The sequence below is a fragment of the Rhamphochromis sp. 'chilingali' genome (genome assembly GCF_963969265.1).
Source record: "Rhamphochromis sp. 'chilingali' genome assembly, chromosome: 3".
In the NCBI taxonomy this organism is placed as follows: Eukaryota; Metazoa; Chordata; class Actinopteri; order Cichliformes; family Cichlidae; genus Rhamphochromis; species Rhamphochromis sp. 'chilingali'.
The window spans coordinates 32,473,711-32,545,799 of NC_137931.1; the positions used below are offsets into that span (position 1 = coordinate 32,473,711).

Sequence of the window (72,089 nt, forward strand, 5' to 3'; positions counted from 1 at the left end):
TGACCACGTGAAATCAAAGACAAAGACATACAGGAAGGCACCTTTTACCATTTAGAAGCATCTGCAGAGGAAGTGCAGGTTTCATTATGGATGTAATGGAGAGCGGGCCAAGGTCAGAAAGCAATCATCATTCTGACACCTCACCCAGCAGGCAGCGCTACTCCTCAGAGCACTGCCATGCAGCGCCGGGAGAGCCATCTTACACATAACAACAACAGACGATGGAGGCCAAAGGCAATGTCACAGGCCACCCTTCCATCGATAGCACTGCAAAGGACCCATAAGAGAGCTTTCTCTTAGCAGAAAATAGAGTCTGTCAGCGTGCAAAATTCTGGGGCTTCGTGTCAGAGATCTCAGTCCAGTAAGTTATTTTAGGTGCGGATATTTGTTGGCTTGACATACTGTACATCTGAACTAGCTGAAGAAGCAGCGAGTCAAGAATAAGTGCCTCTTTTATATAACCACATCAGAGCTCGGCATATGGCAGGGCCTGTGGTGGTGTAAAGTGAAGACAGGAGGCAGAAGAGTGCAAGCCTTGTCCCAGGCATGAGCTGACATCCCTGTAGAGGAGCCCTGTAATTAGCAAGGCTAATGAAGAATAGGGCCGAGACTAATGTCCCCGCTGACCTCTGAGCCCTGTTGGCAGGGCGAGAGGGTGGACTTCAACAGAGAAGAACATGATACTATGCTATAGCCATTAACCCTGACCCAGCACTCCCCTCAGGCTTACATCTGGTGCAGGACTGGATCGGTACCAAGTCTCAGTGGGCAACAAGACTGAATACTTGGGTCCACAGGTAATGAATTGCCAGATAGGTCCTATTATATCTCATCTGCTCCAGTTCACTAACTGTAAATTCAACCTTTAGAAGACAGTGTGTTATTACCAGGTTGTGCTTTTCATGCCGCTGCTGTTGACTTAAAAACGCAATTCAAAAGTCCATCCGAGGCATCCTCAAGAGTGCTTGTTTAAAGTCTGCACACCGTGGGTATTCCATCATTATAAAAACTGCTGTTGTCTGTTTTGCACAGCATGGGTCCTCACACTGTGATTACATACTGGAGGAAGACACCTGTCACATGGAGCTGTTACTAGCTGTTACTAGCTGTCATGGCTTCTTACAGATTGGTTGCTGCTCATATGAATGCGTGGAGAAAAACTTACGACAAAGTGATTCTTGAAAAGTATTATTTTGTCTTTGTGAATCAGAAACAAAATGACAAATTCTAAAGAGGCAAAGCAATTACGGGGCTTTCACATCATCCCAAGTTTTTGGTTGAGGCTGTAATGTTGCTTGATTGATGATGAGATACAGAAGCTATACAATGCTGAATGAAAGGGCTGTCCTATATTATACATTCCCATTACATTAGTGGTGGTGATGCATTTAAACAACAGCAAAGCAACATGACTGACACCAGACACCATTACAAACAAAAGTCCCAGCTGATGTGTTTCAAGCTTTCCATCTAGAAGAAAGATAAACTTTGAACAGTGTAAAATAATTCTAGTAGGAAGCAGTATAAAGTCGTGATAGTTATTATGAGAACACCTACCATCGAAAAACATATGAAAAAGTTAATATTTTAATCTTACATAATGTTGCAATAGTCCATTTACTCCATGGAAAAACCTCTCATTTTGACCCCATCTTTAAAAATTTCGTTTTTTTCAAAGAAGAAGGTGATATTCACTCATTCCATGTTTTATTTTGGACTTCCCTTATACACATAGGACCTAAACATATTGGAGTTTTAATTTATCAATAATGCAGTAATAATCGTTTCTTATTGTGTAATAATGTCTGCACAGGCAATTGGCTGTGTGCACTGCCCATGTCTGTATAGATTCACTGCTAATTGGGTAACAGCAAAAGAAAGCAAAGTACTTTAAAAACTGTTGCCCACTTTTTCACACCATTCTAACAAACAGTAAGAGAATTAAAAGAAAATGGTATTATTAAAATTGAGTTTAAAAGTGTGCACACTTTTCCCATTTTTAACCTTTTGCTATTGAATATAATGAATTTAAAGAGGTTTTTTGTGGTTATTGTTATAATTACAGCTGCACTTTAAAGTCTTTAAACAGCGGCATTATGGGAAAGAAAAAATATTGGAGGATAATGAAGTTTGAAATAGAAATACATATAATGTGAAATAAGGCTAAAAAACACACTAGCTTTGTCTGTATGTCTGATTGATTAGACCAAGTTGAAGAAAAGGACGGATAAATATTGTATAAACGAATTTATTGTGTAATGTGAGCAATCAAATTAATTAAGGGGTCCACAGCTGTTGGAGGCGAATAAGGCCATAAATTTTTCAGTGCTACCACTTCTCCCTAAGATTTTACAATAAATATTTCTGGAGGTCTTGGATGAATTTTTCATGGCTGAGTGGGGGAGATGAAAGGCGAATGAGGGATCCAGGGGACGGGAGCTCTCTGCTGCTGACACACCACAGAGAGGTGCATCGGCTCCAATCTTTATCAATGAAACCCAACCGGCAGTATTGCTTTAATTACCCTCCTTTGTCAAGCATTCCACTATCAATAAAGAAAGGCTGGGCCGCGCGGACGGCTAAAGGAGGAGCAGGAGGGGGAGGAAGAGGATGAGAGGGGGTGATATCATGAGTTCCTCTTGTTTTCTTGCCCTCCCACTTTAAGAGAGGAAATGATGTAACTGAGCAGTGATTGAACAGACAAACCTAGACCACCTCGTCATGCCACTGCAATACAACTGCAACCTTTTTGTTTTGGTGAGATTTCCTTGCGGTCATTTAAATCCCAGCAGTGTGGTGTCAAAAACAGCAGCAACAACTTTAATTCAAGTCACAATCATTTATTTATCTATGATATCTTTACAGGAGACAAATCAATAAAGCATGCAATTGCCATATATAGTATACTGCTATATACTCACTGTATACTTTATACCATAAATGAGTAACAGATGCCATTGATTTTCATGCTGTTGTCTAGGCATGAGGTATAGCCCGGATGAATAAATCAGAACTGGGCACAACTTGTATCTTCCCCCTCATTTGGTATTCAGCGAGGCTCCAGAGGTAACTAATTCAGGGGAGACATCTGTTTGGTGGGCAATACACCAGCAATATTCCACCTGGAATCGCATCCATAAACAGCATCCTCATTTTCCCCCTGAACTAAAATACGCAGAGCAGCATGTGGCGGTAGTGGCAACAGTGTAGATTATATCCATGTATGCCCAGGGTATGACACTTATACCAGGTTTTTTAAAAAAACAACAAAAAAACCATAGATTTTGAACATCTTTATGTGGAAGTAAAGGGGATGTCTGGTATCCAAGAACAGCAATTGGTGTTATTTATTATCATAAGTAACTACATTACAAATAGTACAGTACCTGCTGGAAATATGTTAAATCTTGTAGACTTTAGGTCATGAATATTTTTTCATAGTTTGAGCTTGGTGTCTTAGTCCCTGTTATGGGAAACTGCATTATTTGCTTACTTGGGGCTAAGTACGTGTTAGCAAACAATAGCCCTTTGTATGAGGCTATCAAGGAGAGAAACGTTAGCATTTTTTAGAGGCAACTTGAGTGAAAGATTCTTCAGTTATCTAGACTGCATATAAAAGATAGACAGAGCTGCCATGATAGCACCCTTTCATTTGTGGACAACCATGAGGCTTGGTTAGCAAGGTTCATCCATAAACTCTATGGTCACATCAAACAGATATAGATAAGTGCTAATTAGTGCTAAAAGGGTAACATTCAGTGCTAGAATGATACAAGTTCTGTAATCAGAAGTGAAGTAAATGTTGGATGGGCTATCACGGTTAACCCCAGTGTGAGCCTTTTAATCGTAGGGCAAAAATAATACAAACAAGAGGTCCAGATTAGTGACTCTTTTCCCAAGGTGATGCACGTCAGATAGCTAGCAGTGCCTTCCTATTATTCAAAGCAACCATACCCCTCACTAATGTATAGCTTTGAGTCTCAATAAAATTTAACTAGGTGACCCAGGATATATGCATGTTGATTTGGTAAAGTTGGACATTTTAACATGGGAGACTATGGAGATTAACTCCTTTTTGGAGCGAGCCTCAAGCGGCCATAGCAGTAAATTAATGCTCTCTGTGTGAAGTTTGGATTTCCAAATACTTTCTAACACATATCAGTGTATGGAAATTATATGCCAATAAGGTGTTCTGTGTTCTACTTGCAATGGTGTTTTCTCTCCTATTAATAGAAAAGAAAGCAGGCTTACAGGCAGCTTCTTTCAGTAGCGAGGAGGACCGATTGTTTAATTCTGTTATATTCTCACCAATCAATGCATTCACTTCAAAGCGATGGGAAACGCTTGCATCCAAAGTAGATTGATCAGTTCTAATACAAGTCATTAACATACAAGTTGTTAACAAGTGAGGCCTCTGTACTGTATCTAGGAATCAAGAGAGTCATCGATAAAGCCAATTTAAGACTTTTAGCGTCTTAAAAGCGTGAGTACGCACTCCTCCACTCCACAACAGGATCAACCACTGTTAAACCGTTTTCTTCCTCTCTCGCTCTCCGTTTTTCTGTCTGTCCTTCGCTCACTCACTCAGCCTCAGCCACTTAGCTTGAAGCCTGTACTACTGCATGAGACCACTGGTATACTTTACTGATGTTAAATTTATAAGCCAAACTGAGGGGAAAGTATTAAACAACCTTGTGAATAGCCGGGGTGTGCTTTAACCGAGGCGGCGTATCTTTTTCATCAACAAAAATAACTCTTCAAAGGCAGTAAAAGCATGCTTAGAAAGTAAAAGGCCATTTTAGCAGACGAGTCCAGCAGTGGGAGGAGTGAAAACAGAAACAATTTAGTTCCTGATAGCCCCCCACACCCCCACTCCAGTCCTCCCTCCACTCCCTGCCATCCACAAACCCTGACCGCAGCACTAGCAACGCGGCACATATCCCACCCCTTAAAAAGCTAAATCAAGGCTTTGAAAAACATACAGTGTCTTTAATAATTCAAGCATTGGTGGGTTTGAATAGCCTCTTTAGCATGGAAATATACAGACTCCTGATATAAGATCAGTCCCTCAGGGGGCTCCCTCACCATCTTACTGCATTGCGCCCTTTCTTAACTGCAACTACCTGTCTGATTACATTAAACAGAAAAATGTAAGATACGGGATTGTACGGAGTGTACCAGCAGTTTGAAAAATATATATTTTTAATGGGTGTACATAATTTTTTTTAAAGGAAAGCATTCTGAACTTGTATAACACTCTGAATGCATGAATCAAGCTCAAAGTTTTGCAGTAAGGCAATTATTGCAGTTGACTAGCATTTTTACTGGGGTTGTGGACTAACACAGGATTGTAAATATTTAACTATCTTTGCACCCAATGCACATTCATATTTCATCAGGTTTCTCTCAGTTTATTCTCAAAGCAAAGTGTTGGACTGCATAATTATTTCAGTTTAGCCATTTTTTTCAACCTATTACTTCTATAAATACAGGAATTTGAGTTAAAGCTCCTCAGAGGGCTAATTTAAGAAAAGCATGCATTAATTAATACAACCTAGATGGAAAGGAAGAAATCCCTAAGTAAGTAAGCTGTTGGCAGATATCAAGGATGAGTTTTGCCTTCAAAGGAAATGGGGATGGATTTGAGAGGATGCAGAGGTTTAATCAATACTGTTGACTCTGGAGGTTGGCAGGTGTGGTTGGTGTGTAACTCTCAACAGAAGCATTTCCATCATCCAGGAAGAAAAACTCAACGTGGCCACTGCGGAAATCTACTCCCAACTTCCTAAGCCCCTCGGATGCCATTCAAAGTGTTTAATCTTAGTGTTTAATTTTGCCATTTTGCTGTGCGAAAACACGATAAACTTGTTTATTCATATTCATTTTTGTCTTTGTCTTTACTGCAGTCACGTCAGGGTACAGACGAGCATGTGACCTTAAACCTTTTGTTGCACGCTTCCATTTGTGTGTATGTCCATTCTCACATCCGATGTGTGGAATAATGAAATAAATATCGAACTCTTAAATATTTTAGTGCATTCTAGGAGTAAAGTGGAAGTGTTTTTCTGACAGACCTTGCCTGCATCCCCACGCCCCCTCCTCTCTATTTCTCTTCACAAATGCATTGTGTGCACCGGCCGGCCCAATCCATCATTCAGCGTCTGGCGGGAGAAAAAGCACTTTCCCAGGGTGGGTGTTTTCTAGTTCTGCCAGCGCTGCTGTTTCAGTGGGCACCCCTGAGACCTCGCTGATGGACACTCTGGTCATCACTGGCAGGGTGCTTTGGGACTCTCTTCAACCTCGCATCCCTCCCTCTGCTTTCCCCCCTAGTCCCCCTTCTCTCTCTACCTCAGCCTGTTCCACTCACCTCGTGTTTTCACCAGCACCTTCCTTTGTCCCAGCAGTGTTGTGCACTCCCTTTTTGACAATGATGACTATTGTACCTGTCTGAATTCTCTCTTGCAAAGTGGTTCGGCCTTCAGAGACCAGCCACACTTTGTTCGAGGGCTCGGGCCTCTCAGGATGAGATTTTGACCGCATGAAAACAAATAAGCTATAATAATGTTAGCGGGGAGGTAAAGAACCCCATTTCACCACGTAATTGAAGTACTGTTTAATCAATCATTGCGTTTAAGTAGATGGTTCCATTCTGGAGGGATTCTCAGTGGTACAGCCGAGGTTCTGTACTCAACATCTCTCTCTCAGTGTCTCCCGTTCAGCCTCATTTTGCATCACAACCAGGCAGAATGCATAAAAAGAAGGTTTTGTGCATGCATGTGCTCAGAACAATTATGTAGAAATAAATCTATTCAAATTGAAGTCTGCTCCAGTTTTACTCCGACAAACTGAGATTTGATTTCCAAAATGCTCACTCGTCTCTTCTACACAAAGAAGCCAGCGGGGAGAGGGTGCAATCGCTGGAGAAAAGTGGGCTGGAAGGCAAATCTAGGTGATGCGTATGTTAGAGTGCCCCTGGGTCTTCCATGGGTAGGTAGGATCTGACAAAAGAGATCTGTACAGCAAAAAAATCCTCCACTCTGCTAGAGCATGGGAAATTAAGCCCAGATAAAGATTCTCTCTTAAACATACTCCCTTCTCTCTTTTCATCCCTCTTTTTCCCCCCTCCCTCTGCAGTGGCAGAAGAAATTACCCATTGTACCATTAGATAAACCCAAACAGCCCTCTCCGTAAGACCTCCAGTTCCTTGTGCAGTCCCAGCTTGGCGTCCCTCGGGTGTTTGTTCAAAAGGAAAACTCCGCGGTGCCTCCGGGGGATGTTTAACTCATTGCAGTGGCAAGTATTTAGAGAAAACTCAACAAGTTTGAGGCTGTCAAAGCTAGAATCCAACTGTCAGGCTGAATTATGTCTCCAAGGCGTCTGATGTGAGGTAATGACCAATTGCATCATTTTGACAAACCCACCATCGATGAGAACTAGGGCAGACGGCGATTGCTTTTGCACAAGTGTTTCATTTGAATTTGAACTGCTGCTGCTAAGTGCATTAAATGATGCTGATTAACTAAGATTACGGCTGCAGCAGGGATGTGATTTCTGTTTTGATACGGAGCATAAATTGAGGCAGAGCAAACAGTTTTTTGAGTGGCTGATGAATAATTGAAAGTCAGCAGAGGGTACATCAATAAAGTGGTAATGAGGCGTATTTGTGTGAAATTTCTAATTCTCAAACTCTGTCCCTCTTCTAGCAGTCTAGTACTTCCATTATTACTGCTACTGTAACTGCTGCTACAGCAAATTATGACTGCTTATTGTTAGTGTTGTTATTAATTGCTACCTGTCTCTCGTGTCCGTGAGGTATTTTTAAAAAACATTCTATGTTTTCATATCTTTTCAAGACTAACCCAAAATAAATTGCAATAATTTAAATATCTTATGCAAGGTAGCTGTTTCTTCCATAATTAACTATCTCACATTTTCATTATCACAAATTAATTATTTCACCGTGCCATGGATATTATTCATCAAATGTAGGATATTTTGGACCTTAACCACTAATTCCCACTATTCCCAAACACTGTTTCATGCCCTGTGCCCATTTCTACCCCCCCCCCCCCCCCAAAATAATGGTGCCGACTGCGGTTGCATACCTGCAATGATGCGTATCTATTTAAATAAATCCAAAATATATCCTGAATCCTACTTTGGTATCAGTTTTTCATCATATCGGTTGTCATGTCATGTTACTATCTCATCCTAAAACAGAATATTTCCAAACCCCAGCCTACACCCTCACCCCTATTGTTACTATCATTAATTGACACATGGTTCCTGTCGTGTCATGCAGCCATTTTATCCAGTGCTGAATTATTCTTGAACCTTGTCCTAGACTCTCTAACATATCCCTAAATCTGACAAGTGATGTCTCAGTAGAGGTATTTTTTCATGCCCAGTACCTGTTTCACCCCCAAATAGAAGAAATTTTAGTTCTTAACCAGGGTTAGTATTATGATTGTAATCATGATTTTTGTCATGTCATACACCCATTTTTTTTTATCATGACTTCTCCCAGTCTTCTATCCTGTTATTATTAGTAATAATATTTTTTAAAGCTTATAACAGAGCTGTTTTGTCATGCCGTTTAACTATCTTAATCAAAAACAGAGCTGCCACATTGCTTCAGCTATTTGAGCTGAACTTGTGCCGATTCAGATGCATTTTGTCCTTTGATATTGTCCGGTATATAATTTGTGTTCATGTAATTTAAAAGCTAATCCAGGAGTGAGTATTGAAAGCTAGCCTAGGCAGCAAATGCTGCAGCATTTCTTGTTCATGCAACATAATTCTGTCAATAAAGATATTTTCTAAAATATATAAATTGCAGATATCTTATTTTCACATACACCAAAGCTATTTTGTTGTTATAGATTTCATTCAAAACAGATTCTATCCTAAACCCGGCCCATATTACTATATTTGTAGTAGCAATAATAGTAGCATCAGTACAATTAAACCGGTTTCTTTTTCAGTTTACACAACCATTTCATTCAGACTACATTTCTTTATTGTAACCCTAAGTCTGGCTTAAGGGTTAAGGAGCTATTACAAAATTAAAATAGACACTAACCTTTAGGTACACAAAGCACTTCAGATTCTCTGTGTTACGTCTGACTGGCAGGCTTTCAAAAAGTGAGCCTGTGGTGCCCTCTATCTTTGAGTGAAAGTAGAAAAGAAAGGATTACTGGTCAAATGGAAGCAATTATTTCTTGACAGTTTAATTCGGTTGCAGTCATTTGCACTTCACTTAAATTTTTATGACAAGCAGGCACTAATCTACGATTAATATTAAACCGAATAAGAGATTATTTTCCCCACAAAGAGGTTTCTATGTATAACTATGTATAACTGATGCTGAATAATTTGCTTTGAGAAAATGACAAAAGCAACACTTTGAATGTTTTTATTTACAACAGTGTCTACGGGTCACTTTCTTTGGAGTAAAACTGTTCCTTTGTTCTGCCTTTTTCTAACACAGTTGTGGCATGTTGTGTCCACCTGGAGTACTGTTGACCTTCTGCGAGGCAGCTAGCTAGTTAAAGAAGTCCATTTTCAAGGCTGTTCTTGCTCATATCAAAACTCCATTATAGATTTTACCTCCAGGGGAACCCAGGGCTCACAAGGTCCTTGGCAATTTTACCTGAGGAAGAAGCTAAAAGGATTTGAATCTCCAAGGATGGGTGAGGAGGAGGAGGGTGTGAGGACGAGAGTGAGGGTGGGATGCGCACCCCAGGACCCGAGCCCCTAATCTTTCTCTGCCAAGCAGGGAGCAAAGCAGAGCAAAAATGGAGATTTGGAGATGGTTCAGTGACACTGAACCCTGAACATCAGGGCCTCCAGAATTGGTGGAGGAGGCAGACAAACCTTGGAAAAACAAGAGGTGGAAAAGAAGAGCTGAGAGATTGTTGTCGAGGGATTGCCAGGGGAGCTGGTTTCTGCTCCCAGAAACAGAGCATCCAATACATTTAACATATATGAAAGAACAACAGCTCTCTCCTCACACCATCCTTAAGTATGTGTACTAACAAGACAGATGGAGGCCAAAGATGCAGACAGATCACATCAGGACATCTGTCACTTTATGGCAACAGCCTCCTTAATAAGTGACAAGGCTTCCTCACCCGTGGGCAGATGATGGGGGGAGGCGGGGGTTAGTGTCTGAGCAGTGGCTGTGGAAAGCAGCCGTCAAAGTCATGGAGTGCCCCCTTTTTTTTTAAACAACTTGTTCCAATTACAGCCAATCACATGCGATATGTGCCCTTGATTATCATCCTGGGCAATAGACATCAAAGCTGCCTTCTATGGGTGCTGACATGTGGCTGTGCAGTAATTAGTGGACTTCACTGGAGAGAGTTTCATCACCAAATGTTTTCAATATACTGAATGTCTTAATTTGCAGGGAGGAGGGGGGATAGAGGGGTGCATTCATGTTGGGAGAGAATAATGCCCCACAGAAATAATTAAAGCATAATTACAGCTCATCAGCTGTGCAAGTGCTCACAAAGTGCCGTCGCTGAAGATCTGCCGCTTTCCTCGGGCTATCAGACAAGGAGCAGGCCACATTCACATCCAAAACTCACAGCACAGCCCCAGTTGGACCAAATAGATCCTTGTGTCTTATTACCAGAAATACCACCAGGAAAATGACATAACAACCCAAATTCAAATTAATTTATCTTGCTGTTACACTGGTGCTTATTATCCTCAATAAACACCTGCTATTGCTGAGAATATGTTGTCTGCCAAGGACAAACCAGGCAGCATGCATCAAACCAGGAAGCCCAGAATGCATAGCAGGTCGTTAAAGCAATAACTTGTCTCCTCGGCTGACGTGTCAAACTCTATGCTCTGTGCAAGACGGAGATGCACAGATTGAGGAGCCAGTCAACCTTTTAAATTGACATCATGTTAGCTCTGTCCCCAGGATGAAGCATGGCTATGTCCCGTGATGACCACTTCATACAAATATGGCTGGCAGTGCAGTCATGTAAGGAGCAAAGTGCACGCTAAGTGTTTGTGACGAGTACTAAGGCCATTGCTTGATCCCAAGGAAGTAATGAAGGCGGGACTGTAGGCCATGTGTTTTCTCCATCCACCTGATGGCAGACTTATAACAACCCGGGTGTCAGGCCGACTTAAAGTCATGCATCCTCTCTCTGCTGCTGCGCTCAGAGTTATCGTGACATATGTTTACCCCTCCCAGCCCAGAGCTGAGGATCCAAATGGCACAATGGTTGCCTTCAAGTCTGCTCTGATGATGTTACCCGCCCTCTATGTAAATCTGTGTTCATGTGTGAGTGTGTTTGTTTGCATGTGTGCATGATCTGTACGAATGCCAGGATAAAAACAGATCGCCCTCTAGAGGTGAAATACATGCAGAATGAACCATAAAATCACCATAATGATGCTGCTTCAAAAAAGAACATAATGGTAAACTGAAACTCTGCTGTTAAAATGAAAATTTACATATAACACATAATATGTTGTAATAACATGTTTATTATACATTATTTACATACATTTTTACGTTTTTAGTATATGCATCATAACATAATAAGTCGATGAGCACACCAAGAAACAGTTAAATCACAAATCACAACAATAGTCACCCCAAGAACCTTTATATTGTAAGGAAAATGCCCTACAATAATAAAGAGAGAACCCCAACATTCAGAAAACCCCCTATGAGCAAGCACTTGGTGACAGTGGAAAGGAAAAACTCAATTTTAACAGGAAGAAAACTCCAGCAGAACCAGGCTCAGGAAGGGGCGGCCATCTGCCATAATCGGTTGAGGGTGAGGCGAGTAAGACAGGACAAAAGACAAACTATGGTAGCGAGCAAGGAATGAATAATAACTAATGATTTAATGCAGAATGTGGTATTAACACAGAAGAAAAACTCATTGCGGCACACCATTAGAAGCAGCCGATGCCTTCTGTTTACTAAATCCAAATTAGGACGTGGTTCCACAGAAGTGGGGCCTGAAAGCTGAACTGAAAATATGTGTTAATTTACCTGTTATTGGTTTAGTTAAATAAATGCATTCAGCTTATATCTAATTACCTGTTATGGCATCAAACATTCAGGAACTTTTTGTAAAGAATGTTGTATAGTACATATATGACAAATGCAAGAAAAACAAAACGCCCCTTTGTCATCATGTAATAACCCCTTAGTGATTCACTATATCTATATTATATCATTCAAGAGCATGCTGTTAAACAGTGTCACCAGTTAGTAAAGGTATTAACTGGGACAGTGACCAGCTTTCAGCAAGAACCTGTGTTGTTTTCTGTTTCAATCAGTTTTGATTAGTGATACAATGCTTCACATTGGTATCGATATTAATACTGATATTGGTATCAGTCCATTACATGACAAAATTACAAGTTTGGATATCAGAAGTAAAACGGTATAATCAAACAAAGATCAGGGTAATCAAAGATAATCAAATAAACTTTGAATGCACTAATGGAAGCTGCATCTCAGGCACAGAATATAAATGATGCTTGGAGCACAGATGTCTAACTCATAAACCATAAATAAAAGCTGGATGTTACACAGAGAGATTTTCTGATTACTTGAAGCCTCAAAGACAGTATCTCTATCATTATGTTTTAAAGTCAGGTGTGATTAAATGGTAAATGGCCTGTATTTATATAGCGCTTTACTCAGTCCCTAAGGACCCCAAAGCGCTTTACACAACATTCAGTCATCCACCCATTCACACACACTGGTGATGGCAAGCTACATTGCAGCCACAGCTGCCCTGGGACGCACTGACAGAGGCGAGACTGCCGGACACTGGTGCCACCGGGCCCTCTGACCACCACCAGCAACAGGTGAAGTGTCTTGCCCAAGGACACGACGAAGGAGACTGTCGAAGCCGGGGCTCGAACCAGCAACCTTCCGATTACAAGACGAACTGCCAACTCTTTGAGGGCTTTGAGGGCCCCACTGCATGGTCATAGGCCTGCACTAATCCCTACTTTAGCATCTTGGGAATCATAATTTACAAATTAAAAATAATGCTGGATTGAGTAAGAGTTGAAACTAGTGACTGAGACCATGAACTCATCAGGATACTATTTACTTTACTGTACAGTCAGCCTGTGTTGGTCATTAGAAAGAACATTTGTTTAGGGCACTTTCACGTTGCTATCACTTTTCAGACCCAAACGATGCAATCATGTTTATTTCTATTTTCACAGTCTATAGTTGTGTCCACACACAACTATATCAACAGCTTAGCTCTTTAAGGGAGGGGGAAAACAATGTATTGATTGTGTATTTGCATTTGCAGATGTTCAAGGTTGTGATATCAGTACCAACAGACATGAAAAGGGGGGTGTCGAGCCAGCTGTAGTATAAATAAACCTTCATATATCAACATATATCCACAATGGGATGCTTCCTCATCTGAAGGTTTTTTTTTTATATTTTTAGTTATATTGTAGGAGGCTATATTTTTGGATTTATATTCCATATACTACCCTGTAGCATTGCCCTGCTTTCATGACTTTTTGGAACTGACACAAGTTGCACATCTTAAGTAGAAAGCAAAATTAGGCAATTAATTTTGTATGCCTTAAACATGAGAGTCGTGCCTTATTGGTGCTCTAGAAAGACAAGCTGAATGTCAGGAAAAATAAAACTTAAAAATATAACATGTATAAGATAAAACTGCATATTAATATAAAATAATAAAATGGGCATGGAGCATTGTCATCGTAGCACAATGATCTGTGGCAGTGTGACATGATATAGTTCTGTGATATAAGAAGGTCTGTTTAACAGAGATGCTGAACTCATTTAGCTGGACCACCTACAATCCTATTTAATTTCAACTGGACTGGACCAGGAAAATACTGAATGATGACTTCTAAAGTTTGTTTTTAACCCTCTTAATCAGGGGCGCCACTAAGGGGGGCCCAAAACTTGCTGGCCCTACCAGTGCCGCCCAGTTACACAATTTAGAGATGATAAATGACACAGTTTTTGTTATTTATTAGTAAATTAAGTGCAAATCACTACTGTTTAATTTAACTGGTCCATGTTATTGTCTGATAAACATCTTAGAATAATAAGATAAGATGGATGTTTGAAAGCATATCCAATGTAGTAAATACTACTTGGAAAACAAAAACACACGTAGGAACAAATTATTTCCACAAGGGGGCAACACTACACAAGAAATGTATTATTATGTAGTTTCAGAAAGTCTTCCACATTTACAATGTTTCTTTATAGTATGAAGTGTATCACGTTTGACACCAAATTAAATATTACAGATAGATAGATAGATAGATAGATAGATAGATAGATAGATAGATAGATAGATAGATAGATAGATAGATCTATTTCATTAATTTCATCCTGGATAGCTTTGGCATGTTCTTCCTGTTATGAATCCTCTCCGCCTTAGCTTCCTCCCACAGTCCAAAAATATGTCTATTAGGTTAAATGCTCATTCTAAATGGGCTGTAGGTATGAATTTGAATGTGTGAGACTCTTTCTGTGTTGACCCTGCAATAAACTGGTGATGAATGTAGTACAGGGGTGGCCAATTCCAGGCCTCGAGGGCCGGTGTCCTGCAGGTTTTAGTTCTCACCTTGCGTCAACACACCTGAATCACATGATTAGTTCGTTACCAGGCCTCTGGAGAACTTCAGGACATGTTGAGGAGCTAAATTAGCCATTTAAATCAGCTGTGTTGGTTCAAGGACACATATAAAACTTGCAGGGACACTGGCCCTCGAGGCCTGGAGTTGCCCACCCCTGATGTAGTACATAGGCATTACTGGTTTTAACAGAAACTCTGTTAAAAAGCAGAAGGTTGTCAGGTAAAATGTGACTGTTGCATTTTTTCATGTAGCCCAGGTGTGTGCAGGTGTCTGGTAAAACAACATGTCAGCAGTTTTCTTACTGGTGGATGAGGAGAAAAACCTGTTCTGGCTAAGCAAAGAACAAACAAACAAAAAGAACAGTGAGATATGAGACATCAAGGCTTTCACAACACAAATATACAGAATAATTTCACATTTTTGTGCATAAAAGTATTGCAGTGCAATTTTATTATAATTTCTAGCATTTCATAATAGCAATAATAACTGTATAGCATTCCTTTATTATGTAACATAGCGCATTTTAGAAACAGGTTTACAAAGTGCTGTGCAGAAAAACACAGAAAACACAATGTAAGTACACAAAAAATACATGAGAAATATACTGATCAGAACAGTACAACATAACTAGACATAACAGTTAAAGTAAAAACAATAATTAAACAAAGCATCTTTGTGATTTGGCTGAAAGGAATATGGTGTCTATTGATTAAAAAAGAAAAAAAAAGATTAAAGACTGAAGCAGTAGCAAAAGAGGTTAATGGAAATTTCAACATATAGGTGTACATCTTCAAAATGCACGATAAGCCTAAAGAAGGTGGAATACGCTTAATGAGAATATACAGTTAATTGTGGTTTATTGGTTAGTGGTAGTACATGAGGAGGGTGAATAACAGTGAAGGTAAAGACTCAGCTTGTTGTGCATGAGAAGTGAGGTTTCTGACACTAACAGTTTTGAAATGTTTATAATAACAATATAGATGAAGTTGAGATTTTTAAAGGATTCAAATCACATCCTCATTTACAGTCTCCATGATAGATTTGGTTTTGTAGTTTTAAGCACATCTCTGTAATTGTAACTGAAATGCATTGAAAAAAATCCAAAAAGCGATGCCACTTCCCATAAACGGCACCCTGTTATCGCTCGTACAGATTCGATTTGAAAGTAGAGATAAAGTGCTTGATAAAAACAGTAAAACCAGTGAGCTCTGTTTATTATCCAGGAAAATGACAACATTGCTTCTGGAAAGAGATGCTTCTGTTAACTTTAAGTATTAAATATAAAATGTTTGTTAAAAGGGAAAACAGCAAAAACAACAGAAAATAAATAAGGCACACACAAAAACAAAGAAACTAACGTTATCTGATTAAAGTGCTGCCATTTTTGAGAAATAATACTTTTTTTGTGAGAGTTACATGAAAAGATTGATAGAACGTATTCATGCTAAATATAGAGCTACAGTTAGCTGAGCTCAACATTAAAGATTAAAAATACAGAGAAACCACTTTATTTTGTTCAACAAACAAGCTGAATACTGTATGCTACTTATTTAACTTTAAATATGCATGGATTTAATTTCATGGTCAGTTCACAGATTGTAGCGGTTTCCCCATTTTTCCAATCTTTTTGCTAAGCTACGCTAAGCTAATCATCTCCAGGTTGCAGCTTTATACTTCATTGTCAGATCTGGCTGGAGATACATGCAGGCATCAATCCTTTTAATCTCACTCTTTACACAAAATACTCATAATAAAGTTAATCTTAAAAAAAACTAACAAATTAAGTCACAGCAGTAAAAGGGGTACACTTTCAATAATATATTTTTTCCCATTAATCTACTATAGATGTTTGTGAATACTATGGTTAAGAAGTATAAGGTGTTTGAGGTGCTGCTATGCATTTACAGTAACTAAAAATAAAAGGAAAGGGGAAAAAATCAAGACAAGACACAAGCCATGACATTTCCAGTGGTACCAACCCTGTATTTGCTATGTTTACTGTGTATAACCCTAAAAGCCCAACATGTGCACTAGCTGTTTTCTAGCACTAATGCACTTAAAAAACAAAGACTTGAGAGAAAATGGCCAACATTTGATGTCATATAGGATGTAACTACCGTCCATCACTTAAACATTTACATCCATTAGCAAAAGAAACACTGGTTTCCTGATTGATGCTCTCTTTTACTTCAATTGGAAGTGAGTCAAAGAGATGATCCTCCACAATCAGGCAGCTCCTGCGAAGGAGGGAACACTGACCGAGCTGAGCTGGGAGACGCTCCAGACAGTTTCCCTTCAATTCCAGATGTGTGAGCTGAGAAAGTTGGCCAATTTTCTCTGGAACAGAGGAGATACAGTTGTGGCCAAAGCATAAAGTCCTTAGTTTGGTGCATTTGAACAGTTGCTTGGGAAGTGCCTCGACTTTGTTACCGGTAATGGCAAAGTATAGGAGGTTCTGGAGAAAGCCCACCTCTGGTGGGATTACCACTATAGAATTATGGCTAACATCGAGGTGCCGCAACTTGAGAAGTGTGAATAATGGTGAAGGCAGAGATTCCAGCTTGTTGTGTGAGAGATAGAGCGACTCCAGGTTTTTAACATGGCTGATTGACAGTGGAATAGTGATGATCTTATTGTGCCAAAGTTTGAGACACGTTAGTCTTTTCAGGTGCTGAAAGCTGATGACCTCTTCAATGGTGCGAATGTTGTTGGATTTGAGATCAAGTTCCTGAAGGTTGTTCAAACTGAAGATGGCGTGAGGGATTCGTTCCAGTTCACAGTTATGCAGTTCCAGTTCTGCAAGGTTCATCATTTTCTTCAAACTGTTCAGCACTAAGAGCTTTGTACCATCATTATGAATAACCAACTTTAACAGATGTGGTGACAGATCGGTTATGTTTGTAGGGATCTTTGTCAGGTTGCTTTTGAGGTGCAGAATCTTTAGGTGCCTGAGATCTCGCAGAGACTCAAGTCCAATCAGTTTGTTGTTTTCGGAGTTCAGGTTACCCACCAAATAGAGTTCCCTTAAATTTTTCAACATGTATACCCAGCTAGGAATCTCTGCAACATCTGTGAATTTGACATGAAGGCATCGGAGGTGATCACGAAGGAAAATGAAAGCTGTCTGCTCAACTTTGGCAGGACAGTGGTAGAAGTGCAGGTCCTGAAGGTTTATCATTTGTGAGATCTTCGCTGTTATTTTGGCTTCTGGGATTAATTCTAGTTTCAGAATTTCCAAGTCAGTGAGATCAAACACAGCATCTGGAACTCCAGATAGCATGAAAAGATGAAGTTCCAACTTATCTTGAGGATTGCGCGTCACATGCTGGCGTAACTTGTCAAAGGTCCATTCATGGTTCAGGCTGATTTCGCGAAGTTTATTCTCACTCACCTCAGAGAGAAAAACCCCAAAACGCTTTGAATACAGCTGGTCGTATTGATCAACCATGTGGAGGAGGAATGCAAAGTCATTTTTAACATCAGGAATGTCACTGAAGCTGCTCTCCTCTCTGACCTTTTCAAAGGAATACTCTTTGAGTGGTCGCCGAAAAAGCCAGAACAGTGTGTATATGCAGATCACGCCATAAACGCATATGAGAGCAATATAACTAACAAGGAGCTTGTTTAACATAAATGCCATGTTATGTGTACAATGGAACTTGGTATATCCAGTCAAATGCTTTATTTCAGGCTCACACACATGGTCAAAATCTATATAAGCAACAAACGTCATTGTGTAGCACAGGATCAGAATAAATTTCACAGTTTTGATAACTGTCTGTATGGCATAGAGTCTATAAATCAAATCACTGTCTTCCACATGAGCACGGAATTTCCGAACTTTCTCAAACAGGGCCTTCGCTTGCTCGCCATCTTTCTTGTCCAGTATAGTCATGGAGGGAATTTCACTCACAAGCTTTTCAGCAGAAAAGGTAACCCCAGATTTAGTCAGCACCGGAGCGGACTGGTTCGGACTTCCCTCCTCGCTACTTGTGGACAGATGTTTCAGGAGAGAGGAGGCCCTGGCCAGCCTCTGCTTGTTCTCTGACGAATCCTCGCACGCAGTCTCAGACAGAGCTTTGGTAGTCCAAGGTGATTCAAAACACTTTCCCAGTATGGAAACAAAATGTTCTACTTTTGAGCTTGTTTTGGGGTATTTGAACCAGAAGTTGCTACTGACCATCAACACAATAGTGTGAATTAGGGCAAGGTATGGGAAATATTTTGAATACCAAGGTAGGGCGACATGGTAGCACATCTGGTTGACAAAAACATACTGCTGAAAATCCAGCTTGGTCCTGACGCCTGTAGGATAGGGCTGTCCGATGGTAGCTGGCTGTGTGAAGTGAATGGTAGGCGTGACGCTATCGGGAGGCCTTTTAGCCATGAGAGGAGCAGCTTGCTCCCCAATGGCACTCTCTTTGTTCCAAAAGCCATTGGTTGGCTCTGGTGCTTCAGGTTCCAAGAAACCCCCGGACCGCTCTGGAGTTTGCTCCAGAATGGGAAGACAAACCACTTGGTCCTTAGTTAACTGCATCGTTCCAGAAAATATGGCCAACATCAACATGACAATACCAAGATAATCCATGAAGACATCCCACCATGGCTTCAGTATTCTGTAAGTTGGCTGGATGTCATTCAGGGAGGCTACTTCTGTGAGCGTGAACATTCCTGCAACAGAAAACAACTTTAGTAAGAAAATGTGCATAGAATTATATAACAGTTGATGTTTTTGTACTGAATTGTTTTCACATAATGTCTCGGTCCATAATAAACCCACACATGAAGGAGTCTTAGATGTACCTTGTAAGCTGTTTACAGATATCCTCATCCCAATGGTACTCTGTAAAAGCGTTCCCTGACTTAAAGAATTAAAGAAATTGGGGAGGTGACATGTTGTAGATGTCACGCTGTAATGGACAATTGCATTTTAACTGGTCCAAGTGCAACCTTCTAACCGTTAATCCTGCCTTTTGTTCACTTACATTAAATTGACTCCACTGCAATCACATTTATTCTCGTAAAGCTGGATCCATTAGGGGTTTAGTGAAAAAATGCACAGCTAGTATCCCTGTCTCAAATTTCAGCTACAGCTACATTTCTCAGGAACATTTAGAGCAGACTCAGAGAAGACAGCCTCTTGGGATTGTAGCTTTAGAGAGGAGCCAACACTTGAACTGACACATGATCTGAGATGTCAGTGTGCAAAACAAACGGTGCTGTCTGCAGAGCAGCTGTAAATCCTAAGCATCTATTGCGTCTCTTTTCTGTGCCTGGTTTTCTCTGCACTTTACTCCGTGACACTGTCATAGTGGCTCTAGAGAGGCTCAACATGCTGAATACTGTTTGAGCACTGAAAACACGTGATACACAAACAGCTGCTTCGGTGTTGCTATTTAAAGAAAAAAAAAACTAAATATAATCGTTTACCCCTACGAATAAATCTGTTGTGGTTAAAGCATGAAGGTCACTGTTTTCCATGGGGCTGCAGAGCAGGCTGAGACCGGCTCCAGCAGCAAGACGCATCCATGCACTCAAAACAAGGGGTGGGGGATGTACGTGACGCCTTTAAACGCAGCACAAAATCTTCGGCTGCAGAAAATCACCTTCACATTAAAACAGTACACTCCGTGCAGGTTTAATTCTCTGTCCAGCTCCACTAAATTTTATAACACCATACAGCCTGCTAACGTTATTGAGCCAACGCACTGCGGCTACATTTAAAGACCTTAGATGATTTACACTCAAAACAGCCGCATACTCACCTTCAGGGAGTCTGATCCGGTTTTGCGGATGCCAGCAGTACCGAACAACGCCTCTTCTCACTTGCCATGTTTCCCTGATGAGATGAATCCGTCCATTCTTCGCACTAGTTCAACCGTGGGCCTGCCGGCAGAGCTGTAAGCAGCTTATCTGACTACCCCTACTCGGCTTCAGATGGTACGGTCCTCTGCCTCTGACTGGGCGAAACAGCCCGGCACGGCAGCACCAGCTGCTGGAGGTGAACACCGTTTGTTTGATATGCTCGTTCACCGGGGCCGGACCACCTCAGGACTTTGCACCAGGTCCGCGAAACTGTGCATTTTTTATGCGCAGGTGAAATCTTCCCTAATATTGCGCATGTTTTCTGTTCCACATCAGGACCTGATACGACGGCACAGAGCGTTTTGAAGCCCTTGTTTCAATTGACAGCAAGTGCAGGATGACCCACTGAAGTTAGGGACCGTGGCAAAAGTGCAAATGCCACATTTAAAACTGGTTTACCAGAAAAGTGCAAGAAAACACTCAATTTTCTGATTGTCAGCCTTCACTTTCAAACGGGAACATGCGAGCCCTTTTTTATTACACCTTTTAATTAATAAAAAAAATCTTTACTGACAGCTGCAACCAAGCCCCCTTTGTTTACAAAGGCACATTGCATTCACCAAAAGGAAAAAACATGTGACCACATCTTGTAATTACAGCTTACAATTTATGGGTAGAAGATTTCATGGGCTTGTAATTACTAAATACCATGTGATAACTGTGAGATAACATTTCTTTCATTTTCCTTTTTTTGTAGATGCAAAGCATTTTCATAATTGCTGAATCAAATAACATTACTTTAAAAAATCTTACTGAGCTTGGATGTTTTTCCGAGATAACCATCGAAATTATTTTGTAGACACTTCATACCAAATACATATTTTTTTTATCCGAGGCCCTGTGCAATTTCAATAATAATCTTCTTTACAGTTATTAATCCTCAACAGCCAGCAGGTGATGCTTCATCCAACAACAAAGTTGAATACAGGACATTGTCCTTTGTGCTGTTTCCTCTTTTAGACGCTTTAGATTTTGCATCACTGGTCAGTAAACCAATAAAATCAAAACTGTATTGCATTTTATTTGCAATATTCTGACATTTAAAAATTCCAAATGACATTTTTTTAAAAACTCAAATTTTATTGGTCAATGACATAAAAATACTGTTCATGAAAATGCATATTTCTTACGCTGCATATTTTTTGCTCACACTTAGAGACAAAGACAAAGACCAGTGTGACATCATCCTTCAGGCTTTTAATGCACTTTAAAATGACAGCTTCCTACAATAGAGAACTGTTTAATTCTAGTTTCATTCTAAGTTTCTAGATTCTATGTATATTCCATAAGAACTTTCCTCTTTTCCTGTGATCCATGTGAAGTAACAGTCTCTTAGATCTAAATATATACAGTACAGCCTAAGGCTACTGGCCTACACATAAATGTGTGGTCATGAATGTGAAGATTTACATTCAGTCATGACGCAGTGACTGGAAATAGGCTTTGCAGAAAGGCTTTAACAATATGGGAAATAAGCTTCTTCCTTCTCCACAGATAAAAGAGAAAAATCAATATCACTTTATGTATATAAAGCTAGAGGCAGCAGAGAGTTATTTTATCAGAGACTTCAGGGAGAAAGAGCTGACCTGGCTGTATCAGTGACTACTGATTAATAGACAGATGTGAGACTAAAATAAAACTTTTCTTAAAACTTTTAGAAAGAAAAGGAACACTTTCTCATAACGCGGAACTCTCTCTTTAAGATTGAGTAGTGGCCGTATAAAGTGTCCCTGCAGCAGCCACACTCAATGTGACAATAGATGAATATGTCATTTTCCTTCAGTTAATAAAACAAAAGAACAAAAAGATATCTCTAGCATGTTTATAATGCTTAAATATAACAATGACTTCATATTAAACAAATGCTCTGAATTGATAGACAGAACAAACAGCAGGCACTACGGCTACAGTAAGGCATCTCACTCAGCCTTCATTTGATCCCTGACATCTGAAGGCAGAGTTTCAAACAGTGTCTCCTCAACTATAAGGCCACTGCGCTTCAAAGCGCGACAGAAAGCAAGCTCCTGTGGCAGGAACTCAAAGTGGTTGCCTTTGAGCTCCAGGTAGGTCAGAAGAGCTAGATAGGATATTTTTGGCGAGAGTTTGGACAGCGAGTTCTTGCCAAGCTTTAGCGTTTTCAGCTTTTTGCAAAAGAACAGTTCATCTGGTAGATTTTCAATTTTGTTGCAAGAGACAGAAAGGTACTGCAGGCTCTGAAGAACTCCGATTTCTGGAGGAATGAAACGGATGTCATTGTTGGATAGGTCCAGGTAGCGCAGCTTGTTGCACAAGAACAGGTGTGAGGGCAATATCTCAATCTTGTTGTGGCTGAAGTAGAGGTGCTCTAAGCTGCCGAGTTTTTTGATATGCTCTGGGATGTACATGATGCTGTTGTACCAGAGTTTGAGGCAAGTGAGCTTCCGCAGATGCTGGAAGCTGACAATTTCCTCTATCGAACGAAGGTTATTCTCTTTCAGGTCAAGCTTTTGCAGACTTGTTAGGCTAAAGACTGCATGCGGAATGCGCTCCAGATCACAGCGTACTAGCTCCAGCTCTATTAGATTGGTCATCTTTTTCAGGTTGTTGAGCATTACTAGCTTAGTGCCATCGTTGTGTAAATAGAGTTGCTGCAGATGGCTGGAAACATCCACAATCGACTGGGGTATCTTGGTTAAGCTGCTCTTAAGGGAGAGTATTTTGAGACACTTCATTTCCCGCAGAGACTCAAGAACTATATTCTTGGAGGCATCAGAGCTGAGGGACCCAGTAAGATAGAGCTCCTCTAAATTTCGCAGGCCATACATCCAGTTTGGAAGTTCTCTGTTGTCATCGAACTTCACACGAAGCACTTTCAGGTTCTCTTTGAGGAAGGACGTAGCAGTTGTGTGCAACTTTAAAGAGCACTGGTAAAGAGACAGCTCCTGAAGATCTTGCAGCTGTGAGATTGAGGCAGGGATGGTGACATTGTTGATTAGTTCCAGCTTGAGTGACTGCAGCTCTGTCAGTTCAAAGACAGTGTCGGGTAAACCAGAGAACATGAACAGCTGTAGTTCAAGTTTGTTGTTGGAGTTGGTCTGGAGTCTCTGACGCAGTTTCTCTGCAGTCCACTCATGGTTGAGACTGAGCTGTTTCAGTTTGTTCTCACTGACTTCGGAGAGAAAAACTGCAAATCGTTTGGAATACAGTGGGTCATACTGATCAATCATGTGAAGCATGAAAGCAAAGTCATTCTTGACATCTGGGATGTCACTGATGCCCGTTTCCTGTCGCACATACTCGAATGAGTATTCTTTCAGTGAGCGGTAAAACAGCCAGTAGGAGGTGTAGAGGCTTGTTAATCCATAGACAGACACCAAGAACAGGTAACAGCAAGACAACTTAGAAAAGAGATGAGCCATGGTGTGATTGCATTCAAAGACTTTGTAGCCTGTCATGTTCTGGATCTCCTCGATACCGTTGCAACGTACTGTGTTATTTACGTTATTTACTAGAGCGCTGTTATAAGCAATGATCACAAGGAATTTAAACACCTTGAATACAGTCTGGCAAACATACATGAGGTAAAGGATATCTCCTTCCTCAACATGCAAACGGAACTTCTTCACCTTTTCGAACAGAGCTTTAGCTTGTTCACCCTCCTTTTTATCAAGAACACTTGCTGATGGCTGGTCAACAACAATCTTTTCGGCAATAGAACGCAGGGACTGCGTCTTCTCGAGGCTGCCTTCCCCCGGAGACATAGGAATGTTAGACCTAGAAGCGGTGCCCTTTTTATGATCCTGTTCTTCTGGATTTTCTCCAGACACTTCCGACAAAGCTCGTGTGGTCCAGGGAGAGTCGAAGCACTTGCCAAGCATAGAGATAAAATGCTCTATTTTAGAGCTTGAGCCAGGGAATTTGAACCAGAAGTTGCTACACACCATGAAAACTAAAGTGTGCATGAGCACCAAATAGGGAAAGTATTTGGCATACCAATGCAAGGCATTCTCATAGCACATTTGGTTGATGAAACTGTACTGTTGAAGATCTAGATTGGTCTTCAGGCCTGTTGGTACAGTTGAGGTGTTGGACTGCAGATGTAATGGTGACTTCAACCCTACTTCACTGCTGTTGTCTGAAGGCAATGATATTCTCTGAGGAAGGCATATAATTTTATCGTGCATTACCTAAAATGAAATAAAAAAATATATATATATATTAGAAAGAAGAAATGCATAATAAGGCTCAGTCAGACACAGAAATGAGTGTTTTTCAGATTTCATGCAATGAAGGGTCCACAGTTAAGCTTTTGTTAACTTAAAGGTGAGCCTTTGAAGGAACTACCAATGAAAGCAAAGGACACTGCTGATTGACGTGTGATAAATACCATTAGAACACTAGAATGTCCCCTAGCAATCAACCGTCAGGTACAATCAATGAGCAACAAGCCTTTGTGGCTTAAAGTGCTAAATTGTTTCTCAGTTACGTTTCAAGGGTAATTTGCTTTCCCGAAAATAATTCACAAGAACATTTATAATGAGCACATTTTGACATTTATATCCTTGCAGGTTTCAGCAAACCAGCCATAGGGCCAAAACTGGTAACCCCGGAAACGGAGGATTAATCATAGGGTGGCTACAGTTGTCAAACTGCCTATTGGGTCTGTTGTAACCTAAACCATGATCTTTTATAACCTATGCAAACCTACACTCGGTAGTTTTAATGGCTGAGCAAGAAAACATTTCTCAAGAGTTAAAATATTTTATGCAAGAAATAAAATAGTGGTGCCAACCCTCGACTCAAGGACATATGATCCTAAGACAGCATCATATGTTTGTCCTGAAGCAAGTATTACAGTATTTTTTTTGCAGGGAATATGTGTTGAATTAGAACATGCACTGCCTCAACCCAGGAGACATTACGCAATTAAGTAGTTTAGAGCATAATGGTCACTGTGATTGCTTTCCAGATCTGATAAGCCTTCAGTATCATAGATCTTTTCCTCAAACTGAATGTCCCATATCACGTGAAATAACAAAATGCTACCCTGCATCTTCCATGTTTTGCTGGCTGTTACTGGTCTGAATGTTCGCATGGATAAACACTGCTTCTCCAGAAAAAGAGAAGCAAAGTCTTTATGGCATTTCCCATCTTTGATTAGACAGGAATCGATGTCTGATCAAAACACCACACTCACTCCATTAGCTTGAATAACATAAGGAGGTCAAAACGAGTCAGTATTGACTGCTAAAGGTTGAACTATTTGTTAAAAATCAGACACATTTGCACTGTAAGGAGAGCCCTCTTCTGACTGCACCTGTGACACAGATACAAAAAATCCAGTACATCCCAGATACACTGCTGTTTTGATTTCTGTTTTTCTACCATTTAGCCTTGCTACTTTGTGCATTTTCACTAAGAGAGAGCCGTGCATGGATTTCAGTAAGCCACAAAAAGTTACCACATTATTACAGTGCATATAAAGCATTCTCTCATTAACTTTACTTGGGTGCTCTACGTAACCTGATTGCATGTAAACACACTGAGCGCTATCCACCAAATGGCATCAGTAAAAAACAAATGCCTTAGGCGTTTACTTGTAATGTAAATAATGAAAAACAGCTGCTTGACTAAGAGATGCTAATGACAGGAAATGGGGCTCAGAGGAGGAGATGTTATGTGGACTCTGTTTACCTGTTTAAAACTCAGATTCTCGACCCATTTTAGTGAGAAGTGAGGACATAAAATTAATCACTATAGTAAGCAATGCAGTTGCGCTGCAGATATCACAGACAGCAATGCAAAGTCAAGTCAGTGAAAGTCTCTGAAGACTGACTGATTGATCTGCAGAATTTTAAAAACTCAAACTATACAGTAAGTGACGAGATTTCTGTGTCAGGCAGTGTAATACGTTTACATAACTGACTTATAAACTAAACTTGGCTACAAAAAGAATTGTTCACTCAATTTACAACCAATCAGATCACGTCCAAACACTGTAATGGTGAGAATGGGAAACAATGGCAGCTTCCAGCCTGATAAATTTCCTGTTAACATTTTTCTTAAACTGTTTTGGTATCATTTCCAGGATTTACACTAAAGAGTTGTTCAACATTAAAAAAAAAGTCCCTATTTCACACAGAGAGTGAAGTCAAGTAGCGCCTCACAGGAGTTAGGAGTCTTCTGTTTACTAAAAGTGGCTGGGCGGTTAAAGTTTCCACTGGTACACTCCTGATGGGCTGAATGCCTCCCTTGCTTTACACAGGCTGGGTTGTAAAAGCACATAATTAGTGCTTTTTTGAGCTGGTTCCAAAGCAGAAAGCAAAGCAGTAATGTTGCCATCTGGGAGAGTATAGACTTTCTCTGAGTCTAATTATTGTTAAATTTAATGAGAAAACTGTAGAAAAACTTCTCTTATCACATAAACAGAATGTTTGAATCCAAACTTGTGGGTTACTGTGTATTAGCTACACTTCCATTAGTCTCTTTCTTCAAGTAAATACATCACGGTGAGTCAGTCTTACTGACCTGAAGAGTACATCCAAAGACGCCAATCATGAGCATCATTACAGACAGATAGTCAGTGAACACATCCCACCACGGCTTCAGGACTCTGAACGCTGTCTGCTGTTCAGAAAACTGCCGGAATTCCATCACAGGAATCATGGTGCCTGTTACAAAACAATGGAAAAGAACACCACATAACTCTTAGAGAGTACAATTGGGAAATGTATTAGCCTCAGAGAGAACAATGACATTATTAAATTCACAGGGCATTCCTTTTTAAAGCCACTCACCACCAGTGACTTTTATGATGCATCTTACATCCCTTTTGTTGTTGTTGTTTGAACTCTGTCACATCTTTAATGTTTGGCTAACCATTTTAATTTGGCTTTTGAGTATTCTGCTTTTTGCTTATCAGTCAAAGCAGTTACTTTCCTTTCAAAGCTGCCAAAAATGTTCATTTCTTAGGTTCCATTAAAGCTCCCAAACATTTTTACCAAATATCAAGCCATTTTTCCATTGTTTTCTTTTTAGCCTTGAAATATCAAAGCTTTCAACAATATTCCAGGACCAAGCCCACAGGCCTGGGCATTCATGTCATCATAAAGTAGGGTGGAGAAACTGTTAAAGGACACAATATGTGGTCTGCAGCCCAACGTTGTGGGGTAATCAAGGCAATCTACAAACTTGGTCCACATCAAGGGACTGAAACATTAAATGTCAAGGATTTGTGGTAACATAACTGGGTGTGGAGGCTTCCTTCAAAGTCATTATACTTTGACTAACATTTCAATTAACAATGTTAACACTTCACATTAGCTTAATACAAAAATACTGAAGTAAAATTACCAATTTAAACAATCTGCATTCACTAAAAGAAGATTAACCACTAAATAAAAGTATCTGGATATAGATGAGTTTCTTTTGTGCTTCCAGTGTTAACTATTGGCCATACCGGTATGGTATTGGTCCAGAATTTCACAATCAAAACCCTGTATTTTCCTACTTCCCACAATCCAGATAGACTAGTTTTGAACCCTGAACTTTCTCTCTTTGCCCAAACCTCATCTCAAGTGGAACTCTGACATTGTGCAAATGCCCATCTCAAATGTAATTTATTAAGAGCCATTCTATACATTGGACTATAAACATTACTCATTCTGACAAGTGTTTAGACATGAATTTCACAGTCCAAAAGCCCACTGGTTTTGCAGAGTCGGTTCACACCTGGCAACACGATGACTAACAAAACTGATCATAACCAATCACAGCACTTAGCTTGTATACACAACAGCAAGTTGTTGGAGCTATTAATCTCTTTACAGGCTATTTAAAGATTAATTTTGTTAAAACCAGTAGCATGAAAAAGAGCAGTCCCTCACACTGTCATTATGTGGTCACCTTCTTTAAAGTACTGCAGCTGCAGGATCCTGTTCCAGTGTCTGTCTGGCAGTAGCTTGGTTACACTGTCATTTAAACTGAAGAGGCATGTGACAAACACTCTCCACACTGATTTCTGTAGTAAAACTGACTGAACGATCTAAATAGTCGTCAGATTATAAAGTGCAACATTTGATCATATGCAGCTCCACAGTGGTAAATAGCTACGGTCAATAAAACCTTGTCTTGCATTATTAATAAGTTTAGCCGTAAGGTATTCTTGAACATGTTGCTAAAAGACTGAAGCTTTTAGAGACGTCATGTTTTTCATAGTTCAATTAAGTTTTTTCACCTGGAGTGTCTTTATCGATTCTTCCATTTCACAATCATAACAACAGGAAGGAGTGAGAGAAGCTCTTCAGGAGATGTTTATACGAAACCGTGGCAGGCTTTAAAGGGTTGGTTAGGTCACACAGCAAAAATTATTTTTTCTCACTTAGCTCCAAATAACAATGCAAATAAGTGTAAGTTTCAGCGTTTTGAGATATCCATCTCAATGGAATTTTGTTTATTGCATTTTTTTTAATTTGTCTTTAAAGAATTCTAGCAGCTACATTTTTAACTCTGGTTTGGCCACATTTCTACTCATAAAGAAGTTTATGATGTTGACAATTTAATCGATGCTAAATTTACTCAAGTACTGCATGTAAGTAGCTTCTAGAGTCAGCGTAATATGAAACTGTCATTTATACTATGTCGCTATTTGTGGAGGAGTTTTAGAATTCCTGTTTCAGATCCATGGCGTTCTGGCTGGACTGCAAACTGGTAGAAGACTGATTCCATCTTATTGCTGTTTTATTGCCATCTTGCCACAATAAAGTCACTTTGAAGACTGCAACTTATTAAATTTCTGTTTACGTGTAAGGACTCTGGTTCCGGGATACTGAACAAGCTGAAGTCATCCTACTAACAAATGTATAATCCAGCAAACAGAGTGTTAGAATAGTCTAATGTGCTTGATACGAATGCACGGACAACTTTCTCAGAGTCAGTTTGAGATAAGAAACTTCTGATCTATATTTTTAAAGTGATAGAAAGCAGTTCTAGTGACTGTCAAAACTAAGACCATTCACCAAAACAGATTCCTGACTTGCTCGCTGTATTTCAGAGCAAGGGATGATAAATATGAACACATTTTCTGTCTGACTTTTTTGGACCACCAGCAAATATTACCGTCTGGTCTGTGTTCAGTTCTAAAAAGTTTCGAGACATCCAACAATTAATGTCATCGGTTCAGCTCATTAATTTGTGAAGAGAGGTTAGATCATCAAAGTAAACCATGTACAACTGTGTATCATCTGTGTAAGTATGATAGAATATATTAGGATTCTTTATGAAAGCACCAACTGGGAGTATGTAAAAGTTAAAGAGTTATCGACCAAGAACAGACCCCTGATGGACCTGCATGTGTGTGTGCAGAAACACAATGACATCATTCCCCGCAAACAACAAACTGAATGTGTGTAAAACCAGCAGCACATCCCTAATTTTATAATATGAATTTCAGGGATGAATTTCACTGCTGTCCTAAAAGAAAAAGTTTGGCCTAAACAAATGTATTTACAAGTAAATTCAACTCAGCTGATAACAAGTAATTTGATGATCATTTGAAAACATGTAATTTGATGTAACTAATTTCTTAATAAATTATTTTACATAAGCACTGAATTTTATGGTGTTTTGGGTTTGTTTTTTTTCTAGACCCTGAGGGCCTCCATAGTTTAATGGGGTGGGGGGAGGGTTGAACGGGCTTCTGTGAAGCCTACACTGTGTTAGGTAAAGGAAAAATACTGTCTTGGTACTGGATGAGTCAGCCATTGAATTGAACTGACCAGGCCATATCCTTGTCCCTTCCTGACAGGAAACTTGTCTGAATCCCAGATATCCAAAAACAGACATGTTTGGAACACACCCAGCCACAGGCATACAACAAGTCCTGTCTCATTAAGGACATGGGGGGAAAAAACCCGCCCGCACTGCGGGACTGGATTTCTCTTTTCTAAGGAGCTACTTTCAAGTCTTTAGACTTTAATGTAAAACGGAAGCGCCGGGAAAAGTGCTCACACAGTAGGAAGAACTGTGATTCATCTTGCAGTCGCACAAATCATCCATAACTCATCCTGTTGGGAGCTACAGTTCGACCTTAAAACGTTTTTAGTGGAGATTCAGTGGTGCTCTCTTACAGCGGTGATGTCCACTTTCCTGTAGGCAGATTGCTCTGTAGCATATTCAGACCCTATTTATATAACCGGGACGTAAAGTAACGGTAATCGGGATAACTTGTAGTTTGAGAGGCGCTCCGCCGAATATAACTGCGTTATTGTAGCTCCGCTGCGCGTTTGGACAGTGAAAATCCGTCTATCGCGTCGGTTCAACATCACTGACAGTGTTAACGGTAAATATTTACCTTCTCTGAGATGCGAGCTGGACTCGAAGATCTGAGTTGTCGGGTTTCAAGCGATGAAGTCTCCGATCATGATGTGCGTGGCCGCCTTTTCTCCTCTGCCTCTGACCGCCAACCTTCCTAGATCCTCTGCCAGAGCATGCAGGCATGTATACTGTGAGCCACAGGGGCGTGGACATCTCAGGAAACCCCAGCAGATGTTTGTAATGCATGGAAACTGCAGCTGGCTGCTAGTATTGATGACAATAGTACTAACATTAAGGCTTATTAAAAATGTATGCATTTATTTGACTTTCAATACAGCTGAAAAGTAAAATTCCTTTATTAAAACTCACCAGTATACTCTCAGAGTATCGGTCTCAAACAGTCAAGTTTTTTTTTTCTTTACTCAACTGATTTGATCAGTCTTTTGTTGGATGTTTGTTACATTGCAGATTACAATTAAACAAAGTGTGTTTACAGCAACAACATTAAACTGTTCACGCAAGAGCAAATATGCCAAATTTAATTGATCAAAAATGAGATATGTTTTAACACGGGCCTTTCTAATGAATGCATGGTAAGTATGTAAGTAACATAATATAAGGACTGGCAGTAAAGTTTTTTTTTTAAAACTCCATAAAGTATTAAATGAAAGGTGCTCAGTATGCAAAAATAAAAATAAAAAAAATCCTTAAAGATGCAAAAACTTTACTTTATGATTCTACTTTATTTCCATCTGAAATGTAAGTATAGCAACAAAACTGAGGCGACAGTACAAATACATCAAATCCATCCCCTCCAACTGATGAGAAAATGTTGAACGTTTAAATTAACCTTGTTGCACTAAAATCAAGCTGAACAGCAGCAGCAGTTTCATCATTTGCCTTGAGATTCACTTTAAAAGTGCAGTCTCATATTGATTCTTTTATTTTTTTTGTTTGAGAGGTTCTTTGTAGGACATCAGATCAGGAACCAAATTGCTATTCATGCCGTAGGCTAAAAGGGACGGTAGACTTAAAGTGAGAGGAGTTAAAACAGCTCTTTTCAGGCACAGGGTGAACTGAGGAACTCTGAGTCATGCAGCCGTGTAACAGCCCGCGGTTGCTTTACTCTGTTGCCCTTGAATAATTTAACAGTATTTTTATGCTAACTAATACGTGCAGGCCCATGCTCCTGACTGGTGCTTGCATATGCCCATCATCCTGCCTTCCTCACCTGTCTGCTCCTTATGAATTATACCTGCTGCCAGTTTCATTGGTCTGGTGCCTGGTAACATGCTGTTAATCAGGGCAGCTGTGATTTAAAATAAAAAGTCTGACCCATGCCTTTGTTGTTTACCGTTTTATTCCACTGCACTGCACCGCCTCCACCACCTCCCTACAAAATTCAAATAAAGTACTTAACTCTAACCCTTTTCATTCTGTTATTTAAAGTCACTCCTCCTCCCCTCCTCCCAGTGAGCTGAGGTCGTAACAAGAGGACTCCAAGAACAAAAACATGAATTTGAGGAAATGAGCACAACGGATCCCCATTATGTAAAAGCAGTGTAAAAATGAACCAGTTTGCCTTTGAAAAGCAATTAAGTAAAACACAGATTAGTGAAAGTATTTAAAAGTTCTGTAGCTTCCACCACTGAATTCCACTTTAGGAATTAGAGACTCTTTGTGCTATACTTCTGTTATCTTGCAGGAAAGCTTTTAAGTTGTTTTGAACACTGTTAGCTTTTGTGGCTGTTGCAGACATCAACTAACAAGTATTACAAATACTGCCTCTATTTCCTGCTGCACAGACTGATAGTGCAGTTCGAGTGAGCTGTTACTATAATGTAAAATATTAGAGTGCCATTAAGACATCGCCTCGTACTTCCCACTGCCATCAATTTTAGTCCAGCAGCACTTCCACTGCATCTTAGAACTTAAAGAGCAGATGCTACCCGATACCATCTTCTTGAAGGCTAATCTATTCACTTAGTGAATCACTTTGCAGCTTCCAAACCAGTATACACCAGTAATATTTTAATTGTTTTGTATTTTCAAGCACATACTCTTCTCAGTTTAGGTCCAGTTAATGCAGTGTAAAACAATTGGCATGATCTATGAGATAGATCATTTATCACGAGGGAATACATAGCTCAGAATAGTTTTAATTTTCATTACTTGAGGTGTTTTGTGTAGTTTATATCAGTGAGAGTACTGTTTGCATATCCACATAACCAATATGACGCTTTTTCATCATCCACTGTGAAATGTTGGTTTCTCTAAAGTGCTTGGCCTTCTTCCAGTCCTTGTGTATTGACACTAATGCTTTAGGACCTCTATAGATCTTTTTTGACAGGAGCTTTTATGGTTGGAACTTTCTGTTCTTTATTTTATAAAATTACATCTGTGATGAAGTTTCTTTTCTCTCTTTCTCTGGGAACAAAGCTTGATATAGTGATGTTGTGATGGTGTCCTAACATTTGATTTGTTTTTCAGCTCTATGCAGTGTCCCCTTAGAAACATTCAGTGTAGCCATGATTTAAAGTCGAGAAAGCCCCTCTTTGGTTAGAATAACATTACGACTTTTATCACTTTGACTTATTTCTGGTGCCACCTTTCCCACTCTCCCACTGCTACTTAACAAGAATTGCTATGTTGGAAACTTGAAGCACAGCCATATTTGGGTGAACAAAGGCTGCAAGTTTATTTACCTGACGATTTGATCTAATCCACGTCCACATTTCATCTGAAAGCTGTTTCCATGGAAGCATACAGCTCAGACAACCTTACCCTTGTACAAAGGAGTTTGGTTGCTAAATAAAAAATATTGCAAATTTGGAATTTATTTAAATCTGGGAAAAAAAGTTACTACATTTTTAATGAGGTCATTTAGCATATTTAGTTCTACACAAACTTTTTGTATTTTGAAATTTGAATTGGCAGAATTTATTCAAAATGCAATGAAGGAATAAAAAAATGGAAATATATTTGCACATCTTTCTTTTGATAATTTGGTTATGTATTCCTGATTAAATGTAATCCATTTGAAGACAACTCAGTCTATGGGTTTATTAGGAAAGAAATAGTTGGAAATAAATCCATGAAAATCAGTGGGGTTGAGATTTAAAAGTGATGTAACACAAAGTTTACTGTAACTGTAAAAATCATATAAAGCAATAAAAATCTGATCCGAAGGCAACGTGCTGTTGAAAGTGCTTTCTTGGCAGGTTTCTCAGAAAGGCGGTCAGATATTTAATGTCTTCAAATATCCCTACGGACATATGATTGAAAATTCAATAGGGATAAGCCAGAGAAAAGCTCTGGCAAGGCATCCCATATTCCTCTGTGTTTTCCTACCTTGATTTAATATAAAATATAGAAAATAATGTTGTTTTTCCAAATAATAACAGCAGTAAATAAACACTCATTTACTAAAATTTACAGAATTAAAGTATTACAGCCCTCATTTCTTTATATTTTCCTAGGAAAATGTAAAATAGGTGCACAGGTTTAGTTGAACATCTGCAAACATACAAAGAAATACAGAATGTAAGGCAAAAACTGCATTTGTACAAATTTAATGAGCTTAAAAGTCTATATATGGTATGACCACGTTTATTCTTCATCATAGCCTGACCTCTTAGACAAGCTTTCCGGTAATTTCCTCAGGAATAGTTCTCCAGGCTTCTTGCAGGACATTCAGAGCTCTTGTTTCGATGTTAGCTACATTTTGTTCCACTTTCTGTCCAGATGATCATAGACTGCTTCAATAATGTGAGGTCCTGGATCCAGGGTGGCCAACCCATGCCTGATTGTCTTCAGTTGTATGGTTTTCTATCTATGTATGCTTTTAGTGCATTGGCAGCGTGTTTGGGACCATTTTCATAAGGAACAAATTAAACTACTGCCAATCAGATGCTTTCCAGATAGTACTGCATGGTCGATGCTCAAAATGCCAACAATTTTGACAAGATCCAGAAGACCACTGGCTGACATGTAGCCCCAAACTGCATTTATTGTCCAATTCACCCAGAAATGTTCGATAACCTTGTTTCCAAATACAACCCTGCATATCTTGTTACACATTGCCACGGTGTCAGTCGTGGCACAGACTCATAAACAATCCACCCAGGACTGTTTAATTGGATGTGGTGGCTGTTTTGTTAAACGTGACATTAACAGCATCAACTGGCTTATAGATGCCGACTCATTTAATAATGAACTAATGGACAGAGTAAAAAAAGTGACCGCAAAGACTACTTAGGTGAAATCATTATTTGTTACCCCACACGTGACACAAACGTCACCTCACAGGCCTGTGTGGTAGTAAAGTGCTGCCTTCACGTCCGTTACGTAAACAAATAATTGAAGACGAAACGTGAACTTAGGAGTTTTAACGGTCCTCATGCTGTTAAGTGTTAAGTGACTTTCGTTGGATTTCTAAAAATTAAATAAAGTGTGTATTGCTTTTCCTCATGAGTCGAGCCATTTACTCATATCACTAAGTGTCGCTAAGAGTTAAAACTCGCAAATTTCCGGTAGCTTTAAACGCAGCAGCAGTGACGTCTCCTCCTCCTCCTGACCGCTGGACCTGTTTGTAAGTGTTAAGTACGTTCTGATCGCAGAGCCAGTGCCTTAACGTCTACGACTGCATGGTATGTGATGTGTGAAGAAGGGCTGATAGCATTGGTTGTCAGCAGAGGGTTATATAGCAAGGCGAAGCTAACGGAGCAGCTAATCCCTAAATCAGCATTTTTGCTACCGTTAGCTTCAGCTAGCTGGTGCTGTGTATTCATCTACAGCCCACGATAGCACATGACTCAGATGTTTCACTGAGAACATCCACGTTTATGTCAGCCAGCAGAGCTGCATAAACCGACTGAGGGAAAATCAGCAGGTGAAACCGGTTCATGGGTTTTCAGCGTCTCCCTACCGGATAATATCTCCCCGGTATTGCCCAGCAGTACCCGTGATGGGACAGTGGGCTGAAGTGAAGAACATCTGCGCCACCTACTGTTGCAGCTGTAGGCAGTTAGTTTTTTTATTGCAATGTATTGACCATAGTGCAGAAAATATCAAAGCCCTAAGTTGAAAGTTTGAAAATGAACTTTAAGAAGAATGTAAAGATCCGAGATAACCACGCAGATGTCTTGCTAAACTTAATGTGTATGAAACAAATGCAAAAGAGCAAGTGTTTTTAACCCTCAGATGTCCTTAGGGACATTTATTGTCTTTTGCATTTTTAGTTTTAAACCATCTTCACTGTGTTGAGTGGAATATAGCCAAATTTGTCAAAGAATGTTTTTTTTACTTATTTTTTTTAATTGTGGTGTCAATTCATTAAATCAGCCTAAAATGGCTAAGTTACAGAAATCCATCCACCTTAATAATAATAATAATAATAATAATAATAATAATAATAATAATGGATACTTTATTGATCCCCATGGGGAAATTACTTGTTTTTCTCTGCATTTGACCCATTCACTCAGTGAAGCAGTGGGCAGCCCACTAAGCAGGCGCCCCGCCTTAGTCCCTTTGGACAAAAATGTCCACATTGAAACCCATTATAAACGCTATTTTTCACGCCAGAAAAATTACGGTCAAAGGGATCGTCAGGTTTCCAGCTTAGGTTTCGTTTTGGACTACAGGCCTTAGAGTTGTAATTTTTTTATTTGTCCACCGGGTGGCGCCCTTGCTTCACATTTGACCTCTGCTGGAAAACAGCGGGCTGCTTGGACAGACCTGCCGGAAATGAAGCCTCATTTCCGGCGTGCAGCAGCGGCTTCGCCCGCTGATCGGGCGGAACCATTTTTTGGTCCCTAGGACCATGAGAGGGTGCATTTTTTTTTTAGTCAACAGGAAATGACGTATTTGTTGTCACGTGGTATCGGACGTGTGGGCTGGAAAAAGCAGTCCCCGGTGATCGTCCCCCGGTGATCGTCGCGACTTACCCCGGCAACATGCACTTATTTCGGCCTAGAGGAGGAGCATTTGCCGCCTGGAGACCATTTTCTGGTCCTGAAAAAAAAAAAAAAGGCGATCGAAATGACTCTTGGTGCCAATCTTTAGTCCATCTAAAGGCCTAATTATAATAACAATCAAATATTACTTCAAATGTTTTTTTGGGAAAATATTTAGTTTTTTAGTTTTTTTTTTAGTTTTTTTGTAATTTAAAGGGTTAAAACAACGAAAATATAATTAAAACTTTATATGAATATTTCAGGGAGAAGTAGTTTTAAAAGACTGACCAATTTAAAGTGAAAAAAAAAATTAAAATTTTAATATTTTTATTGCACTTTTTGGGCGTGGTCGATAGTGTGCATTTTATGAAATGCGCTCCTGGAAAAAAAAATAAAAGGCGATCGAAATGACTCTTGGTGCCAATCTTTAGTCCATCTAAAGGCCTAATTATAATAACAATCAAATATTACTTCAAATGTTATTTTTTTTAAATATTGAGTTTTTTTGTTTTTGGGGGCTAAAAAAACAGGGCGCTCATGAAGTAAAACTGGGATTTAAAGGGTTAAAACAACGAAAATATAATTAAAACTTTATATGAATATTTCAGGGAGAAGTAGTTTTAAAAGACTGACCAATTTAAAGTGGAAAAAAATATTAATATATAATATTTTTATTGCACTTTTTGGGGAATGGACATTTATGTCCATTAGGGACCAAGGTGGATGTCTTTTTTAGGGATCTCCAAAGGTTAAAATTGTCCTTTTATTAATTTTGTTATGAATGTATTGAATTGATTTGTTAAAGAATAATTCTCCTGTTACAAATTTAAAAAGTATTACATTGAGTGCATTAATAGTTGTTACCACATTTGAAGATTGCCCGATCCAGTTACAGATAATTAATCTTATAATTAAATCTGTCTTGCCACATTTTTGGCTGCACTTCTTTGCATTGAAATCCTGAGGTTATTTTTTTCTTTTTAAAGTGATCTGATGAAAGTAAATTCACCAAAAGGCACAAAGCAAAAACAGCGTTTAACAGTTAATTTGCCAGACTACATTCTTCAGTTTGGGGTGTCGGTGATAACTGATGTCTTGTTTAAAAAATAAAAGAAGAAAAAAGCAGGACTTTGTCCTTTACTAGAACGATAAAACCACAGTTCATCCATGCGGAGGCATCTAACTCAGCACAAAGTCATAGTCACAGCAGCAAAGGTATTGCACAAAGCTACAGGTTATACTGGGAAAGCAGAAGTAAACTATCTCACTTTCTTTTAATTGCCTTTCTTTTTGTGCAGCATGAGCATTGCACGACAGGTCCTGAACTGCTCCAGGTTTACATGTCGATCAGCTCACGTAACCTGCAGAAAGACATTTACTACTTCACAGGTAACAGCACTTTAAAAAGATTTGAACTGAGCCACAGAGGGTATGTGATATGTGGTTGTTAATCGGCAGGATGCACTGATTGAACTGATTTGTTAGCGATGTTTGTAGATGTATAACTGGAGAAGCTACACAGCCACCGAGCAAAGTCCTGAAACGTTGATGTTTTCTCAAGATCGAGCTAGTTAACGATTATTTTACCACCACCCCAATTTCTTCTATGTTGGGTGACTGGAAATGATTAAGTAGTGGAACCTGTCATACTGTTTTGTATTTTGTTGCAGCACGTAATGATGTCACGGCACACACATGCCAAAAGAATTGAAGGACTGGACAAGAACGTCTGGTGAGTAAAGCATTTGTATGTCTTTGTAAGAGACGGCAGGAGTTCTGTTAACAGACCACTTTTGTACCACTTTCAAATATGAAAATATGCCCTTTGTTTGCCCGTTGGTCAGAAATATGTACTAATTTCTGTTGTTTCTAGTGAAGCTTTATTCCTGTGTTACTTTAGGGTGGCATTCACGGCACTGGCAGCCGACCCATCTGTTGTTAACCTGGGCCAGGGCTTTCCAGACATTCCTCCACCTTCTTATGTCAAGGAAGCGCTAGCGAAGGCCGCATCAGTTGACAGGATGAACCAGTACACCAGAGGCTTTGTATGTCTTTGTGGATCACAATCTGCAGAGTTTCGTGTGTTAAAACTCCCATACCATCTTAATGAATACTGCATTATTATGGTTTTTCTGTTCTTTCACTTATGCTCTGTGTTTATTGAAAAGGGGCATCCATCATTGGTGAAGGCCCTCTCTCAGGTGTATGGGAAGGCCTATGGACGTCAGATTGATCCCTTAAAAGAAATTCTGGTCACGGTTGGTGGTTATGGTTCCTTATTTAGCGCCATCCAAGCTCTAGTGGAAGAAGGGGATGAGGTGAGGACTTCGCTCCCGTGCTTCATATTCACAAACGTTCATATTTACATCCATAAATGTTCTCCCAGCGCATTCACTGTGTAATTTCCCTTCTTCCAGGTCATCATTATTGAACCTTTCTTTGATTGTTATGTACCTATGGTTCGTATGGCCGGGGGCAAGCCTGTGTTGATACCGCTAAGACTTGTAAGTATGGCTATGTGTTTAGTTTGCATCCCCAAATACAACTTAAAACAACCTGCAAAAAAGAATATAACCTATTCTGTACAACATATAATTAAACTATTAACATGAGAAAAGAGAAAATTCACTGTTAGAAAGATGTGCTGTGCTGTAAAGAGTTCATCTGAATTCAGTGCATGGAGCACTGTCTACCTGCTGCTCCGGCCTGAGGATGTTAGCAGATGTCAGTACCTTTAACACAAATCAACATTTCAGAAGTCTGGAAAGAAGACGATCACAAGCGCTGACTGGTTTCTGGACCCAGATGAGCTCGCAGGTAAATTCAACTCTAAGACAAAGGCCATCATCATCAACACTCCCAACAATCCCATTGGAAAGGTAAGCACACAGCTAAGTTATCTGTCACTGTGTTTGAAAAAGCCACTGAGACGATGACCGTTGCTCTGACCAGTTCGTTCCTGTCTTCTTCCTGCAGGTTTTCACCAAAGACGAGTTGCAGATGATCGCAGACCTCTGCATTAAACATGACACTCTGTGCTTCAGTGATGAGGTTTATGAGTGGCTCGTCTACAGGGGACACCAGCATGTCAAAATTGGTATGTGTATTGGTCAACAGGCATTTCTCCAGCTACAAACATGAAATGTAGTTAGGAGCGACGGCCATGTCCAGCTCGAAGAACGTAATCAAGATTGTGCATCAAAATGACGTTTTTTCACAAACTGGCGCCTGCTCCTATGTGTTTTTAAATTATTAATTCTACCTTTATGACTGTGAACCAAATTGTTGAAGCACATAATTACTTTTTACTTTGTATTTGACATTTCAACATTGTTTTCTCTCTGCAGCAACTCTGCCTGGAATGTGGGATAGAACTGTTACTATTGGCAGTGCAGGAAAGACGTTTAGTGTGACTGGATGGAAGGTAAGTCGTGTTAAGCCATGTTATTATTTAACGATGACTTATTTAATCACTAATCTGACCTTGTTGTGACATTTGTATCTTCTAGCTTGGTTGGTCTATTGGACCTGAGCAGTTGATGAAGCATCTTCAGACAGTCATGCAGAATTCCCTGTACACCTGTCCCACACCTCTGCAGGCGAGTCCACCAAACATCCCAGTTATGCTGGCTCTTGATTGTACTTCAGTTCTAAAGTTGTTTTTCTTGTCAGGAGGCAGTGGCACAAGGTTTACTCCTAAACTATGAGCTGATGGATCAGCCTGAGTGTTATTTCACTTCACTGGCAGATGAACTTGAAGGAAAGAGGGACCGCCTGGCTGCCATTGTGGAGGAGGCTGGCATGACTCCCGTAATCCCAGAGGGAGGCTACTTCATGCTCGTGGATGTCACAGCTCTTAGTGAGTTACTGCAATTTTAAACTGACATCGCAAAACACTTAGTTATATGTGACTTGTGTTTCTTACAGTTTGGTATTGTGTTCTAACTTCAGCTGGGTCTAGTTAACAATTTTCTGTTTTCATATTTATACTGTGTGCTTTGGGGTGGCTGTAGCTCAGGAGGTAGAGCAGTTCTTCTGCTAACTGGAAGGATGGTGCTTCAATTCCTGGCTGCGCCAGTCTGTATGCCAAACATGTGAATTTTAGATATAAAGAACCTCTATAGGAAAAAGTGTCTGTATGAATAGGTGTGGATGGGTAAATGAGGCTAGTTGTATAAAGCACTTTGAGTATCCAGGCAGAGCAGAAAAGTGCCTTATAAGAACCAGTCCATTTACCATTTCCTTTAACTCAAAAAAGAAAGTAATCTCAACCAACGGTTGCTATTGATGTAACAAAGACAGTTACATCATTAACCCTAAAAAATATCTTCCCCCAAAGGAGTTTTTAATATGCAGTGAGCTCAGTGAGTGACTCAAACGAAACTTCACACAACGAATGTCATGTACACCGTTTGTTTTTTGGTGTCCCCAAGTGACCAGAAAATCTATTACTGCAAGTTTGATAAAGTATGCATATGCAGGGATCGACGGGTGCTTGAAACCCTTAAAAATGCTTGAATTTTAATGTTGTCTTTTCAAGGTTTGAAAAGTGCTTGAATTTCAGATGTGGTGCTTAAAAATACTTGAAACTGTATTTCATTTACCACAAAAAAACTGACCGAATAGTTTTCTTATCAGTTAGAGAAATAAAATAAGTCACAAAGTCTAAAAGTAAAATTTCTCCGCCTGGGCTGCCTAGCACCTCTCCATGTCAGTCTGTTTCAATGTGTGACCCCGCCCCTCCCCCCGGACAGTCGGGGATGAGTGCGCTAACGTGCCTGGAGATTGCTGTTTAAATGAGTGTTTGATGGAAACGACAATGGCGGAGTTTGCGCTCTCGAGTCACATGATAGGTTAGTCCTAGTAAATAATTTTTGAGAATGTGTACATAACACATGCAAATTTTCAAAACTATTACTATTATTTTGCTAGCTATCAAACTTGCTGGAGAAATGATTGAAATGCACTGAGTGTGATGCAGTACGTCAGCGCTGTTATGGCAGTTAGTTATGGCATGGTGATTTATGGAATATGCTGTGAATTTAGCTAACATTACTTAGTAGTAACAGTAATGTGAGTTCACTCAAGTAAAAGGTTTAAACATTAGTCCGATACTTAATTAACCAACTTAAGGCTTAAGGAAATAATGTAATAAGAGGGACTGATCCATATGGGCACAAAGAATAGCCACTTTTTTTGTGCTACCAAATTTCCCTGGTGGTGCATTTTTCTATGTTTTAACAAACGGGAACAAAGGACATTTTTAAATAACATTTTTTGTTTTAATTTTTACATGGCCTTACTGAGGTGATGCTAAGTTAAACATGCATTCTTTTTTTGGTAATGTGCTGGAAAAGCTTGAAAATGGACATTGAAAGTGCTTAAAAAGTGCTTGAATTTGACCCTGTAAAATGCGTATGAACCCTGCATATGTAGACCGTCATGTGGATAACTTATGAATACTAGATCGAACAGATTCCCATGCCTGTGTGACAAAACCAGCCCAAACGCCATCCCATGAATTAGCCGGTAGGCATAGTTGGTAAGGCCAGACAGGTACAGTGGTTGGAGAGTATTACAACATGTTTTGTGTGTACTTGATCACCTGCAATCAGTTAAGTGAGATTTGAGTATAAATATATTATTCATTAAATGTAATTTTCATAAGAAATAGGCTGGAAAAACCCCCAAGCTGCAGCAACTAGGGCTGAACGATATATCGCATTTGCGATAATATCGCGACATGATCAAGTGCAATTTTCTAACCGCAAAGGCTGCGATTATACTCTGGACATGTCCAAATTCATGGGCTGCATCCTCCTGAGGCCGCATTTGTAGACCGATTACGTCACAGCGACGCGCCGAAGGCTGTCCAAATTACTACCATATCCCAGAATTCATAGCGCGGCCCAGCCAAACTCCAGTTTCCAGCAATGGCGGCCGCTACTAAGTTTTAAAATTACTCATACTAATCTTTCTGGGTCACAAAATAAACTTTTAACATATTTTCAGGCGAGAAAGTAGTTGTGTAAACTAGGGCTGGGCCATATTATACCGTTCACGGTAATACCGGTATAATGTTAGGCAACGATAGGAAAATGAAATATCGCGATAGAATGGGAGTAAAACGCGCATGCGCAGTGCCTTTGTTTTCATACGCACATGGCCGATTGTTGAGTGAAACAGATGAACCAGAATTGGTTTGTAAAAATGGTGCAACTTCAGTGATGTGGAACTGGTTTGGTGTTTGTCCGTCAGATACACAACAAAGCACATTTTTTTGCAGAACATGCAAGCGGCCGTTGTTATTGTCGTATTTGTCGGACTAAGATGCTCTTAAATCTGGGAGTAATCTGGGTCTTAAACTCTGTATGCTTCAGGTCAAACAACACTGCAGCATCACTGAGAGTTAAAACCTGTCTAAATTCTTTCATCTTTAATAAAACGATCAGCATTGCTGCTTTACCAGGTGTAACTATAAAGTTTAACTTCCAGGCATCCATGAAAACAAAAGTTATTACATTTAACGGAGTTAGAAGTTAGCAGGAAGCTAGCGGAAGTTAGCTCGCTAGTTTCGCTAGTTACCTAAGCATGATATTGCATGTTCTGACTGAGAGATTTCTGAAAAAAAATCAAACGTACAGCTCTGCTATCACTTCCAACATAAATGAAGACAGGAAACTAAACAGCAGTGACGTTTGTAGGGTTACTGAAGTTGGGCTAGCTGGTATATAATGATGTGCTACGTGATCGCTAGCGACACAGCTATGTTAGCATAACATAAACAGTGAAGCTGGAGGACCAACACTAACACTTTTCCACTTATAAAAGTTAACGTGAAGGTTCTTCATGGTTAGAGACAAATGCAATCGCATGGCAGGATGCTGTAAACGGACCAAACTTCAGTCAGGAGAACAACTGAGACAATCCATCCACAATACGAGGTTAGTCATTAATATACTGCAGCAACATGGGAATAGAGCAGCTGCCAGAGAATTCAACATTAATGAATCAATGGTACAGAAGTGGAGGAAGCAAGAAGAATGAGTTTAATAAAGTTTGATTTATCGGACTGCTTTGTTTCGCTTAATGTGCCTTATAATCCTGTGCACCTTATGGTCCGAAAAATACGTACTGCACACTGCAGTTTAATGTTGCAAAGCACCTCTTTTTAACTTCAGTGGATATTATACATGGTTATGCTCAGGATATGTCAGCCCATTTCTACTGGAAATGCCTTTTGGTTAAACTTTCAGCAAGGAATTTGCATTTGCACTGTTACATTTTTATAAAGCTTTAATGTACATAAAAACCAGCTTCTTGTTTAAGTGAAAATAAATGGAAGGTTGTCTTTTTGCGCTAGTAATGTTGTGGAGTTGTATTTTGTCTCGCATCAATTATATCGTCGGTTATATCGTTATCGCAAATTTTCAAATATATATCGTGATAAATATTTTTGGCCATATCGCCCTGCTCTAGTGTAAACATCAAGTATCTGCTCGGTTTATCAAGATATCCCATATTTGCAAAAGTGCTTCGACGTTTTCAGAGGCGTCTGCTACCCACCAGCTCGACAGCTAGCCGGGAGCTCGAGGGTTACTGATGCGGCCGAGAACGGCACAACTCCCGGCACATCATTTTCAGATCACCGCGGAGTTTCGCTGCTCGGGTTAAACGTAATATATAAGTCACTTAGACAACCTAAAAATGTTATTGTTGGGCTTTTTTCAGTGTTTTGTTTGTTCGTGAGTAAATCGGTTTGGCTGAGATTAAAGTTATTAGATTAGATAAAATAAAACTTTATTAATCCCCCGGGTGGGTTCCTCCTTGGTTTTCACACAGCTGACTAAATGTCAAACAGAAAACTTATTAAACAGAAGTATGAGACAGTCGAGAATTTACACCAGTGTCTGGTTATATTTTAGATAGCAAGAAGCAGACGGCCGAGTTTATTAAACTCCACCGAGACAGCGGTGACGCTAATCAGAACTAGCCTTCTGATTCAGAAGGCTAGACCGTCCAATTTCACGCCTTTAAATTTTAAAGGCGTGTTTGTGTGTGTGTTTATACAATTGCTATTATGTTTGCACTTTATGTGTAATGTTACTGACTGCAGAGATCAGTAAGATGTGTGTATTTTTTATTTATTAGTTTTATTTATTTAATATTATTTTTTAATTGAATGACTGTCTAGTAGTTCACAGATGTCGAAAAACTGAGTGTGGTAAAGCCACATTGCTTGTCTTTGTTTAATAATACAGAAGACAAAGACCTTAAAAAATAATCGCATATCGCATCGCAATCGCAATATTGGGGCAAAAAATCGCAATTAGATTATTTTCCATAATCGTTCAGCCCTAGCAGCAACACCTCAAAAATAACCCAGTAAGGATCTGCTGACCTGACGACTGGTCAGTGAGACTGTTCCTTACCCTTAAAATGTATATCCCCCCTCTCTGTGTTCATTATAGATCAGGACCTTTCACATATGGATGAGGATGAAGCCTATGACTACAAGTTTGTGAAGTGGATGATTAAAGAAAAGGTAAATATTTCTTCATTCTACTATATTGGAAGCAACATGTTTTTAAAATGTTGGGTTTTTTTGTTGTTTTTTTAAATGGAAATATATATTTTACACAGAAACTAGCAGCCATTCCAGTTACAGCATTTGTTGGAGAAGAGTCTACGAAAGACTTTGAGAAATATATTCGCCTTTGCTTCATTAAGGTAAACACACAAAGTGTCAATAAACACAGTACCTCTAAAATTATCCAGTGAAGATGAATCTTGGCTGAGGTGCAGTTTTTATTTTTCCTCCGTTTCTCTTAACAGCAAGATAGTACTCTCGACGCAGCGCGGAGCATCTTGAAGAGCTGGACGAAGGTTTAACGGGAGGTGCTTCGGAAGACTTCTACACTAACTGGAAATTAGCCAAATGTATTAGAAGAGTTGAATATAGAGTACATAATTTGAACTGTACAGTGTGTTAGGAGAAAGGAAACCCAAATATTGAATAGATGAAAAAACCTTAGTCAGTCATTCTGTTTTTGGCTGTTATTTGTAGAGGGTTAAATCGTGAAACACAACAGAACAGGAAGAAAGAATCTGCTGTAACTGTGCCTTTTCTGTGTCCTTTCCACTAAAGTCTTTCCACTAAAACTATGGGACTGGTTTGTTAAAACTTTATTGTTATCAAATGTTTTGTAAAATTTTAGTGCTAATCATTGGATTAACAGCAATCTGCTGGTACCAAACATCCATAAAGGTTTAAGACTCCTTTTAAAAAGTACAGTTATTAAATGTATTGACAAGGATGCTGAAGATGTAGCTCCCAGGCAGGAGGAAATGGGAACGATATCAAAGGAAGGAGATACATGAATATAGTGAATGAGGACGTGCAGAGGGGTTGATTTATTAGAAGTGGATGTTAGGGATGGAGTGAGCTGAAGGCCGATGATGCACTGTGGCGATCCCTAAAGGGAGCATCCCAAAGAAGCTTGAGAATTAATGTATTGACAAAATTTGGTGTTATTTTGTTTTCTGTTTCTCTGCTTAAATCATTTGATTTGTTCTCATTGGTGCAGTTTGTTTTGCAGTGCAGGCATGCTCACTGTGAAAAAGAACACATTAAGACATTACTAAAAAATAAATAAATAAAATACAGTTAAAAGCTTTATGGAATACATAGAATTCAGTTAACTAAAGTACAGTAAAACCACTCAGAGGGAAAACCAGTTAAATTTTTTGAACCCGTACCAACATCAGCTTTAATGATCCAGGAACAACACCAACACAGGGATACGTTCTTACCTTTTACTCCTAGTTTTGGATGTGAGATAACATTTGAGGACTGTTTTCAACTGTTGGATTAGAAATTCTTTTTGTAATGTATGGGAACAAGTGAATCTCTAAATAATCCTGGCCAAAAACAAAAGGTCTCATACAGCATTGTGATACCACTTGCCTTTGGCATCACAACCATTCAGGTGAGTTCATAACTATCTAGGAGCCAGAAAGAAAAAAGAAGTCCAATTAGGACTCCCTCTTAGTGAAGCTTTTAGTGAAGTCTTATAAGATTTTTTTTGCAGTCATTTTCTCATTTCAGCGTAATGGACTGAGATTTTAATTTTGTAAAAACGGACAGAAATGAGATTGCATGTCAAACTGCTATTCATGCCACGTGACTGTAATCGTGTTGCTAGCCGTGTAGCTGTGTTACGTGGCTGCTAAGCTACAACTTCAGCCCTCAATTGACAAAAGTTCAGTGTCAGCTTGAATACTTATAAAAATGTGACGTCCTGTGTCGTTTTAAAGCTGTTAATGCAGAGACCGTGTACGCAAACTTATATAAAATGCTTAAAAAAATTTCCGGGATCCCCATGAATGCAACATTTATTGCCATGCTCCTCAGCACCAAAACGAATTGCACTCAAATGCACTTGGGGAAAACACCTGCTCAGCCACCACCTTTATCCTACTCTATAATCCGCTTTCAACATTTTTACTCACCCCTCTTTTCTTTCTCTACTTATTTCTCAACAACCAGTCCTTTCTCATCTCTGCTTCCTGCCTTTATTACATCCTCTTAGCTAACACCAACAACAATCCCATTCCCTCATATTCTAATTCTTCTACATTTTTTTTGTCTACCCTTACATCATATCTTTGGCTCTAGTAGTGTCACCTTCTGCTATGACATGGAACTACATCAACTTGACAACAAATACTTCCTGGTCATTGCAACCCCAACAGGTTCACTTTTTTCCTTTCATTTACAACTGCTTTTAATTCCATTTTTCATTCTTTAGCAGTTGAAATTACAAGTTACAGTGCGCTGGACCTGGATGTGAACCAGCAGGCTGCTTCACAAAAAGGATACCCCTGTAAGCGGGCAATACAGTTTTATACCACAACAAAAACAAGTATTCTTATGACTCTCTTCTTCTGGGTAGCGACGTGGAAGTCCTGCCATTTCCCCCTGGGGATCTTCTGCTCCACTCCATCCACGTGTAAGCTTGTCTGAATCTGTTCCTTTCCTGGAAAAAAGACAGAAAGAAAAACACCCCCTAGCCTAACCTGGATTATTAATATTATCTAGCAATTCTTAGCCTGCTATTTTCTGCTTTTTATCTTAAAAAAATAAATAAATAATAATATCAGCCTGACTCTAACTCCACATATGATATGTATGTAGGTACAGTGGGGCAAAAAAGTATTTAGTCAGCCACCGATTGTGCAAGTTCCCCCACCTAAAATGATGACAGCGGTCAGTAATTTGCACCAGAGGTACACTTCAACTGTGAGAGACAGAATGTGAAAAAAAAAATCCATGAATCCACATGGTAGGATTTGTAAAGAATTTATTCGTAAATCAGGGTGGAAAATAAGTATTTGGTCAATAACAAAAATACAACTCAATACTTTGTAACATAACCTTTGTTGGCAATAACAGAGGTCAAACGTTTACTATAGGTCTTTACCAGGTTTGCACACACAGTAGCTGGTATTTTGGCCCATTCCTCCATGCAGATCTTCTCGAGAGCAGTGATGTTTTGGGGCTGTCGCCGAGCAACACGGACTTTCAACTCCCGCCACAGATTTCCTATGGGGTTGAGGTCTGGAGACTGGCTAGGCCACTCCAGGACTTTCAAATGCTTCTTACGGAGCCACTCCTTTGTTGCCCGGGCGGTGTGTTTTGGATCATTGTCATGTTGGAAGACCCAGCCTCGTTTCATCTTCAAAGTTCTCACTGATGGAAGGAGGTTTTGGCTCAAAATCTCACGATACATGGCCCCATTCATTCTGTCCTTAACACGGATCAGTCGTCCTGTCCCCTTGGCAGAAAAACAGCCCCATAGCATGATGTTTCCACCCCCATGCTTCACAGTAGGTATGGTGTTCTTGGGATGCAACTCAGTATTCTTCTTCCTCCAAACACGACGAGTTGAGTTTATACCAAAAAGTTCTACTTTGGTTTCATCTGACCACATGACATTCTCCCAATCCTCTGCTGTATCATCCATGTGCTCTCTGGCAAACTTCAGACGGGCCTGGACATGCACTGGCTTCAGCAGCGGAACACGTCTGGCACTGCGGGATTTGATTCCCTGCCGTTGTAGTGTGTTACTGATGGTGACCTTTGTTACTTTGGTCCCAGCTCTCTGCAGGTCATTCACCAGGTCCCCCCGTGTGGTTCTGGGATCTTTGCTCACCGTTCTCATGATCATTTTGACCCCACGGGATGAGATCTTGCGTGGAGCTCCAGATCGAGGGAGATTATCAGTGGTCTTGTATGTCTTCCATTTTCTGATGATTGCTCCCACAGTTGATTTTTTCACACCAAGCTGCTTGCCTATTGTAGATTCACTCTTCCCAGTCTGGTGCAGGTCTACAATACTTTTCCTGGTGTCCTTCGAAAGCTCTTTGGTCTTGGCCATGGCGGAGTTTGAAGTCTGACTGTTTGAGGCTGTGGACAGGTGTCTTTTATACAGATGATGAGTTCAAACAGGTGCCATTCATACAGGTAACGAGTGGGGGACAGAAAAGCTTCTTACAGAAGACGTTACAGGTCTGTGAGAGCTAGAGATTTTCCTTGTTTGAGGTGACCAAATACTTATTTGCCACCCTAATTTACGTATAAATTCTTTACAAATCCTACCATGTGGATTCATGGATTTTTTTTTCACATTCTGTCTCTCACAGTTGAAGTGTACCTCTGGTGCAAATTACTGACCTCTGTCATCATTTTAGGTGAGGAAACTTGCACAATCGGTGGCTGACTAAATACTTTTTTGCCCCACTGTATGTATGTTTTCAGTGGTTTCATTTATACTGACACCTCTATTTTATGTATTTAAGTTTCACCAGTTGTTACTTTAGTACCCTTGCTGTGTATGATGCACTCTTGAGTATGTTTGGTGACTCATAATGTGTAACAGTAATCTTCTGCACATGTATTGGGCTTGAGCTTCCTTATGCAGGTAATCTGGAGATGCCATTATAGCACACGTTTTTGAACAGGCTACCCATATACTGAAATGCTACAGGGTTTGAGTCCGTACCAGATCACTCCCCCCTGCCCTGTCTACTCTCTACTGTCCCTGTCCATAGCTATAAACGTACAGTTAAACAAAAAGGGGAAACTAATTATTAGAATTACCATTCAGATATTTTAACTTCTCAAAGGTGTAGTAATCATGACTTTCATGAAACAATTCCACGAAAAGATATAAGCATGCAATCATGTTAGTGATACAGCAAGAAATGTCACAGCTTAATTGTTTAAATAATAAAACAAGTGCTGTACATACATTGTCGATACAGCAAAAGTAGTTAAAAATGTGAAATATCTAAAGGCTGCTTGCAACATGGAAACTGTTACCAAAAATGCAATTCCTAGATAATGATGTAGTAATTTTGTATTAAAAGTAGTGGATAAATAGTTAAATAGATATCTATAGTAATTAGAGTAGTTAAGAAAATAATCAAGCTCAAATTTTTTTTATATATAATTAATAGTTAAATGACATGAATTTGATCATAGTTTAATCTATATATTTATTTATAACATTACAAGAAAATGAAGCACTGCTGTGAACCACTTGGGGGAGACAAAGTACATCAGACTGAAAGAAAAATCCACTTTTAATGTGATATTTAGTGTTTTGGATTCCCCTGTAACATGAGTGATGCAAGGGAAAAAATGGCTCAGTTAAAGAAATAAACCTGTCTTTGATTTTAAATTGATTGTTTTTAAAAACGACTTCTGCTTTTACAGGATGGAAATAACAGAGAGTTCAAAATGATTCATGATCTTTGAAGAGTGTTGGTATTTTTACTTATGTACTCTGGGATTTCCTGCTATAGTGTGAGGTTTTTGAGTGGGAGATGTTGCGTGTAAGCATGATTGGTCTGCATATAGTCATACTAATGAGTCTTTTTTAAGGGTCTTACTTAACAGAATGTTATAAGACTGGTCATTTATTTAACTAAAAGTATTTTGTATTTGTTGTTGAGTAAATGAAACCCTACTTCAAAAGTGTTTTTAATCACAGTTCTGGGCTTTTTTCTTTGGTAGAATGTGAGCTGTTCTGTAGCGAACAGGCAAAACCTTGAATGTTATAATGTGAACCATCTTGTAAGAAGTCAAAATGCAAGTAAATTACTGAGTTTACCTAAATTATTGAATCTAACTGTCTAATAATCACACAACAATGAATTTCATCATTGTGGATACTAAACATTTGATGTACTCCAAATATTAGCTGCATAACCAATACACCCGGTGAGGAGGCTGCGGTATCTTTCCTTTAAATATTTGGAGTAGCATGATGGTACCTGGACAAATGATGGCATTCCATGCTTAAAACATGTCTCTGTGTGCTCTGCAAATTGTGCACCATAAATACTGAACTTAAAGCCATTTCCAGCTGTCATAGCCAACAGGGCTGTGCCTGCATTTAATGTCGTGGAGGAATCATTATCTGATGAAATGCTTTTAATTGTAGCCTCAGAGTTAATAGTTAACGTTCCAAGCTACTTGGCATGAAATTGTGCTGTTGGTAGGGATGAAGGTGCTCTGTTCTGCTAGGCAAACAAGAGGGCTGTGATGAGCCTCCCCCCCTTCGACCTCTAGATTAACATCAACACACCGTGACTGTGTGAACCTTTCAGTGTATGTAGCTGATGATGTTATGGAAACTAGCAGCCAGTTTTTTACATAATCACACACAAAAAAATTACACCTGCCTCTTGAACAAAAGATCCCTTTCCTGTGCTTATACCCTCCTGTCACTGAGGCCTGACTCAGTGTCCACAGCCTCATGGTCATAAAATGTCAGCAGTAATTTGATCCCTGGGTCTGTGCTGCTTTACCCATGAAGAAATCATGAGGTTGTCCCTAATAACCTGCTGTGATTTGACTACAGTGAATAAAAGCTAAAAGGATTTAATGTGTTTGAAACTTGGCAACAGATGGCACATGTTTATCAGTAATATTAATTACTTAGACCACATGACTTTTCAAGTGATTTCGGGACAGTTTTTGCTAAAGTAAAGCAGGCACTACCAGCATGTTGATCATTTACTGTACAATGTGTATGTGTTGATCTATTAAATTCAGTTCTGTGTTTAGTTTGCTATGTAGCTATGTAACAGTATTTTTTGTATGTTTGTGTTACCTAAGACAAACCTAAGGCGATCCTTTGGTTCCTCTGTCACAGAAACTAGTACAAATGTACATTAGCATCGTAACACCAGTGTGTGAGGTGTAGTAAGATCAGTGCAAATAAATTAGATGGGTAACATCAGTATTCACTGCTCCACCAAATTTCTATTCTTGAATGAATTTATTAGTTACATTTTAACCAGGAATATCATCAGGTCTATAATAAAAATAAATATGAAATGGCCTGAAATAACATGAATGCACAGGCTTCTATTAAGTCAGGTAGCACAAACTCATTACCTTAACTGTATGTGCAACACTTAAGTGCATCAATATTCACCAAAGCAGGAGAAACATTGTATTGAAGTTATGTGAACATTGGCACTAATCTCAAAATAAATCTGGTTGTTAAAAATAGTAACCATACAACTCTACCAGATCTCTTATCATGGCAAAGTCTACAGCTTTGTGTAGACCGTCACCCCCTTCGTATACTATGAAGGTACGGAAAGAGGACTGTTAATGTAAATATGTTTTATTTTTTAAAAAGAGAGAGTTGAACGTGTTTTAAAATTCTTTCAAGACTTTACAATTTTAAATAGACAGGAATATCTAATCTTACAAGACACACCTTTTGAACTTTTATGTGATTCCTGTATGATAAGATGCACTTTAATGAATAAATCAAATGATGAGCCTTTTGCACATTTCTTATAAGCTTCTGTAGGATGAAGTCCTTCCAGATCAGTTCAAAAATCAGGTTATTCTTTTGAAAGGACTTTTGATTAGCATTTAAAATAACCATGAAACGTTTTTTTTTTTTTTAAAAGAAACTAAAGAAAGCCACTGGGATTTAAAATTGCTTACTATTATTCTCTCATATCTCCTTACCATATACTCTTTATTTGACACTGGCTACCCTCTCACCAAGAGCTCAATGTCTTTAGATGTGAGCAGTCTTTTGAAACGGAGTATGGTAGGCACAAGTCACATGAGGTCATGTTGATTTTGTTCCATTTACTTCACTTTAAACTTCTGTTGGTTTCATACTGTGTGCCATATCAAGGAGAATTTTCAGTGCATAAGTATATGCAGTTATATCAATGTACTAAGCTTCACAGTGGTAATGCACTGTGAGAACTGGTGCTGGGAACGCAACAACTGCAGTTGAAAAACTGAATAGGATTATAATGCAGCCTGCTGTTGTCAGATATACTTAATGTGCAGTCACTAGATCCCTGTGGATTAGATGTCTGCTGGTATAATAACATCATAATTTATGTTAATTATGATTATTGTGTCAATAATCTAATGTCACAATCCCGTTATGGCGTAGGATTTGGGTTATTGCTGCCCTTAAAATGAGACCAGATGTTTGTGGTTTTCTGTGCTACCCCTAGGTGGCCATGTTGCTCATGTTCTGTAGTTTAAAGTTGCATTGCAATGATGAGGTCTGATTTAGCTGGCGCAGACGACGGTCTTCATGAGATAGGGGCTTGCATTTAAAATGTATGGCAAACACTTCATATGGATCAAATTAAGGGTCAAATTGTAAGTGCAGAGCAGAGATACTCTGGGTTTGAGTCTTTGGTTACAGGCTTTGGGTAAATCTCCAAAAATGCTGGATCCTACATATCCCATAATGCAACTCATAGGCATCTTTTTAGGTCCATTCCTCCCAGCCAGTTCATATCCTCCATCTCTACTTTGTGATACGTAAGGTTTTTTGGTTTTTTTTAAGTTATTATAAATGCCTAGCCAAGGTAATCATACTGCCATCAATACGGCATCATGAAGACACACAAAAAAAGGTTATTTTCACAAGCAGAAATGGGTGAATTTGAGTGAGTGTCCCTTTAATAATTCTTGCTGCAACAGTAGTTTGCCGAGTTCCAGGGAACAAAAGCTTTTATTTAGAGCAGCGTGCAGAAGTAATTTTCTACATAAATCCATCTCGCAGTAGAATTAAGCTTCCGACTGAAAGCAAAAAATGGCCCAAGAGATCACAGATGGATCAAAATAAAGCACCCATCATCCAAACAACAGTCATCAAAACATTTATATTGGACTAATTCTGCAGAATTTTCCCAGCATATGTCATATAGCCATTATGGCCGAGACATAAATATCTGTGAGAATTTAAAGGGTGTACCACTGCACCCTCCAAATGATGTCCGCTCTCACACAGGCCATATGGCAGTGTGTGCCCGGCTCTTAATGCCAGCCCCTGCTCTCTGCACATGGGCTAACAGCTTGGTGGACACATAATTAATTTGCTTAGGCGTCTGCCATTTATTTTCCAACCTAGATTTTGTTAATTGGACAGAGGAGGTTAAAATCAAATGAATGTTTCTGGGTATGTTAAGGCTACTAATTGCATGGAATTTACAAGATAACGCTTGCTTGTGGGAATACCGAGCCAGAGGGTTGAGGGTGGTGGTGGGGTGGCGGTATTGAGGAGGAATGCGGTGGAAACGTCATATGTTTTTACTAATGTGCTGAGCAGGGCTCCGACGGAAGTCCGCAGAGGACAAGAGATCAAAATTTGAATTATAATTTGGAAAACTGATGAAAGAAACTTAAGACAGGCATGGCCTACATGGGTTATATTATTGTAATGTGTATTTTTTTTGTTGTTGTCCTGTGTTGTTTAAGCCTAACAGGACCTGACATAGCCTCCTCCCGCCTTTTTGTGTGTTGCGTCATTTTGCCCATGCTGCTTTTTTTAAATTCACTAAGCAATAACTGTCTGTGCAAGCAAAGTTGAATCAGACTTGGAATATGAATTTAATCAAGTTAATTGACTAGTAAATGCAAATGTTATTAGGAGGCGAATGTGCAGCATAAATCTCGGCGACGCCTGTTTTTTGTATTTTGTAAACATCAAAAGATGATGATGAAAGTTGTTATCTAAATGATCAGAGAGATAGAAAATGTGTATAAAGAGAAACCGTTAATTAGAAATCTTGAATATAAAATAGGTCTCTCATTGTGTTATGCTCTCATTCAATACAGTTCCTCCATACTGAATAATTAATACTGGCAGTATACTCGGATAGCAAATAATTAGCTGAGAAAGATTAGAAACATTTAGGAATGTCTCATTAAATGATATCAGGCGCAATGTATCAGCTGCTTTTTCATTTACTGCAACTTTTTAAAGTCAACATATCTTCTGCCTCAAAAGACGGGGTTTTTGAGGGTGGGTGTGGGCGCTGAATTGTGAGTTTTTAAGTGCTGAGGCATGGAGACTGTGCCGTACGGGTTAATGACGATACAAAAGCTTGAATTCATTCAGACTTTGGGGGATGATCCAGTTAGTCAGTGCCTGCAGCAGCTGTGTGGAAGGGGTGTTCGTATGGTGCCCCTGGAGCCGAGCGAAACAGGGCACGTTGTCCACGGTGGCAGTCCCTGCTGTTGTTAATCACCCAGCTACCCCCCCCACCCCGCCTCCTCTGATTCTTTCTCCCTCTCTTTCTCCTGCACTGATTTTCAAGCGCAGATTAATCAGAGCATGGGGGCCTTGATGAAATTTTGCTGTTATTGTTCCCAATTTTAGCAACATCTTTTATTGTCTTCATCATTCATTTACAGAGGAAAGGGGGGGGGGGGGGGGATGCTGTGTCAATTATGCAAATGATGTTGCACACTTTTGCAGATTGCTTCATTCGGTTGCCGTTGTTTGTTAGATTTTAATTATTAAATATTATTATGCTCATGTTTCCTTCAATTTTCTGAAGCTTTGTTTCAGTTTGATCCCTCCTCCAGCTGCTCATCCCTCCGCTCTGAGCCAGAATCAAAGGAGCCTGGCACGCCAAAGCCAAACAAACTCTCTTCCATTTAATGATTTTGAAGTTAGTACCTCGCACTCATCTGTGTGCTCAAAAGTATGATTGGAAAAAGGCAGACCACATCCAGTTTAATGACCAGGAATTGAATTCAAGTTTATTCAGAATTGACATTCAATTATGTAGCACCTAATGATATTTTAATCTCTTTTCTTTAATTCCCAGGAATTGGCTTTTCAAAGGCTTTGTCTGGCAGCAACACAGACGGCCTGAATAAAGAATACAGATTGGTATTAGATCCCAATGATGATAGGGAAATTAAAGCTTTTATAGTTCACACACTCGGAGAAAAGGAAGTGTTCCCTTATTAGACATTTCAACCTGCTTTTCTTGAAGGCATCGCCGCCATCTTTCCTCTGTAGTGATAAGGTGGAAATTTAAATATTGCAATAGATTCAAGAAAGCATTAATCAATTTCTGCTTGGTCTCATTTGAGACTACATGATTATTTTAGATGGTAGATGGGCTGATTGTGATTCAATCAGACTGATTGATCCCTACAAGTTCTATCATTTGTCATATTAAGTCATAGCTTAAAATATATTTTGGTATGTTCCAGAGCAGAATTTGGTCAAAAAATAAAAACATATCTTGTAGAAACTGATGGATACAAGACTAAGGGTCTGCATGGATAGTTTGGTCTGACCAACTGACCATGTGACTGAGTGACCAACACCTCTGCCTTCTACAGTGTAAGGAGTTAGATGGTTGATACACAGATATCTGTCTAATACAGCCTGAAAAGTTTCGCCTTAGTTGTTAGCAGACTGTGAGAGAAGTAAGGCACTTGCAGAGTTCTGAGTGGAAATCAATCAGAAAGATCAGTAACTCGAGGTCTGCTCGCAAAAAACAATCAGTAGCTGAACCAGGAAATGGATTGCATTAGTTAATGTTACCAGACCTAGCATTCACAGGTGGAGATACTCATTCTGTTTCCCAAAAGCAAACATGCTTCTCCACATGTTGACCTGTCTTTGGACGAGATGCTGAACCCCAGACAAAGATGCAATCCTGTTTGTTTCCAGATGGATTTTATTAGCAAGTTTGAATTATCCCAAAACACCTCAGGTCAGCTTGTTGTGGTTACTCACAAGGGTGCATTTGTTGTGGTCTTTGAGAGCTAAGGGTAAACCATCTTGCAAAAATAGTCACCTGGCATCTTTCACGCTCAGTTTTAGTTAGTACAAAGTTGTTCTTACATTTCATTTAGTTGCATTAGAAAGGTTTAAAATTTTTAGTCTGCCTTCAGATGGGGCCCTTGCTCTTATTTTGAAACTTCAGTCACTAACTAGGTAGCCTTGGGCAGCACAGCAGTTAGCACTGCTGCCTCACTATAAGAAGTTCTCTTCCCCAAAATTTCTAATTTCATTTTGAATAATTAGAATACATGCATCAGTAAATTAAGTGGGTTTGTACGTTATCCAAGTTGCCAGACAGTCAACATACTAAACAGAATTTCACTGCATTTGTCAGCGCAACCTGGAAACACACAACCGGATTAAAGTCTGTGCAGTTAATCTGTGAGCAGACAGATCAGTTGGATACCGAATAAATGAGCTATTATAGGGATTTACTTGGAAAAACAAAAAGGCACATACTCCCTTATGTAAGCACAACACTCCTCAGCTTATTACATCTTTGTATGACCTTTTTACATAGTATTATAGTGCAAGATGGTGCAAACATGGTTAACCACAACAGTGGGCCACAAAGATACATTTGCTAACTTATGGGTTGTAGTGATTGTAAAAAAAACAAACAAATTGGGTGCACAGGGTGACTGGGTGGGGAGTCAGCCTAGTCCTGGCAGGCTGCTGGAATTATACACTGATGAAAGTGTGGCTTTCCTGGCAGCCCTTGATGCCATTCAGCCGCTTCCCCAGAGAAGATCTTTTTCACAAAAAAACTAAACAAAACTTCTATTCTTCATTCTTCTTTAGTAATGTGAGAACTACACCATCTCATATGAAGAACATTGCATTGGCCGATTTACTAAATGAAGATATTTTAGCTCCGTAACATGTTTCCTGCAGCTGGAATGTACTGCTAAATAACTTGTGTGCATGTTGCAGCTAAGTTAGAGAGTAGCAGTGAAAATTACACTTTTATTCTCCACTAAAACTAAAAAATCATTTCATTTTTAACAAATGTGGACCTACAATTTACTGTTTGGGTTCTGACTCTAGCTGAGAAGTCCTGAAGAATTCTTGCAGTTTGTGTGATCCACATGCCTTTTCTCACCGCAGGTTACTGGTAGAATTATATACCAGCTGCACCTTCGACTGCACCGACTTAAAGGGCAAGGACGGGATTATGAGTGCGCCCCATGAACAGTGTTATGAAGGAGATCGGCTGGTTCGCGGGGGGGTTGGAGGCTGGGTCTGGAAAAACATAAACCAAGGAGCACTTTCTCGCTGATTACTCATTGATGTTTTCCTGCCTTGTGGGATGCTTCTATTTCTGACAGTTGCTCCAGCAGTGGGTGTGTTCAGCAGCATGTCCGGCGCCACTCATCATGTTGGCCGTGGCTGTGGCTGGGAGGAACAGCTGTCTGTGTTAACGAGGCCATAGCCACGCAGACCAGTGAGGCGGTGGTGCTTGAGCACACCAGAGCACCACTTGGGCTTCAGAAGGCCCCGGGATACGTAAACAACAACTTAATGAGAATGCGTGCCATTACTGTAATTAACACAGCTCACGTCAAGCACTGTCAGCTTTCAAGAGTTTCAGGAAGGTCTTGCATTACATTGAAACGGCTGGCATGCAATGACTAGAGGCCCTTACTGCAACGTTCACAACCCATCCTGTACAGGATACAGTGGGGCAAAAAAGTATTTAGTCAGCCACCGATTGTGCAAGTTCCCCCACTTAAAATGATGACAGAGGTCAGTAATTTGCACCAGAGGTACACTTCAACTGTGAGAGACAGAATGTGAAAAAAAAATCCATGAATTCACATGGTAGGATTTGTAAAGAATTTATTCGTAAATCAGGGTGGAAAATAAGTATTTGGTCACCTCAAACAAGGAAAATCTCTGGCTCTCACAGACCTGTAACGTCTTCTGTAAGAAGCTTTTCTGTCCCCCACTCGTTACCTGTATGAATGGCACCTGTTTGAACTCATCATCTGTATAAAAGACACCTGTCCACAGCCTCAAACAGTCAGACTCCAAACTCCGCCATGGCCAAGACCAAAGAGCTTTCGAAGGACACCAGGAAAAGTATTGTAGACCTGCACCAGACTGGGAAGAGTGAATCTACAATAGGCAAGCAGCTTGGTGTGAAAAAATCAACTGTGGGAGCAATCATCAGAAAATGGAAGACATACAAGACCACTGATAATCTCCCTCGATCTGGGGCTCCACGCAAGATCTCATCCCGTGGGGTCAAAATGATCATGAGAACGGTGAGCAAAGATCCCAGAACCACACGGGGGGACCTGGTGAATGACCTGCAGAGAGCTGGGACCAAAGTAACAAAGGTCACCATCAGTAACACACTACAACGGCAGGGAATCAAATCCCGCAGTGCCAGACGTGTTCCGCTGCTGAAGCCAGTGCATGTCCAGGCCCGTCTGAAGTTTGCCAGAGAGCACATGGATGATACAGCAGAGGATTGGGAGAATGTCATGTGGTCAGATGAAACCAAAGTAGAACTTTTTGGTATAAACTCAACTCGTCGTGTTTGGAGGAAGACGAATACTGAGTTGCATCCCAAGAACACCATACCTACTGTGAAGCATGGGGGTGGAAACATCATGCTATGGGGCTGTTTTTCTGCCAAGGGGACAGGACGACTGATCCGTGTTAAGGACAGAATGAATGGGGCCATGTATCGTGAGATTTTGAGCCAAAACCTCCTTCCATCAGTGAGAACTTTGAAGATGAAACGAGGCTGGGTCTTCCAACATGACAATGATCCAAAACACACCGCCCGGGCAACAAAGGAGTGGCTCCGTAAGAAGCATTTGAAAGTCCTGGAGTGGCCTAGCCAGTCTCCAGACCTCAACCCCATAGAAAATCTGTGGCGGGAGTTGAAAGTCCGTGTTGCTCGGCGACAGCCCCAAAACATCACTGCTCTCGAGAAGATCTGCATGGAGGAATGGGCCAAAATACCAGCTACTGTGTGTGCAAACCTGGTAAAGACCTATAGTAAACGTTTGACCTCTGTTATTGCCAACAAAGGTTATGTTACAAAGTATTGGGTTGTATTTTTGTTATTGACCAAATACTTATTTTCCACCCTGATTTACGAATAAATTCTTTACAAATCCTACCATGTGGATTCATGGATTTTTTTTTTCACATTCTGTCTCTCACAGTTGAAGTGTACCTCTGGTGCAAATTACTGACCTCTGTCATCATTTTAGGTGGGGGAATTTGCACAATCGGTGGCTGACTAAATACTTTTTTGCCCCACTGTATAAACACTCAGTAAAACGGTACATAAAAAGATTATGGTCCACCGTCTGTGATTTTTATGAACTACAATAACTTGTAATTCCATATTTATATTTTGTTTCTCCTTTTGAAAGAAATGCAAGTTTTTTTCATTATTTCAGTACCCCCCCCCCCCCCCCCCCCCCTTTTTTTTTAAACTCATGACATGACGGAAGATGAATGAATGTTAATATGCTGATCCTTTCATCCACCATAAAGACATATTTCACAGGTTGTAGTTTGCATCTGCTAATTCAGAGAATTTAGAATCAGCAGAACAACACAAAGTGTCAGTGGACCAGTATCACCAGTGACAGCCCTAATTCCACTCTGCTTTTGCTGCACGTCACCTCTGTATTGCTTAGCCTCTTTCTCAGCTTAATAACCTTGTCTTGACTGAGGGCCAGACTTCTTGATATCATCTTGATGTTACCTCAGATAGCTGTTGTCTGGGTTTTTTTGGGTGGTGGTTGGTACAGTTTAGTGTTGCTTCTAAGACACACTAGTTAACTTAAAGGTTGTAACTTTAGTCTAAAAAAACAAATAAAGATCCCATTAGGCCTGATTTCCCTCTTTTACATTAATCGTGACAGGTTTAGTTCAGGTCACATTAATTTCATAATTCATTTCAATAATAATTAATGTTCAAGAAACCCACTGAATTAAAAAGATGAGTGCCATTTTTTCTTTTTTTTTTCAAAGTGTGTGATGAATTGTGATTTCAAATATTAATTAAAATTGCTGTTATTTTGATTTTTGCCATGAGCAGGGCTCAAATACAACTAACTGTATCTAAATGGGTCTACATACTACAGTACCCATAAGCTGGGTGCTGTTGCTATGGAGAAGAAACCAGTTGGAGGCATGAGTTGTAACAGTAGCGATGTCAAAAGGTTTTGTCACTGCAGCTAGCAACACTGTAGCAGCTGAATTTATTCAACCTGATAGGATTTAAAAATTTTGCATACTCAAACTTTTGCATTTTTCATTTTTTAACAAACACTCAGATATTTTAACATCGCTACATAGGTTTCCAAAATGCATAAATGCTTCAGATGTTTCTTCACAAACATGTTCATTACGTTTTTGGAGAGTCAGATACAGATGCTGCTGTTGAGCCATCGATTATGATGACCTCTGTCGCACTTATTTATGCAAACCCTCGGTTTATCGGGGATGACAAATATAAAACAATCACAATAATGATGGCGGTTTGATGTGGAAATTAAAAACATACAGTATCTGTTTGTACGTTCTAATCGTCAGCGACTGTCTGTGTGCAGTCATTTGAACTAACTCTGGATGCGGCACAGTTGCTCGAAATGGTTTTTGCAGGGAAGCGGCATTATTAACAGTTAATCACAGAGTGAAGTTGTCAGCGGGGGTGGTTGCAGTTTTCATAATGGCCTAATTTCTAGCAATCGCAGACTAATTATCTGCATTTGCAATTGTTGTGATTTTCCTTTGTGACTATGCGGCAACTTTTAATGTAGATTTTATAGTCCAGGGATGAGTTGTTGGATTACGTCTCAGGAAAGCTCCATAGGGCATAACTGCCCCATAAAGCTGTGACATAATTGCAGGATAATTAAGAAGGTAAATTCTTAATAGGTGCCTGTTTCATAACGTGTTATAATCCGCTTTGTATCATCAGGAATTTTGTAGTAGGATGAATACAACTAAACATATAGTGTTTTTAATAAAAGATCCAGATAAGTTGACTAAAAAACAATAAAAATCCACATTAAAACAGCAACATACAGTAGTTGGTGCATGCTTTCTATATCTGAACAGACTTGCAGGAGCTCATTAGTGTGTTTCTTAATATATTCAACATTATGGGCCCTGTTACCTTGCGAATGCATAATTTAAATGTGGTATTAAGTTATATTGGTCTGACTGTTTTGAATTACTTTCTGGTTTTAATTTCAGTTTTGTTGTGCTCTAATTAATCTGATTAAACTCTGTCAGTGGGTGTATGTTAATAGTTATGTCACAGGCTTGTGTATGCTAATAAGTTTTATGTGTCCACTAGTTTTCCTGAGGTTCACAGTATAATGGTGATCTAATGACAGTTTGTAATACTTTTCTGTGGGTAAACAAATCAACTGTCAGCTCTTTTTAAAGTACACTTCCATGATAAACTGTGCCTGTCTGACGGCGCAAGACAAGGGCAGAGAGGGTAAAGAGAAAGGAGAGGCAGGAGTAAATTATATCATAAATGAAAGGTGAGCAGCAATTACAGTAATTTGAAGTCAAAAGCAGGAAGCTTATTGTATTTAGAGGCAGGGAGGAATCATCTTTATGAATCTCTATAATGGTTTCAGGTTACTGTATAGACAGAAGGTTGTTGGGGTCAACAGTTTTGACGGTGTTCCCCTGAAGGCCCTATTTTCTGTCAGAAAAGCGGATTATGTTGTGGAGGGTTTATACATTAACTGAATGAACTGTGACAGCCAGCAAATGTGTCTAAATCTGTGGTTATTTGTAGAGACTCTGAAGAATCCCTCTCCTTGTTTCACGTGACTTTTTCCATTTAAAGAATCTCAGAAACACTTATCAGACTCAAAACATGTACCTCAGATTAGAAATGCAGCGAATCAGGTGTCATGACTTGTCTTTTATCCTGTCTGCCTCAGCTCACCCCAGCTAGTTGTGGCAGGTGGCTGCCCCTCCATGACACTGGTTCGGCTGGTGGTTTCTTCCTGTGAAAAGGCAGTTTTTCCTTCCCTCTGTCACTAAGTGATTGGACGTCTAAGTGTTGGGGTTTTCTCTGTATTGTAGGGTCTGCGAATGCTGTTGTCATTTGGTGATCTATAAATAAAATTGAATTGAACTATTTTTTACAATAATTTACTGCAGATACTTTCCCTTCTTTGCTGGACTCTCTGAAATTGCCACTGACAAAGCATTTATTTTTCGTCAGTTTGATGAAGGTTATTGCTTGCCGCCTTTGAATTTGCATGATACAGTTGTCACAGACACACTATCCGAGAGACTTTAAAAGAGAGAATCAGAAATAGAAATGTAGTATGTAAAGTGTTTAGCCATCCATTATAACATGATTTAATTACTGAAATGGTTGTGTTTACATATGTGTTCATACTCCTACACATATTTCCAAGGTTGAGAATGAAACTTTCAACTTAATTTAATGAATTTTGAACCTAATTATAAAAAGTCTGTAAAACTGTAAAGAATTTGAAGGTGTGACTAACGGTTAAGACAGTATAATACATTTATTTGAAATTAGTTTTCATCAGTTAGATCTGATTCACAAGAAAAAGGTGCACAAATATCTTAAATGTATTTGTATTAATACTTATTTTATTTATTACATGCTTCATAAAAATGTACAAAACATCCTCATCTTGTGGTTTTGAGTGACTTGAAGATCTTGACTGTATTTATATTATACAATAAATAGGACTAAGGACTTGATGATATTTGCTTTTAAAATAACTTAAGAACATGCGTACCTGTTTCCCTCTGTTTCAGTATGGTAGATATAACACTTATTATGACTCTCTATATAGGGTCATCACAAAGTCAATTAAGCTTCAGGGATATCAATCTGTCTAGTTAGGAAGCATTAACCATTGTGAAACCAGACAATCCCCAAAGAGGGTTTAGTAGATGGTGGCACGGACCATCCCTCTCTCTTTATATCTCCTGACTGATTTTCCTATAGTATTTCTGCATGAGATGGTACCTGCTGCCCATTCAGAGTGCAGAGGTTGTCCAGTTCCTCCAGGATGCTGTTACAAAGTATGCTGTGTCTCTCAGAGTGCAGATAAATAACGCCAGCTGGCTGACTGTTTTGAACCCCCTTAAATCCAGAAGCTCTCTCCATCGTATAAATACTTACCTCAGTCTTGTTTGTCCTCTCTTCTGTCACTCTCCCTCTTCATTTTCCTTGCTTTAACTATTAAAGCAGCTTGTTTTGTTTATAAAGGTTTTCATGGACGCAGCATGCCAGCTAGCTAAAGATACGAGTTGCTAGCGACCTCCAGTTTGCACTGTAGATTTAGGTTTGCGGTCGATTGTAAAGTGGTGGGATTGAGAATTACACCTCCAAGTTTGAGCCTATGGTTGTCAACTGGAGAAGGGTATAGTGGAAACTCAGCCACTTTTAGTATCTTGAAGTCTTGGTCACAAGTGAAGAGAGGGGGCAGCTCGAGATTGACAGGTGGATTGGTACAGTATCCATGTCGATCTGGACGTTGTATCTGTCTGTTGTGGTTAAAAAGGAAGCTGTGATTTACCGGTCAGTCTATGTCCCTCAGCTGTGGCCACAAGCTTTGGGTAGTGACTGAAAGAATTAGGTTGCAGATAAAAATGGTATAAATTAGCTTCCTTTGAGATGGGTGACGAGCTCAGTCATTCAGTAGACTTACTGCTTCTCCACATCAAAAGGAACCAACTAAGGTTGTTCAAGCATTTGACTAGGATGCCTTCAGACACCACCACCTATGTGAGGTGTTTCAGGCATGTCCTACTGCAAGGAGGCCCTGAGGCAGACCCAGGAATCATTTTGGTTGACTTCAGAATCACTCGGTGACCTGCTGAATGAGCTGGAAGAGGTGGCAAGAGTGAGGGATGTCTGGACTTTTCTGCTGTCCCCACGACCTGAATCTGCAGCAGTAGAGGATGGATAGGTGGATGTGTTTAGCAAAAATGCTAAAATCTTAATTCCTCTTTAATGCCCATTAATATATGGTGGGTTTCAGCATGGCTGGCAGGATCGTGTTTTCTGCTGGCTCAACTGAAGATGTGCTCTGTGAACCTGAAATTGTCGAAGCCTATAAAACATCTGGTATTTGAAGGAAGAAGCCTGGAAATGTTTTAGATCGTGTGCCCTATTGAGCAGTTTTCCATCCAATGAGTGAGGCACCACCTTGTAATGTGGTATCATGTTCTCATTATCAGTTCATGGTAGAACCACAGAGCAAACGTACAGACTTGGAAATGTACACATTATGTACCCTTAAAAGGGTCAGCAAAAACCTGTAAAACTCACTGGCACCGTTTGGCAGGGGGAAAAGCAATGAATAGGGCACTGTGTGAGTATCAGTAATCCATGACTCTGCAGCATTCACTATCTTGCTTGTATATCCCAGTGTTGTTTTAATTAGTGTTTAATTATTGAGGCTTTCACAGTCAGTGTTTGCTTTAGGTTCTGAGCTGTGATTGAGCCACAGAGGGAGGCGGCCTCGATTTAGCAAGTTTTGGTCAGTAAGCGTTTGCTTAAATTTGCACTTGTCTTGTTGACTGCACATTTGTTTTAAAAAATGCTACATCAGATATAATCAGCTTTTAGCTCAGGGTTCAGATGCAGAAATGACCAGTGTTTCACTTTTTTTTTTTTTTTTTAAGATGTGTTTGTTAACCAAGACTTGACTTGGTGAAAAATGTGTAGCTTCTGCTACAGTAGACTCGCCTATACTTTTTACGGCACCTTTTCCTTCGTGCTCCATCTCTCGTTTGCTTTATCTCTGCCTCTCTCTCCTCTAACCCTAACCCCCCCCCATCACATTCTTTCCTTCGGAGAAAAGAAGGCTACGCATTAATGAGTCAATGCAGAGCTGTATTATGTTTAATTAGGTAGTTTATATAATGAGGTGTTCATTTCTAATGGAGGGACATGCTGTGAGCAGCACATCTGCAAGAATAACTCAGGCAATCAGCGGCATGAGGACCCATGGAACTGCAAATGAGACTTACTCAGAAATGAATTATGTCTCAGTGCCTTTCCCAAAGCCCATTAATTAAATCCACTGGCATCAAGGTCTTTTTCTTAATTTCATGTACCATTAGCATAATAAACACAATTTGAGTTAGCACAATGTGATCAGTTTAATGGATGCTATTTATTTTGCTTTATTATTTAAAGCTCTAGTAATGGGGGAAGAAACATAAATATATCTCAATGGCTCCCTCTATTAAAAAAAAAAAAAGAAAGGAAGGAAAAAACTCCCATCAGGGCCTGGCGTCGACACAGATGCTCGTTTCAGTGGCCCCCATACATTTGGAGAGCTGCTCCTGCCCTTCTGAGTGTGCAGAGTGGAAAGGTGGTGAATGAGTATAATTTTCGAGCAGTAGACTGCGGTTCGGTTTCACATTTATTAAAAATTGGCCTGTGGTCTTGCATGTCACAATCTCCTTCCTCATAGTGTTTAGCGTTCCGAGCTGTTCCAGCATTTCGGGGTATTTTTTCTCTGTTAAGTGAGCGGTGAATTAGGATTTGGAGGCATTTATACACTCGGGACATTTGAGGTGCAAGTGCAATCCGAAGCGGCAGGAATCCGTGCACCTTCATTAAAACAATACAAGGACTTAATGTATGGTAGCGAATTTGTTCTGACCTTAAAGCGAAACCCTAGAGGTGAGATATGATTAGCGTTATTGTTGAGGACAGGTACATCATTATCTCAATGTACCTCGACCATTGCCAAGTTCCACAGCCGTGCTCCATCCTCTGACTCGGGCACTGGCACAAGACATAATCTCTCCTCAGGAGCAGAAATGCACTTAATCATCTACTCAAGTTTCAGGGACTGCCCCCGAGTGCTCCCTGTCTAGTAGAACTACCACGACTGCTCGGCAGAAATCTGCAGCGGTGTTTTTAAGTTCCCAAATTAATTGCCTAATGGATTAGGAGGTATGAAGTGTCCTACTTTACCAAGATGGAGCAATAATTTAAATTGTGCCAGGTAAGGACAAGGAGAACTGTTTTTCCCCCCCTTCTTTTGGATAGAATACATCTTTTATTGCCCCAAATTCTGTGAAGCCTCCTCCCCCACCCTCATTGGCATTCAGGAGTTCATTAGACAGTCTAGTGCCTTGAAAAGAGAATTACAACCAGTAGCTTCTTGTTACTTTTGTTACACACAAAACTACTCAGGCAGTCTGACATTGGCTCGTACGCTCTGTACGCTAAAGAATGGTGTCACGCACACCACCAGATACAGCGAGGCTGCATGTTACCAAGACAACTTAGCGTGTAAAGATGCAAAGAAAGACTGGTATTTTAAAAGGAAAGGAAAGACTTTAAAATAGACGCTCATTTTGGACAATCAAAGTGACCAAAAGTCAGCCTGTTACTGTGGCATACCTCATCGTAATGGGCATTAAAGTGGAGTGATTGAAGGGGAATGGCTCCATGTGTCAAGTGTTGAGTGAAAAACACATGACACCAAAACCCATTAGTGTCCTCCAGAGAGACAATGCCCAGAACGCTCCCTCCTTCTCCTCTCCTCCTCCTCCTCCTCTCTTCAGACTCAGGGTGCTGTTTCTGACAAAAGACACTCTTTCTGCTGCAGATAAAAGGCCCCACGATTAGCCCAGGGGTTGAACTGTGCTCCATTCCAGTCTCACTTTTTTTCTTTCTTTCTTTCTTTCTTTCTTTCTTTCTCTTTTTAAGTAAAATGAGAACTTGAAATTATGTCAAAGTCTGGTGTAATGAAAGTGAGTGTTTTTCTATAATAGATCTCAGGAAATCATCCAATTATCTTTTTTGCTGAAAGAAATTTTTATTGGAAATGCTGATGCTCAGAGATGGTTATTCTTGATGTTTATTATATGAATTTAGATAGGCACTTCTTTTAACAAAAAGTTCGACTTGGATTATCATACTGCTTATGGTGATCATTTGTCTGTCAGTCTATCAGACTGTATGTGGTTGTGTTAATTTTGTCTGGGGAAACTATGTCAAAAATATTCCTTGCCAGCCTTTTTTCCACAGTGACAACAAGCTATACTGAAACATGATTTGGGGTTTAGATTGTGACAGTTGGAGGAGATGAAAAAAATTATGTGCTTGTAGTTGTTAACTGAGCTTAAATCGTAAACTTTCTTGTTAAATAATGCAAATTAAAAAGCACCCGTGTGAAAATGCATTGGTTTCATGACTCTGTGGCGCTAACACTGTTAGCCTCGCAACAAGAGGAAGGTCCTGAATTAAATCAACCAACTGGCTGAAGCCCTTCAGTGTGGAGTTTGTTTTCCCCAAAGACATTAATGATTCAGGTTTATTACGTTGTTATATATTCTAGATTGGCCGTGGGTGTGAATCAGAGCATGAATGGTTGCCTGCACCTCAGTGTTAGAACTCCGATAGACTGGCAACCTGTCCACGATGTGCTAACAGCTGGGATAGGCTCCAGGAACCCCACGGCGCTGTATTGAATAAGTGAACGAAGATGGATGGGGATGGATTTATTTTTAATTAAATATATTTATTAAATTAGTATATTTACTAAATATACCTCCTCCACAGCTAAGGCCCAGCTAATTGTGAGGAGGTCAGATGGGAACTTTTTCCAAATTTGGTTGGCCAGCTTCAGTTTTTCTGTGAGCTCTTGTGTAACAATAATTATTCCAAATTATTCTGGCAGGAATTGAAATTTGATGAAAAGCGGTAATTAAGTGGTAATTTTAATTCATTACAAATCAGGTTCAAGCCCATTAAAAGAACTTTTGTTTATAGCAGCTGCACCATTTAACAAAAAGTCCAAATTGTGTTGCTACAACACAGGCAGTTGTGGGTAAAGACAAATGTTTGCAGTGCTTGTGGTCAAGTCAAGCCATAGAAACGTACAGATTTCTTTTCTTTTTTTTGTTTACAGTTTTCCTTTAAAAATGACTGATAAGCCTTTGACATGTGCTTAACACATTCGGCATTATTACTGGAAGCAACATGATCAAATTATGTATATAAAATATGTATTTAAGACACTCTGCTGAATATAGTTTAATTAACGCCATTTAAATGTTAGATTAAAACTAGCATTGTGATAGAATCTGTGTTTTCATCTGAAAACGCTCGAAGTTAAAACAGCTCTATTAGCAAATGTAAAGAAATAAACTTGGTGACGAAATCGGTCTCAGTAAAAGCAGATGTCCTGGTTTTGTTGACTCACTCTTCTCGGTTTGGCTGTAGCGCTCTTTGACACCCTTTGTTAAGAGTGTTTGACACAAGGAGGGACGTATTAGGATCAATAGTGGGGTTGTGTGCTTATGTTACCCTGAGAGTCCTGCTGGTCATTGAGTGGCGCCATGAGCTCATAGCTAATGACTGAAGATCGATGGCCAGAAACTTGACTGTGGTTTGTTTCAGTGTTATGTTTACCATACAGTGGCTGATGGCTGCACCACTGACACTCCTCACCCAAGGGAGAAAAAAGCAGGCTCTGGAAATGTATTTGCTAATAATGGTTTAGTTGCTCATTAGATTTTTCTGCCACATGACAAATCCCTGATTGCATCAGCTATACGGAAATCAAAGAAATTGTGCATGGGTCCAAAGAGTCTACTGCTCATCCACCCATTGTTCATTTTTTCGTGATTTAATTCAAATAGATAAACTTCCATATATTCTATATCCTGGGATGTTTAATATTTAAGTTGGTTTTTTTGGGGGGGTGGGATGATTGTGGCTTATAGGTCATACAATTAGAAATCCAGCATGAAATACATGTTCCTTATATGTAATCAGTGCTCTGTTGGTCCTTTATCATGAATTACTGCATAAATGCACCGTCGCATGAAGACTATCAGCTGGTGGCACTGGTTGCTTTGAATGAGCCTCCAGCTTGTTTGTATTTTTGGGTGTCCCTCAAATTTCCTCCAGCAAAACTGACCTGACCCCCATAGAAGGAGGGAGCTACTTCAACAGTGTCTAACAAAGCATAGTGCTTTGCAAAATATGCAAGAAAACTGCTCCTGCTAAAGGTAAAAGCTTCAAACCACCTTGATTGGTGTGTTTTTGCCTCAACACTTGATCATCCAGGCTTCAAAGAATGACATGCTGACAGCTGGTGATGTGTAACCCAAATGTAATCAAAGGACTCTTGCTATTTGGTCTGAGTGTGAAGCTGCACTCACATCTGTTACTGACTAATGATTGAGAAGGCTTTAGCCATAGTTTTGTCCTTCAGAGGTCAAGACAGAACGATGCTTTTCCACAGATTTCCATAAGACGGGAACTCTTTTTTTTTTTTTTTAACCACAGTTATCACCTTCTGGTGGCATTCAGGCACTTCTGTGTTGGCTTCATTTTTCCGACCCAAAAACGACGTCCAATTATGGCTGAATCTCAACAGCGCTCAGCTCCATTAAAGGCCACAGAGCTGTCGCATGTCCTTGTGTGACTTGTTGTACAATCTGTTTACATATCTGGAATATTCCGTATTTTATTTTGGGGGAAAGAGAGTGAGCTTCAGAGAAAACGATCTAAGAAATCTAATCCCAGTAACGTTTGTGCAATTTTTAATAGAGTGAATAAAAAAACTTTTAAAAAAATGATGTGAGTGCAGATTTTAACAAAATGTACTGTAGCTTGTTTTTAATTGCTCTCTTACAGTCAATGATGCCTGTCTCTAAAGAGAGATTGAAAATGACTCTCTGTGCCACCATCAGCCGCTGTGGTTTCAGGCTCAGAGCCCACATTCAGAAACAGGCTCATCTAGTCCATTTTTTCAAATATAGACTTATTATTACCTTCCCACAATAAATTGCTCTAGAGGGCTGGGGAAATGCTGCTCTCCGTTTCTGTAACAGTGGCATCTCAGATATCATTAGGGAAGTACTATGCAAGGGGACAGCAGATCAATGGATTCGGCCACAAGAAGCATTAGTACACTCTGTATATGATCAGTTTACTGAACAACAACACCGCCTGCCTCTGCAGCTCTTACTGGAAACAATTGATGCATTGTTGCAGTGAAATTAATCCCCTGAATTCATAAGCCCAATCAGATATTCAATTGGCACTACCCAAAATAATTGTGTGGATGCCTACAAATGAGAAGCATATTCAGCAGCAAGGCAGAGGCAAGACTCTGGTAAGTGTGCCCATTTAATATCACATGATGATTTTTACACATGTGACTCATATTTGATTTAATCTTACACTTATTTTTGTTTTATTTGTTACAATCAAGAGACACACTGATAATTCCAACACTATAAAATGTTACTTTTAAAAAATTGTTTTGGATGTAAGATCACGACTGTGTCAAATCATGATGTTTTCTTGAACAAATGTTGAATTCTTTACAACCCAAACATGATCAATATGTTGGTCGTCAACCATCTACAACTAAAATTCAGACCTAATATGAGCCAGTAAGTGTATACTCCTTACTTAAATGTCTTTAGAGACAACTTTGATTTAGATGTAGATTACTTTGTCTTGAATTTGAAAGTAATCCCACAGAAATGTGGATGTTTTAGGGTCTGGCACTTGAACTATTGTCCAAAAGTTTGGAACCTCTCTGACTGGATGCTTTATAAACTGGATGTCAGCATTGATAATGTGTTGGTGAATTTAATCATTTATATTCTAAGGTTTATTTTCTTTAGATAACTTCTAACATTTGCATGTAACTAATAGTCGTAATCAGTGTGATGCAATATTTAAAATGAAATGTTAGTCTTTTTATGTGCCATGGCCTTGTTATTATGTAATGAGATAAGATAAGATAAGATAATATAACCTTTATTAGTCCCACACGTGGGAAATTTGTTTTGTCACAGCAGGAAGTGGACAGTGCAAAAGTTATGAAGCAAAAATTAGAATATAATAAGAATAAATACAGTACACAACTGTACAGAATAGAATAAAATAAAATACTATATACAATAGAATAAAATAGAATAAAATATACAATAGGATAAAAATAGAATACAAATGCTGTATACAACTGAGTAAAAACACAACGATGCCAGAAAAGAGTATTGCACTTAGTGTTATTGCACATGTGTGGATGTGTGTGTTTGATCAGTTATATCAATATTTGATCAATATTCAAAGCCTCAAAAAGAGATCAAACTCATGTATATTGAATATTTTATTAATAATTAGCTTTTTTTAAGTAAA

General features: G+C 39.5%; 3 protein-coding genes across 5 annotated transcripts; 1 reads left to right on the plus strand and 2 right to left on the minus strand.

The window, feature by feature from the left end:
* Positions 1 to 15,076: 15,076 nt before the first annotated feature.
* lrrc8db (leucine rich repeat containing 8 VRAC subunit Db) lies at positions 15,077 to 21,425 on the minus strand. Its single transcript, XM_080878137.1, has 2 exons — positions 20,403 to 21,425; positions 15,077 to 19,308 (listed from the first exon to the last, which is right to left on the minus strand). Exon 2 carries the CDS (start codon positions 19,304 to 19,306, stop codon positions 16,751 to 16,753), a length of 2,556 nt encoding a protein of 851 aa, XP_080734263.1. The 5' UTR covers positions 19,307 to 19,308; positions 20,403 to 21,425; the 3' UTR covers positions 15,077 to 16,750.
* A 188-nt stretch (positions 21,426 to 21,613) lies between these two features.
* lrrc8c (leucine rich repeat containing 8 VRAC subunit C) lies at positions 21,614 to 30,982 on the minus strand. Its single transcript, XM_080878138.1, has 3 exons — positions 30,833 to 30,982; positions 27,010 to 27,152; positions 21,614 to 24,668 (listed from the first exon to the last, which is right to left on the minus strand). Exons 2-3 carry the CDS (start codon positions 27,145 to 27,147, stop codon positions 22,422 to 22,424), a joined length of 2,385 nt encoding a protein of 794 aa, XP_080734264.1. The 5' UTR covers positions 27,148 to 27,152; positions 30,833 to 30,982; the 3' UTR covers positions 21,614 to 22,421.
* A 4,354-nt stretch (positions 30,983 to 35,336) lies between these two features.
* On the plus strand, positions 35,337 to 45,919 carry LOC308394053 (kynurenine--oxoglutarate transaminase 3-like). Of its 3 annotated transcripts, none has more exons than XM_080878196.1 (14): positions 35,337 to 35,397; positions 38,051 to 38,141; positions 38,423 to 38,484; positions 38,653 to 38,797; positions 38,921 to 39,070; positions 39,170 to 39,256; positions 39,509 to 39,631; positions 39,729 to 39,849; positions 40,100 to 40,176; positions 40,262 to 40,351; positions 40,425 to 40,611; positions 45,224 to 45,297; positions 45,396 to 45,482; positions 45,588 to 45,919. In XM_080878196.1, exons 2-14 carry the CDS (start codon positions 38,052 to 38,054, stop codon positions 45,642 to 45,644), a joined length of 1,350 nt encoding a protein of 449 aa, XP_080734322.1. In that variant the 5' UTR covers positions 35,337 to 35,397; position 38,051; the 3' UTR covers positions 45,645 to 45,919. The 3 variants fall into 3 exon arrangements, with proteins under 3 accessions (XP_080734322.1, XP_080734321.1, XP_080734320.1); XM_080878195.1 differs by having other exon boundaries at positions 35,342 to 35,386; XM_080878194.1 differs by having other exon boundaries at positions 35,354 to 35,444.
* The last annotated feature ends 26,170 nt before the right edge of the window (positions 45,920 to 72,089 follow it).

Coding starts and splice junctions, on each gene's coding strand:
- lrrc8db (XM_080878137.1), bottom strand. CDS start 19,306: ATGTTCACGCTCACAGAAGTAGCCTCCCTGAATGACATCCAGCCAACT.
- LOC308394053 (XM_080878196.1), top strand. CDS start 38,052: ATGAGCATTGCACGACAGGTCCTGAACTGCTCCAGGTTTACATGTCGA. Junction 38,485..38,652: donor GGACTGGACAAGAACGTCTG/GTGAGTAAAGCA, acceptor GTGTTACTTTAG/GGTGGCATTCACGGCACTGG. Junction 39,850..40,099: donor ACACCAGCATGTCAAAATTG/GTATGTGTATTG, acceptor TTCTCTCTGCAG/CAACTCTGCCTGGAATGTGG.
- lrrc8c (XM_080878138.1), bottom strand. CDS start 27,147: ATGATTCCTGTGATGGAATTCCGGCAGTTTTCTGAACAGCAGACAGCG. Junction 24,669..27,009: donor TCTTTGGATGTACTCTTCAG/GTCAGTAAGACT, acceptor ATTTCATTTTAG/GTAATGCACGATAAAATTAT.